The sequence below is a fragment of the Pipistrellus kuhlii genome, unplaced genomic scaffold, assembly GCF_014108245.1.
Source record: "Pipistrellus kuhlii isolate mPipKuh1 unplaced genomic scaffold, mPipKuh1.p scaffold_m20_p_8, whole genome shotgun sequence".
Lineage (NCBI taxonomy): Eukaryota > Metazoa > Chordata > Mammalia > Chiroptera > Vespertilionidae > Pipistrellus > Pipistrellus kuhlii.
This window is the reverse complement of record NW_023425584.1, coordinates 48,114,790-48,186,878: the sequence shown is the minus strand read 5'-3', so window position 1 is coordinate 48,186,878 and position 72,089 is coordinate 48,114,790. Positions and strand designations below refer to the sequence as shown.

At 38.7% G+C, this 72,089-nt stretch overlaps 2 protein-coding genes across 3 annotated transcripts; one reads left to right on the top strand and one right to left on the bottom strand.

Moving 5' to 3' along the window:
• Positions 1–27,846: 27,846 nt before the first annotated feature.
• On the top strand, positions 27,847–45,250 carry PRMT9 (protein arginine methyltransferase 9). Of its 2 annotated transcripts, XM_036423388.2 has the most exons (12): positions 27,847–28,216; positions 30,440–30,588; positions 31,379–31,615; positions 32,128–32,295; positions 34,314–34,416; positions 35,321–35,427; positions 37,191–37,383; positions 38,994–39,177; positions 41,064–41,781; positions 42,708–42,861; positions 44,259–44,381; positions 44,668–45,250. In XM_036423388.2, the coding sequence occupies exons 1-12, from the start codon at positions 28,028–28,030 to the stop codon at positions 44,881–44,883; spliced, it is 2,541 nt and encodes an 846-aa protein (XP_036279281.1). In that variant the 5' UTR covers positions 27,847–28,027; the 3' UTR covers positions 44,884–45,250. The 2 variants fall into 2 exon arrangements, with proteins under 2 accessions (XP_036279281.1, XP_036279283.1); XM_036423390.2 differs by lacking the exons at positions 27,847–28,216; positions 30,440–30,588; positions 31,379–31,615; positions 34,314–34,416 and having other exon boundaries at positions 32,164–32,295.
• Positions 45,251–46,617: 1,367 nt separating this feature from the next.
• TMEM184C (transmembrane protein 184C) lies at positions 46,618–65,329 on the bottom strand. Its single transcript, XM_036423391.2, has 10 exons — positions 64,627–65,329; positions 58,624–58,754; positions 58,486–58,522; positions 57,349–57,554; positions 53,756–53,830; positions 52,353–52,446; positions 50,063–50,175; positions 48,249–48,348; positions 47,581–47,752; positions 46,618–47,350 (listed from the first exon to the last, which is right to left on the bottom strand). The coding sequence occupies exons 1-10, from the start codon at positions 65,320–65,322 to the stop codon at positions 47,085–47,087; spliced, it is 1,890 nt and encodes a 629-aa protein (XP_036279284.1). The 5' UTR covers positions 65,323–65,329; the 3' UTR covers positions 46,618–47,084.
• Positions 65,330–72,089: the final 6,760 nt, after the last annotated feature.

Sequence of the window (72,089 nt, the reverse complement as noted above, 5' to 3'; positions counted from 1 at the left end):
AGGGTTTTCTAGCTTGGTGGTAGTGTGATCAAGTTTCCATTTTCTGTCTGCTGTGTGGAGAATGGGAAATCAGAAGGAAGTCTTTTGAGTTGTCTGGGCAAAAAGTGGTATAGCTTTACCTTCCAGTGACAGTGGAGAAAGAAAAATAAGCAGATCACAACATATTTTAGAAGGAGATCCTGGGACCTGACAGTGGCCTCAATATACAAATGAAAAAGGTACCGAAGATGGTCCAAGCCTGACCAGTGTGACTCATTGGTTGAGTGTCAACCTATGAACCAGGAGGTCATGGTTCAATTCCTCATCAGGGCACATGCCCAGGTTGCAGGTTCAATCCCCAGTAGGGAGTGTGGGGAGGCAGCCAATCAATGATTATCTCTCACCATTGATGTTTCTCTCTCTCTCTCTCTCTCTCTCTCTCTCTCTCTCTCTCTCTCTCTCTCTCTCTCTCTCTCTCTCCCCGCCCCCTACCCCTTCCTCTCTGAAATCAATAAAAATATATTTTAAAAATAAAACATTTAAAAAATATCATCTGGCATGATAAGTTAGATAGATGGATCTGAACTTAAGTGAATATTTACTGAAAGAAAAATATGGGATAAGAATTTGATGTGGTGGTAGAGGTGACAGAGATGGACAAGATGAGTTTCAGTTTCACCCATTAAGTCTGGAAGACATTTAACTATCTATGTCAGGTTGGCATTTTTATGCTTTGTTCAGTGTCTCAATATGTTAAAGATTCAAATCAATGAAAATTGGTCAACTTCCAGTTGAGATAAAATAGAAGTTAACTCAGATGAAACCTTCCCTTTCTATAGGTTCCGCCACATGTAATGCTGTCTTTCCCTGATGAGTCACATAGTTGTTATCTGTGAAGTAAAAAATGTGGGTTCTCCTGAATCTCTGGGTATACTTCAAAGCTGTGAATCAATTAGAATTAGATTCAGACACATAATAACAGAAAATCCAAAATAATAGTGCTTTACCCCATAAGGTTCCATCTTTCTTGTAAATCAGTTCCAGAAGTAAATCATCTAGTATGATTCCACAGGTCCCAGGAAAGCCCTAGCTTCCATCCTCCATGTCACCTCATGATACACGATGGCTGCAGAGCTCCTTCTGTGAAGGAGGAAGGAAAATGATAAAAGGGGCCCCCTCTCAGCTGAGTCAGCACTTTCCTCAGCCTTTCCTGCAGGTCTTAGACAATTTTGGTCTTTATCTCGTCAGAACTTAAGTCTTATGATCACACTTCACTGTGAGGACAAATGGAAAATGTGGTTCTTTGTCTAGGTATACCGCCACCCTAAAGGACACCTGAACTTTAATATTTATTACAAAGAGAAAAGGGACAACAGATTTTGAACAGGAACCTAACAGTCTCTGCTGCAGGCAGAGTGAGGGAGAAGCATAAATTATAGCTGTGGCAAAACATAAATGATATAAAGAAAAGAAAAATTAGAAAAATCTTTGGGCCCTGGTGAGTTTGGCTCAGTGGATAGAGTGTCAGCCTGCAAACTTAATGGTCCTGGGTTCAGTTCCAGTCAAGGGCACATGCCTGGGTTGTGGACTCGATCCTCAGTGGGGGACTTGTAGGAGGCAATCATTCCACCATGATTCTCTTACCATGGATGTTTTTTTCTCTCTCTCCCTCTTCCATACTCTCTAAAATCAATAAAAATATATATTTTTAAATGTGAAAGAAAGAAAGAAAGAAAGAAAGAAAGAAAGAAAGAAAGAAGGAAAGAAAGAAAGAGAAAGAAAGAAAGAAAGAAAGAGGGAGGGAGGGAGGGAGGGAGGGAGGGAGGGAGGGAGGGAGGGAGGGAGGGAGGGAGGGAGGAAGAAAGAAAGATCTTTGGGTGGGGTGTCTTCCAAAATACATTAGGCTACTTTCTGTAGCTAAGGGATGCCCAAAGCGCTAGCAGATATTACTGGGGGGAGGAGGATGCCAAAAACAGTTTTAAAAACAGTATTGAACCATATGACTGGAGAAGTAGGGCAGGCTTCTGAGAGATTTAACCACTTCAGCTTCAGTTCTAATCCACCAAAACATGAGGAAGCAGTATAAAAAACTGGTGAATAGCTGAAACCGGTTTGGTTTAGTGGTAGAGCGTCGGTCTGCGGACTGAAATGTCCCAGGTTCGATTCCGGTCAAGGTCATGTACATTGGTTGCAGGCACATTCCTGGTAGGGGGTGTGCAAGAGGCAGCTGGTTGATGTTTCTCTCTCATCGATGTTTCTAGCTCTCTATCTCTCTCCCTTCCTCTCTGTAAAAAAAATCAATAAAATATATATTTAAAAAAAGTTACAAAAAAAAAAAAAACACTGGTGAATAAGTAATCTGTAAAATATAATGGTGAAAGTTGCATAACAATATGAATATACTTAATCTCATTGAACTTAGTCTCACTTAAAAATAGCTGAAATGGTAAATTTTATGTCATGTATATTTTACCATAATAAAAAATATATATATATAATGAAGAATAGAAGACCCCCTACCCATACCACCATTAGCAATTTGTAGTGCAATTTTTCTTAAAGACAGATTATCACAGAATAATAACTGTCCAAATAAGTTTGACATTTTTGTTACATATATATTTTTTAATAATTTTTTTTTCTTCAAAGAACACCTAATGATACTTCCTGAACTAGCGATCTGGGTAATGCACTTTGGAAAATACTATGCACTACACTGGATAAGCTCTACTGTGAGTCAAGCCAGAATCTCTGTATAATGGCTAATTTTAAGCGTCAACTTAAAATTACACGTTAAGTTGAGCTAAGGGATGCCCAAAGTGCTGGCAAACATTCTTTCTGGCTGTGTTTGTTGAGGTATTTCTGGAGCACATTAGTATATGAATCAGTAGACTGAATAAACATCACCCTCACCATTGCAAGTAGCCATCATCGAATCACTGAGGACCTTGATAGCGCAAAAAAGGCAGAGGAAGGGCGAATTCTCTCTCTTTTTGAGCTAGGACATCAACCTTCTGGCTTCAGACACTAGTGCTTCTGCTTCTCCAGCCTTACGCCACCAGCTTTCCTGGTTCTCCAGCTTGCAAAGGGCAGATCATGTGACTTCTTGGCCTCCATACTTCCATGAAACAATTCCTATAGTAAAGATCAATACCAATCTCCCTCCCTCTCTCTCTCTCTCTCTCTCTCTCTCTCTCTCTCTCTCTCTCTCTCCCTCTCTCTCTCTCCACACACACACACACACACACACACACACACACACACACTGTCTCCAGTCAGACAGAAAAACACACACAAACACACATATCAAATAATTACAAATTCAAATACTAAAAGAAAACTCTGACTCTTTCCCTGCTGCAGTCAGTGCACTCAAGATCTGGCTCCCCATATAGCCCACAGACAGCCATGGCCTAGGAAGGCATTACAGCTGGATGTGAATGGATGCTAACACAGGAGGGCCTAGCACATAGAGTTCAAGAAACTACCCAAGTCTTTAAGTGCCAAACTGATGTTGGTGTGCTTCCATCCAACAGTGATGAGCCCATCAGGTTGGTGGAGGCCTTTTGTGCTGAACATCCAACAGTCTCCTTAAGGTTGATGACAGCAAGAAACTGGAGGAATGGGTAGGCCTCTGTAAAAAAGACAGAGAGGGAAAACCCATAAAGTGATTGGCTGAAGTTGTGTGGTAGTTAAGGACCATGGCAAAGAGTCTCAGGCCAAGGATGTCATTGAAGAGTACGTCAGTGTAAGAAATGAACAAATAAAAAACTTATGTTTGGTTCTGCAAAAGAAAAAGAACACTCGTCAATTCTAGGAAAGGGCTATATGTGCATGGTGCTACCACATCAGAATTGGGCCTATCCTGAGTTGTCCCTGAGGAACTGACAATTAAGCTGAGGTCTGTGTGGTGAGGAGTTAGTGGGTAAAGTGGATGTCATGTGGAAAGGGAAGAAACATACCCAGAGGAAGTTTTGTTGAAGAACTAATACGAGAAATTGAAAAGGGCCATGTGGCTGGGGTACCGTGGGCTGACACACAGCCCATGCAGAAGGAGTGCAGGCCTGCTCCATCTGCTCCTTCACCAGGCTTGCTTCTTTCCTCTGGAACACTGCGCCTGGGAGTCCAGACCTCCTCCAGGGCCCCCGGATTGTTTCGAGGGAAGGTGCACCTTTTCCATCACCCCTACACATCATGACTTGGAAGAATTTTAGACCCAAAGAAGTTCTAGAACTACTCCACTCACCTAACGAAATTCAGTCGGTAAATGTTGGTTGAGTAGCTGGAGAGGGCGAGGCCCTGTGCAAAATGCTGCAGAGAATACTAAAGCGAGGCAGTCCCTAATTTCAGGGTTTTGCAATCTGGTATATTCTGGCCATGAGGAACAAGCTGACATATGGATAATTATAAAACATAGCGCCCTGCTACTTAGTCCAGCCAACCTGGCAGTCTGCCTGAGAAGCAGACGTTCCCAGTGAGGCTAGGGAGGGGAAATGGAGAATGGGTGTGTGGGCAGGGGTTTGAGGGGCAGAATTTTATAATTTGCTCACATTAAAACGAAAATACTCTAAAGAAACCTGGGACTCCCATCTTTTCAAGTTTTGAGTTAGAAGAGCCTGGCTCAGGAAGATGTGGGCCAAGGCACACAGCCAGGACCCTCCCAGGTCCTAATGCAATCACTGCTTCCCCTGTGCTCAGCTTTTGGGGAGACCTGATGTGGAGAAGATGGAGTTAGTTGGGTATATCATACCACATGTACTGATGTGTATCAGCGGGCACTCCCACTGCCCACAGTTCCCTCAGGCAAATGCCTATTACCAACTAATTGAAGCAGTGACCTTGCAGTTTATTTCATCCAGATTGCAATGGGTATAAAATATGTTAGAAAGAAAGAGAAGAGCTTTCAAGGGTATGTTCTCGCCTCAGCCAGCTTGGCCCAGTGAATACAGCGTTGGCTCAAGGACTGGAGGGTCACGGGTTTGATTCTGGTGAAGATCATGTACCTCAGTTTCGGGGTTGATCCCTGACCTCGGTTGCGGCATGTGTGGGAGGCAAACAGTTCATGTGTCTTTCTCGTATCGATGTTTTTCTCTCTGTGTCTCTCCCCGTCCCTTCTACTCTTTCTCTAAAATGCAATGAAAAGCCGAAACCGGTTTGGCTCAGTGGCAAAAACTAATGGAAGAGATCCACCCTCACCAATAAGAGTGGGCATCTCCCAATCTAGTCCATTGAGGGCACAAATAAAACAAAAAGGCAAATAAAGGGTGAATTCCCTCTTTCCTCTTGAGCTGGGATGGCCATCTTTACCTGCCCTCTTGGTTTGTCCAGAAGCAATGTAACCAATACATACTTTCAAAATCAGCAAGAAGAGCAGTTGTTGGTGAAATAAAGCTCTCTGGGATATGATCAGGTAGTGACAGCTACTCCATTCAGTAGCCATAGGAAAAGTAGTTGATACTGCTTATACTTGCTGGCTATTTGGTATATGTTTGTAAATGCCCATGCAATAACCTGTAAGGTGAGTGAAGTTGTCACATTGCTCGTCACTAAGGTCAAAAGGAAGTGGCATCAGTCTGTGGAACGAAAGGTCCCAGGTTCGATTCCGGTCAAGGACATGTACATTAGTTGCGGGCACATCCCCGGTGGGGGTTGTGCAGGAGGCAGCTGGTCGATTTTTCTCTCTCATTGATGTTTCTAGCTCTCTATCCTCTCCTTTCCTCTCTGTAAAAAAAAAAAAAAAAAAAAAAAAAAAAAAAAAAAAAAATCAAATAAAATGCCATGAAAAAATATTCTTGGGTGAGGATTAAAAAAAAAGGGTATGTTCTTTCCAGTATCACAGATGCCCCTGGTATAACCCACAGAAAGGTGTCCACCGGGTGACCTGCACCAGGAAATTATCTAGCCACTGAAAAACCAATCTGTCATGATTAGAGGCATATTCTTAGAGACCATGAGCACTTGAGTAAAATAGAACATGAAGAAAGTGTAAATATCATGACTTACCTTTTGAAACAATAGTTCCAGACCTGGCAATATCAGTCCTAAGAAGATAATTTTTAGATATATATGCTTAGACCCATGGTCGGCAAACCTTGGCTCACGAGACACATGAAGCTCTTTGGCTCCTTGAGTGTGGCTCTTCCACAAAATACCACAGCCTGGGTGAGTCTCTTTGGAAGAAGTGGTGTCAGAAGAAGTTTAAGCTTAAAAAATTTGCCTCTCAAAAGAAATTTCAATCATTGTACTGTTGATATTTGGCTCTGTTGACTAATGAGTTTGCCGACCACTGCATTAGGGAATCCAGAAAGATAGCTGGAGGCTGCTTCCACCAACCCTGCCTCTCAGGGCTGCCACTGCCAAGGGCTGTGCACATGACTACACTCAGCCAACCAGACTCTCTTTCTCAGGACATTGACTCTTGAGCATAGTAAAGCACTGACAGAGAAACAAAGTTCATCTGTTTCAGCCAAGAGTGTGTGGAAAGAGACCCGCTGCCTGGCAGGCGACTCAGCTTCTTCTTCCAATTCTGGTTCTTCATGCTTCCTTTAGCACCCCACATTCTTTGAATGGAATAGCTTTTTGCTTACATTGCCAGAATCAGGATTTTTTTCCCTTGCAATTAAGGAAGAATAAATGCCTATGTTGATACTCAAAGGCAATGGACCTTCAGGTACACACTGAAGCAACAAGTCATTAAGTTAGCATTGTTGATCACTGAGCTCTAAGACACATGACCTTAAGTGCTCTGTGATGGTTCATTTTATGTGCCAACGTGAGTGGGTTTACCAGAGAACTGGTAAAGCATCATTGCCAACTGTGTCTGTGAGAGTGTTTCTGGAAGAGATTAGCATTTGATTCAGTAAACTAATGGAAGAGATCCACCCTCGCCAATAAGAGTGGGCATCTCCCAATCTAGTCCATTGAGGGCACAAATAGAACAAAAAGGCAAATAAAGGGTGAATTCCCTCTTTCCTCTTGAGCTGGGATGGCCATCTTTACCTGCCCTCTTGGCTTGTCCAGAAGCAATGTAACCAATACATACTTTCAAAATCAGCAAGAAGAGCAGTTGTTGGTGAAATAAAGCTCTCTGGGATATGATCTGGTAGTGACAGCTACTCCATTCAGTAGCCATAGGAAAAGTAGTTGATACTGCTTATACTTGCTGGCTATTTGGTATATGTTTGTAAATGCCCATGCAATAACCTGTAAGGTGAGTGAAGTTGTCACATTGCTCGTCACTAAGGTCAAAAGGAAGCATAGACATTGTAGGTTGGGTGTAAGATGTGCAAGAAAATGAAGGGTTAGTAGAGCTGCCATAGTGCATATATTGTAATCTTAACTCCATTGCTATAGTTGTTTCTCCCTTATTGTATTGTACAAATTTACATCTATTTAAATACTTTACTGCTTGGTAATATAGTTTTGTTTTTTATACAAAAAACAAACAAACAAACAAACAAAAACACCAAAAATACCACCACAACTCTTTGCAGGAATGAGCTAAAAGAGAGTGCATGTTTAATGAAAAAATAAAATTTGATTTCCCATTTCTAAAGAAACTTGCTAATGAACTTGTGAAGTGTTTGTCGGCATTTATTAGTCTCCATGGGCCATTGCCTGACTAAGCACATGAACATCAGAGGGCCCAATGCTGCTGGGAAGCAGGGTCCAAGATGGCAGTTAGCCACAGCAGGTTGTTTACATATCTCTGTGATTTGTGACTTTTTAATTCAGATCAAATAACTATTCTTCTGAATTAAATGTTTCACTTTTTATTCCAAGACTTCTTACGGCATTACATAAAGTGAAACATTAATGCGTGGGATCTGTTATTAGAAAATATACTTTGTAAATTTTGTATCAGTAAATAAATAAATAAACATATAGAGATTTCCAGGGCTTTTCCCTTTTTAGCAACATGGGGGGAATAAACTTGCCATACTCACTAAGTCTGCTGGCTATCATGGAAGTGACTGGAGTCATTTCCTGGTGAAGCATTTAATAGCTGGTACAAGGCTCTACAGCACTTTCTTGGCCCTCCTTAGTAACCATGAAGTCCTCATGATCCAAATAGTAAAGTGATGAAATTATTGGGCCCCCATAAGCCTGAACCTCTAAAAGACCATGAGAAGGAGATACCTTCACTGACTGGTAACAAATATGTAATCTGAAAGAAAAATAATCATTTGTGTAAGACAAAGTATTTTGAAGTGGTTTATTACCACAGTACAGCCTACCCTAATCTGACTAAAGAATTCCAAAGTTGCTGAAACTGGTTTGGCTCAGTGGATAGAACATCGGCCTGCAAACTGAAAGGTCCCAGTTTCGATTCCCGTCAAGGGCATGTACCTTAGTTGAGGGCATATCCCCAGTAGGGGGTGTGCAAGAGGCAGCTGGTTTATGATTCTCTCTCATTGATGTTTCTAACTCTCTATCCTTCTCTCCTCCTCTCTGTAAAAAATCAATAAAAAATATATTAAAAAAAGAATTCCAAAGTCTTAGGAGGGGAGAGCATTGCTGGTGAGATTAAATAAAACAGAGCAAAGTTTTTAAAAATTGATTTTTTAGTTTTGCTTTGTTTAATAAAAAAGTTTTAGAAATACATAGAGATGATGGTTGTACAACATTATGAATGTACTTGATGCTACTGAATTGTACACTTAAAATTGTTAAAATGGTAAATTTTATGTTATGTCTATTTTACCACAATTTAAAAAATCACCAAAGAAAAGTTTTCCTACCAAAATCTTCCAGGAATAATAAGGATTGGAAAAATGGGCACTCATTTATTATTGTTAAAAATATAAATAGGTAGTTCTTTCTGAAGGCAACTTTGGTGATACTAAAAGGCCTTTGAAATATGAAGCCTTTTATTCATTTATTCCTCTCCTGGGAATCTGACCTAAAATTTTAAAAAAGTAATAATTTACAAAGTTTTATGCAAAATAATCATAACTTGAATATGTTGTTTTTGTTTTTTTCTTTTTTGATGCCATGACCAGGAATCAAACCAGCGACCTCTTGATGCATGGGACAATTCTCAGCCAACTGAGCAACACTAGCCAGGGCTCCAGTATGGTTTTTAAAAGCCAAAAATGTGAAACAGAGTAAATGAGACCATGGTGGATTAAGAAATTTAATATATCCTATTTTAATAAAAGGGTAATATGCAGATTGACCATCACTCCAACACACAAGATGGCTGTCCCCATGTGGTCAAAGATCCTGCCCACATGTGTACACAAGATGGCCACCACAAGATGGCCAGCAGGGGAAGGCAGTTGGGAGGGACCAGGCCTGCAAGGGAGGACAGTTGTGGGAGGTCAGGCAACCAGGGGAGGGCAGTTGGGAGGTACCAGACCTGCAAGGGAGGGCAGTTGGGGGTGATCAATCCTGCAGAGGAGGGCAGTTAGGGGTGACTAGGCTGGCAGAGGAGGAAAGTTGGGGGCGAATAGGCTGGCAAGGGAGCAGTTAGACATCAATCAGGCTGGGATGGGAGTAGTTAGTGGGTGATCAGGCTGTCAGGCAGAAGTGGTTAGGGGCAATCAGGGAGGCAGGCAGGCGAACAGTTGGGAGCCAGCAGTCCTGGATTTTGAGAGGGATGTCCGACTGTCCATTTAAGATCAGGCCTAAATGGGCAGTCGGACATCCCTCGAGGACTCCCAGATTGGAAAAGGTGCAGGCTGGGCTGAGGGATATGCCCCCCCCCCCCCCACACACACACACACCATGCATTAATTTCGTGCACCAGGCCTCTAGTATCCATATAATTGAGTACTATCTAGCTATTTAACATTATTGTCCATAAGACTATTTAATGAGAAATATTAGAGAACTGCTCCGATATATAGTTGACTCTTGAACAACCTGTTGGTTGGTGTAAAGGGTACCAACACTCCCTGTAGTCAAAAATCCCTGAATAACTTTCAACTCCCCCAAAACTTAAGTACTACCATTATTCCTTTAGTATCTGAGAGTGATTGATTCCAGGACCCTCCAACCTCCATGGATGCCAAAATCTGGGGATGCTCATATACCCTATATAAAAGGGTACAGAGCCGAAACCAGTTTGGCTCAGTGGTAGAGCGTCGGTCTGCGGACTGGGGGGTCCCAGGTTCGATTTCGGTCAGGAGCATGTATGTTGGTTGCGGGCACATCCCTGGTGGGGGTGTGCAGGAGGCAGCTGGTCGATGTTTCTCTCTCATCGGACGTTTCTAGCTCTCTCTCTCCTTTCCTCTCTATAAAAAATCAATAAAATATATATATTTTTAAAAAGGGTACAGATCAATGCATACAGTTGGCCTCCACATCCATGAACTCCAAATACAGATTGAAAGCAGTACAGGTATTGAAGAAATCCATACAACTCAACCATATTCAAAGGGTCAGCTAAGATGTTAAAAAAAAGTTACAAAGCCTAAGGTCTTAAGTTCAGTAATAAGTCCTTAGATGTAAGGTTAATGTGATAACACTGATATTTAATTTATGCTGAATTTTTGTTTGTCAAATTATTTTCTAAGATTAACAATTATTATATGGTTAACAATATAAACTCTAAATGTCTCAGATTACAGTTTATCTGGGCATAAAAACAAGATCATTAAAGTAATTAAATTAACTAAATTATTTCTTACCTTCTTTGAATTTGGGTTCCCTCCTATCATTACACTTTTACCCTTTCCATTTGAAGGTAGTTAGTGAAAGAAGAATGGAGAAAAAGCAACTTTGGTTAGTTCTACTTTCTCTATTATCTTTTTAATATTACATCATCTTTTCTCAGAGTCTTCATGCTTTATGTTTTTGTTCTTGCTTTGAACAGAACCTTAAAAGGATCCTTTTTGGGTTTTGGTGGGGTTTCTTTTGTTTTTGTTTTTTTGTTTTTGTTTTTGTTTTTTTACTACTTTTCACATCTCAAGTTCATTCTGGGTTCTGCTTTTCTCGATAATGTTATTCAAGGGTCATGCTGCTCTCTGGTATGAAGGTAAACGTATGCATTTATCCACTGTCTCATATTTTGCAAAGGCTCCATAAAGAAATGCCTCTGCAACCACTCTTTGTTTTTAAGATCTCCCCCTCTTTTTCTTCCCTATTGAAATTATTTAATACAATAGCCTGCCACTTGAATTATCAGAACCCTCAAAAGTATGTAAAGATTTTTCAAGGAACACTGTGGGCAGGAAAAATTTTATTTTCAGATACTCAACTTCTATTGTCTTTTTTTCTTAAAAGTTATCTGTCTGTTCAAGTTAGAGCTGCTCAGTTGTTGAGCATCGACCCATGAACTAGGAGGTCACACTTCAGGTTCAATTCCTGGTCAGGGCACATGCCCAGGTTTTAGGCTTGATCCCCAGGGAGTGTGCTGGAGGCAGCCAAATGATGATTCTCTCTCTTTATGTTTTTATCTCTCTCTCCATGTCCCTTCCTCTCTCTGAAATAAAAACATATTTTTTAATTGATTTGTCTGAAAATAACATTTTGTGAGTTCTCCTACCATCTTCCCTTTAATAATAACCCCTTTGCCAAGGAAGAGGAGAAGATAGAAAAACATACAGCAAATTCATTCGCCCGGATCCTTGTCCCAAGATGTAAAAATATCCAGGGTACTGAGGATACAACTTAAGACATTTTTTCTTAGAAGCCTTTTGTAATGATTAACCCACACCATAGTGCTTTTTTATTTTTCCCTGTCTTAGGCACATTTTTGTTAAGGGCAAGGTCTAGTCTTAGAATAGATATCCCATTGATATATTTTGAATACATTTTAGGGTACTGTGGGAGGAATGATGACAATTTCCTTTTACTAGAATTAACTTATCTTTTTCACCCTTAAATTAGAGATGCACGGTTCTTTCCCTCAAAAAAATACATGCAGGAAACTTAAAAACAAACAAACAAAAAAAGATGTGTCCTACTTCCCACCCATATCACACTGAAAATACCCTGTCTCCCCTTAAACCTGAGAATAACAGTTTTAGCTGGGAAATGTTCTCCATGACTGGAACCCATCCCTTCATCACCTCCCAAGCTCCTGCCAAAGGTCACTAGCCAACATTTCATCCCAGGAATCTGTGCCCAATTCCACCCTTGCCCATCTCTTCTCATCCAGAATGCATGGCTCTTGAGGAAGAGACATGTGAAAGCAAATAAAGACCATCCCTTAAAAAAAAATAGTGAACATTGCCCTGGCCAGGAGCATCAGCCCTAGGACCAAAGGGTCTTGATTTCTGGTGAAGGGCATATACCTCTTGCCTGGTTGGGACGTGTGCAGGAAGCAACCAAAGAATCTCTCTCACGCTCTCCCCATCTTTCTCCCTCCTTTCCACTCTCTCTCTAAAAATCAATGGAAAAAATATCCTTGGGTGAGGATTGAAAAAAAAATGAGAACACTAAAAATGGCTCTCCCTTTTTCCTATTTGAACATAAGCTTTTCTTTTATATCTTTTTTTTTTTTTTTTTTTTTTTTTTTTTTGTTGTCTCTCCTCAATATGCTTTCCTAGAATGTGCTGTCAGCTGGAAACAAAAGCACCTTTGAACAGATGACTCATGCTGATTCTTTAAAGCATAACTGGAATGTATAACTAATAAGATTTTTAGACATAACGGATAAAACCTGTGAAGAAAAAGTTTACATGATATATTTTAAAATAAGTTTGCATTATTCAAAAAGGGAGTTAAAACTTATTTCATTGGTTCTTATCATAAAAATAGTTATTGATTTACTGACTTTATCTGTGTCTCACATTCCTCCTCTGTAAAATGGGGATAATAATAGTATTTCTTCATGGAGCTGGTTTGGAGATTAAATGAGTCAACCTATAATCTATGCAAAGCACATAGAACAGCACCAGATGCATAGTATGTGCTCACCATGTCAGAATGACCCCTCCCTCTCTTGTCTTTGTACTCATTCCTTTGGTGTCTTACCCAGTCTCCTGGCTTAAAATATTATCTATATGCAATGATTCTCCAATTTATATTCCCAATGCCTGCTCTCTCCAAAACTCCAGACTCACATTCAACAGCCTACTAGACATCTCCAGTGGAATAGCTAATAGACATCTCAAACTCACCTCGCCAAATTAAACTCCTGTTCTTCTGTATCGCCAAAACTGCTCCACCTACAGATTTTCCCCTGTCGTTTGATGTCAATGCTATCCTTCCAACTACTCAGGTCTCCAAAATTTGGAGTTAATCTGCTTTATTTCTCTCATACCGCACATTCAGACTATCTTTGTGCAAAAGTATATCCAGCATCTGACCATCACTCACTGCCTTCACTGCTGCCCCCTGCTGTAAGCCACTCCGATCTCTCTCCTAGATTATTGCAGTGGATTCCTAAATAGACTCCCTACTTCTACCCTTTCTCCTCAATAGTCTTACTTTCAACAGGGCAGCCAGAGTGATCTTTCCAAAATGATCACATTATTCCTCTGCCTAAAATCCTTCAATATAACCCTATACATAACACAATACATCCCTATACATAACACAATAACTTTAATCCTTCAATACATCCATACACAAAACACAATACATCCCTATACATAACACAATAACTTTAATATATAAATTAATCATGTATATACATATTAATTTTATAAGACTAAAAATATGCCTTAGACTGCTAGCCATGATTATTTTAGGGTGGCAATGTAATAATTTAAAAATATTTTCCTTTTGACCTAGTAATATTACTTATAGAAATTTACTTATAGGAAATAATTAGGATGTGCCCAAAGATTTAAGTTCAAGAAGGCTTGCCATAATAGTATTTACCATAGGTGAAAACTGGAAATAGCCTAAGTGTCTAACAATAGGAAACTAGTTTAATAAATTATGCTATGGTTACATGATGGATTATCTGACATGGTTGAACATGTTTTTTAAATTAATAGTGTATTGTTAATGAAAAAAAGATTAAGAAATAGCAAGTACACTGTGAGATCAACTTTACAAATTAAAAAAAAATGTATGTGAAAAGAGGAAAAGATAGGAAGGATATATACCAAAATATTAACAGCAGTCCTCACAGAGGAAATAGACACAGGAGGCCATTATTTAGAACTGAACAACAGTGGATGAACTGTTATTTCCCCATAAGTAAACCTGCTTGGAATTCACACACTCTGAGCATATGTGCAAATTCTAATCAACACTTCCTGCAACTCTGCAGTGTCAGCTTAAGCAACCATCTTTTTTGCAGGCTACAAATGACTCAGAGTATATTACATGAATAGAAATATATCTTAAATCTTCCTGTGTTCTATTGATAATAAAAATGGTTCATATGCAGCAAGTAGAAAAGAAAAAAACCCTAATGCTTGTAGGAATTTAAGCCTTTTAACTCATTGCCAGGTTAGGGTGGATTAAGCTATTTTTTGCAATGGCTGACAACAGTTTCCCAAGAGCTTCTTATCAGTTTTTAACCTGTCTAAAAAAGTAGTTACTAGAGCAAGAAATAAGTTACTTGGCATGCTCAGTGTCTAACATCCAGTTTGTAGCTCATGTTTTTTCTTAGTTTTTAAATATTGAGTTTAAATTTTATGTTTTATGCGTTTTTGTTTCTTACAGGATGAAGTGATCTAAAAAGAAAAGAAATTCTGCATTCACAAACATCTTTCTGTCCTAGTCAGGCCTCAGCAGTCTTTATCTATGATTAAGAAGTTTGAGCCTTCTCTCTTTATTCTTTTTTAAAAAAATATATTTTTATAGATTTTAGAAAGGAAGAGAGAGAGAGAGAGAGAGGCATCATTGATAAGAGAGAATCATTGATCGGCTGCCTCCTGCATGCCCCACTGGGAACTGAGCCCTCAACCCAGGCATGTGCCCTTGACAGGAATCGAACCTGAGACCCTTCAGTCTGCAGGCCGATGCTTTATCCACTGAGCCTAACTGCCTAGGTATAGTAACTAAAGCATAGATACCACTCAAGGTACTGACTCTTTTTCACTGAAAAGTAAAACAAAGAAACAAAGAAAAAGCAGAATGCAAATCTCCTGTGCAACAGAATGAACCAAGAAGCTATCAGAAATTACCTGAAAACTAAGCTCGCATAATTAAGCAACAAAATTCAACCACAAAAGATGTTAGATATATAAAGAAATAGACTGATTTTAGCACATTACTTAGCTCTTTGTTTCAACATAAGGCAATGAGGCTGCCATTAAAAACTCACATAATGGTATTGCCCTAGCTGGTTTGGCTCAGTGGATAGAGTGTCAGTCTGAGGACTGATGGGTCCTGGGTTTGATTCCCCTCAAGGGAACATGCCTGGGTTGCAGGCCTGATCTGCTATAGGGGGTGTGCAGGAATCAGCCAATCAATGATTCTCTCGCCATTGATCTTTCTATCTCCCCCTACCTTTCTGAAATCAATAAATATAGATATTTTTTAAAACCCACATATTTAATAGTGAGACCATGAAACTTTACAGGGTTTTTCTGCAAAACTAGAGGTGCATTAGAACACCGCCACTGTGCCCTTTCGAAAACATAATTTACTAAACAACAGTCTCCATGAAAGATGGGAAGATCTGATTACATGTTTATGAGAGTTTAACACTTTCTTGTTTGTTTTTCAGACTATCTTGGCATTTTGAGAACACACTAAAATTCTCTTGTTTTCCTGGAAAGGTAGAAATTACTAATGTACTACATGAGCTTCATACCAGTATCAAAACAAGGAAATCAACTAATTCGAAGCTTACTTGGGGTGAGGGTGTGCAATAGGATAGGGATGCCCATTTTGGTCATCTGAATAGGATAGGAATGCCCTATTTTGGTTATTTGGTAGGCAGGCAGAGTCTGTGTACCAGGTATGTCTATTGAATTTAAATTCTGAATAGTAAATGACACCAAAATTAAAAAGAAAAAAATCTCTACAGAACTGTGAACAAAGAGAACATTTTTTTCTTCCTAGAAACTTAGTAAAATCTAAGGTGAAATTTCTTTCTCTTAATTCACACTTTGTTTCTCAATTTAGGAATGGTGATGTTTGAAGAATATTTCACGTAAACTATTCTAAGATCCAAGCACTTGTTTTCTTATAAATACTTTACACAAAAAAAAGAGAGTAAATGTATCATTGATTAAAAAATGGACAGATTCCAGCTAAAGTATCGCATCCGTTGACAACAGATCTTCAGCCTCTGTTTAGTGAAGGTTACTTCAGTGGTATTTACCATCACAGAGAGGCAAAAGGAGTACTTGTTTGTCTATGCATAGCCATCAGAGCCTCACAAATAATTAACCCTGAACAAGCTGAATAGCTGACATTTGATACCTAGATTCCTCCCGCAAAGTTAAAGGGCCTCACTAAAGGAGCGATGAATATTCATTAATGTATTTAGGGTGAATTTTCTGGGCTCTTTATATCCTTACTAGAGGCTCAGGGCATGGTCTCTAGGCCTCACCTGTGATCAGGACCATCTTCCCTGGCTTTCGGCCCTGCTCCCCACTGCCACCCACCAAGGTTCCCAGTTTGTCATTGGGTGCTCATAGCCTGTGGGCCGGGGAGGGGGGAGGGCGCCGGGGGAGGGTGGGGGCGGAGTGAAAGAGGGACTGAGAGGTTGGCCTGTTCTGCCTGCTGGTCACCCTGTGTGTGTGGGGACACCGACAGAGTGGGGGCCTTGGTCTGGAGACACTAGTATCCCCGCCACCCACCCTGGTTTCCTGTTCACCATTGGGCAATTGGAGCCTGTGGGCTGCGGGGAGGAACCAAGAGGCGGTCAGTGCACTTCATAGTACTGGCCAAGCGGTCGTTCTGGTTGTTCTGCTGGTATGGTCGCTGGGCTTTTATTACACAGGATTACTGCACTTGGTTGCTAAGCCCTCTTTCCACTTAGTAGTCTAAATTTTGACCTTCTACATAAACTGCAATTTACAGATTTAAACTCAGTTCATCCAGAGTTTTTCCCTTTCTCCCTTTTCTTTCCCCTTTCTGGGGATTTACATGTTGTACTGCTCTCTGACGCAGAAAGCCCAGCATATGCTGAGATAGGCAATTCCTTCTAGTCTGGTTTCAGCTCCTTTCCCTCCCTGTCCCATGTCTGCATCCATCTCTGCTAGCTCCACCCTGACCACAAGGCCTCTCCGGTCTGTCATCCCCCCCACAACCACTTCTGTGCTGCTTTGGGAGTGGAGGGCGGGTTTCTGAGAAGCGCTGGATGCTCAGTATCCTGGAGGGTGGGGCGGAAGGACTCGGTCATTCTGCCGCAGCTGTGTGGTGAGAGGGGCTTTCTCATTGTGGCTGCTAGAAGCCAGGTGCAGCTCCTTTCTTCTCTGAAGTCCTTCCTGTTTCCTCCCAGGGAATTTACTGTCTGCTCGACAGACAGAGGAGACTGACAGAGAGTAGAGTACCTTCTTTGCCACTGACCAGCATTTGAATTCATAGTCACATAGGTTCACTTCCTTTTGTTTCCTTCTGGTAAATTATTTCATACCTACCCTTTGGTTCATGGTATGCAATGCTCTGCCCTGAGTCCTCTAAGCTCTCACTTATTTATAACTCAAACAAATATGTTTCTTCTTTCAAGAAACCTGCCCTTATGATAAAAAGTCTACTCTTTCAGCTTTAATTTTAAAATTCCACTCAGAAACTTAGGTGTCTTTTTCTGTGTTCTTGGCTGTGTTCTAGAGCAATGAATTCTACTGACTCAGTGGGGGAAGGGAGAGAACTGGTGGTGAGGAGGAGATCTAAAAAGCCCGTGAAGAAGATAAACAATAATTTTCTCCAAACTATATTTCACCACATTCATTAAGAAGTGTGTTTATTAGTAAATATGTGATCATTGGGCATTGAGGTGACACAAGTTCCCCAGTTGGCCTTTGGGAATGTGTAGGACATTTTTAGTGGTCTCAGTGACTTAGTGATTTACTGGCTTTTGGGGGGTAGAGGTGAGGGATGGTATATATCCTGCAATGTGCAGGACAGTTCCATACAAAAGGCCAATTGCTCCCTGCTGAACTATGCCAAAGACATTCCTTTCTGTTGGGGCTTCCCCAGTCTCTGACCCCATCCGTGTTTACTGTACAGTACAGCTCTAGGGCCTTCCCCTTGGAATCAGGCCCTCCCCACTTATTGTTATTATAAATAGCAAAACTTAATAAATATGATCCTCAAGGACAATGTCTGTTAACAGTATTTTACTATTTTCAAATGAATCCAAAGATAGGTAATTTGATTTCCTTTCTATCAGCCCTTTTATTAAAAACTAGAGGCCTGGTGTACAAATTTGTACATGGGTGGGGCCCCTCAGCCTGGCCGGTGATCAGGGCCAGTTGGGGCCATCTCGCCCAGTCCCTATCAAGGCCATGGGGGCCAGCTGGTCAGGGAGAGATCAAGGGAGGGCTCCAGGGCGTGTCTGGCCCGTCTTGCCCAGTCCAGATTAGCTGGATCCCAGCAGCAAGCTAACCTACTGGTGGGAGCATCTGCCCCCTGGTGGTCAGTGTGCATCATGGTGATTGATCAAGTGGTTGATCAAGTCAGACACTTACCATATATATATATATACACACACACACACACACACACACACACACACACACACCCCGTATTTTTCGGACCATAAGACACTCCGGACCATAAGACGCACCAGTTTTTAGAGAAGGGAAATGAAGAAAAAAAGATTCTGAAACAAATAGTGTCCTAAAATATTTTATGAGCATTAAAACCCAACATCACAGTCATAAACACATGTAATCAACCCTGTAAAGTAAACAGCAGCATTTAGAACCATTTCAGAGCCGGGCAAGCACACAGAGACCACACAGAGCCGGGCAAGTAAAAAAACTTTTTTTAAAAAGTATATGTGTAGGCTATATTTGGACCATAAGACGCAGGGACTTTTCCCCCCCACTTCTGGGGGAAAAAAAGTGCGTCTTATGGTCCGAAAAATACGGTGTGTGTGTGTGTGTGTGTGTGTGTGTGTGTGTGTATACAACGTATAAGACAACTTTTGAAACGAAAAAAAGTCAACCAAAAATCGGGGGCAAAAGACCAGAATTGCACAAAAATTACCTGCAGATCTTGACAGCAAAGTAAGTCTTTTCTTTGAAGTGGGGGGTAGTCTTATACAGCAAATATAGGCCTAAACCGATGTTTTAACTGTAAAATTAGGGAGTCGTCTTATACACCGGAAAATATGGTGTGTGTGTGTGTGTGTGTGTGTGTGTGTGTGTGTGTGTGTATATATAAATAAAAGATGTTATTGTGAAGTGTATCATTTTTATACTTTATGATATTATTTTCAAAAAGGAATGGGCATGATGTGTTATCAAACAAATCTTTACCTACCCTTTATCAGAGGGATAATTGTGTATAGCTCTACTTGTATAATTATACAAGTAATCAATTCATCAGGCATTTAATTAATTCTTTTATTTATTTTTATCTATTGATTTGAGAGAGAGAGAAATTTGTTGTTCCACTTATTTATACATTCATTGGTTGATTTTTATATGTGCCCTGACTAGGGATTGAACCTGCAACCTTGGCATATTGGAGCAATGCTCTAACCAACTGAGCTACAGGGCCAGGGCCATGACTTCTTTCATTCTACTCACTATCCTGAATGCCGTAGATGAAATATGAATAAGGTATATTTCCTGGGGCTCAGAAACTCACTTTCCAGTAAAGAAGACAAACTGATCATTTCATTTACATAATAGGCTAAATGCTAAGATGGAGTTATGGATAGGAGAAATCAGATTTCAAGAGCACTTTGCCTTAATTAGCAATGCAGAGAAGCTTCTCTGGAACTGGAGGATCTTGAATTAAGGATGTCAAAGACTGAGCAGAGAAAACAAAGATGGAAAATATAATATGGGGAAAGAAAGAACTGCTTTAACAAAAGTGTGCATGAAGGTAGTGAAGTAGGAAATGAGGATAGAGAGGTTAAGTAGAAGCCAAATAGGTAGCTGGGCCTTATTAAGAGCTAAGACTTAATCTTATTTTTTTCTTTTCCTGTTACTTTATTTTTTAAAATTTATCTTTATTGTTGAAAGTATTACAGATGTCCTCCTTTTCCCCCCAGTATGCCCCCTCCTCACCACTTCTGTCCCCTCTTCAGGCCTTCATCACACTATTGTCTGTGCCCATGGGTTTTGCATATCCTATATAATCCTCTATAATAAAAGCTTAATATGCTCGGTGGATAGAGCATCGGCCTGCTGACTGAGAGGCCCTGGGTTCTATTCTGGTCAAGGGCATGTACATTGGTTGCGGGCACATCCCCAGTAGGGGTGTGCAGGAGGCAGCTGGTCGATGTTCCTCTCTCATCAATGTTTCTAGCTCTCTATCCCTCTCCCTTCCTCTCTGTAAAAAAATATCAATAAAATATATATTTTTAAAATATGCTAAGGGTCTGGTCATCTGATTGGCCATTCAACCAATCAAAGTGAAATATGCTAATGATATGCTAAGGCCACTCAACCACTCACTATGACATGCACTGACCACCAGGGGGCAGATGCTCCCATGGGCAGGTTAGCTTGCTGCTGGGGTCCAGCCAATCAGGACTGAGCAAGACAGGGCAAACACTCCCCAGAGCCCTCCGGTGGCCCCTCCCTGGCTGGACAACCTCCCACATCCCTCAACACCGCAGATCATGCACTCGTGAAGTCCCTCAGCCTGGCCTGTACCCTCTCGCAAGCCAGGCTGAGGAACACCCCACCCCCTGAGTGTATGAATTTTGTGCACCGGGCCTCTAGTATACACATAAGTTCTTTGGTTGATCTCTTCCCCACCCCACTCCCCCCATGTCCCTGGATCTATTTCATTTGTCAGTTTATTTTGTTCACTAGATTTCACATGTAAGTGAGATTATGTGATACTTATCTTTCTCTGACTGACTTATTTCACTTAGCATAATATTCTCTAGGTCCCTCCATGCTGTCTAAAAGGGTAATGGATCCTTCTTTTTTATAGTTGCATGGTATTCCATTGTGTAAATGTACCAAAGATTTTTTTTTTTTTAATCTATTCAACTACTGATGGGCTCTAAGGCTGTTTCCAGATCTTAGCTATTGTAAATAACACTCTTATGAACATAGGGGTGCATATGTTCTTTCTGATTGGTATTTCAAGTTTCTTAAATATATTCCTAGAAGTGGGATCATTGGGTCAAATGGCAGTTCCATTTTAATTTTTTGAGGAAACTCCACACTGTTTTCCACAATGGCTGTACCAGTCTGCATTCCTACCAGCAGTATATTAGGGTTCTTTTTTCTCCACATCCTCACCAGCACTTGTTGTTTGTTGATTTATTGATGGTAGCCATTCTGGCAGGTGTGAAGTGGTGCCTCATTGTTGTTTTAATTTACATCTCTCTGATTAGTGACTTTAAGCATTTTTTCTTTTCTTTTTTTAAAAATATATTTTACTGATTTTTTACAGAGAGGAAGGGAGAGGAATAAAGTTAGAAACATCAATTAGCTGCCTCCTGCACGCCCCCTACTGGGGATGTGCCCACAAACAACGTACATGCCTTAGACAGGAATCGAACCTGGGACCCTTCAGTGGATAGGTTGACACTCTATTCACTGAGCCAAACCGGTTTTGGCAAGCATTTTTTCATACGTCTGCCATTTGTATGTCCTCTTTGGAGAAGTGTCTATTGAGGTCTTCTGCCCATTTTTGATTGGATTGTTTGCCTTCCTTTTGTCAAGTTGTAAAAGTACTTTATATATTTTGGAAATTAACCCCCTATCAGATATATCATTGGCAAATATGTTATCCCATACAGTGGGGTCCCCTTTTCATTTTGATGTTGGTTTCTTTTGCTGAAAAAGCTTTTATTTTTATGTAGTCCCAATTGTTTATTTTTTTCCTGTGTTTCTCTTGCCCTAGGCATTGTATCAGTGAAAATTTTGCTACATGAGATGCCTGATATTTTGCAGCCTATTCTTCTTGAAAGACTTTTAGGATTTCATGACTTACATTTAAATATTTTATCCATTTTGAGTTTATTCTTGTGTATGGTGTAAGTTGATGATCTATTTCATTTTTAAAAATATATTTTAATTGATTTTAGAGAATAGAGAGAAAGGGAGAGAGAGAGAGAGAGATAGAAACATCAATGATGAGAGAGAACCAATGATTGGCTGCCTCCTGCATGCCCCTACTGGGGATTGAGTGCGCAACCCAGGTATGTGCCCTTGGCTGGAATCAAACCTGGGACCCTTCAGTTTACAGGTCAATGCTCTAACCATTGAGCCAAACCAGCTAGGGCTATTTCATTTTTTTTTTTTTTTACATGTATCTGTTCAATTATCCCAACATCATTTATTGAAGAGACTGTCTTTATTCTGTTATATGCTCCTACCTTGTTTATCAAGTATTAGTTAACATAGCAATAGTGTGGGTTGATTTCTGAATTTTCTGTTCTCTTCCATTGATCTATATGCCTGTACTTGTGTCAGTACTAGGCTGTTTTTATTACAATGACTTTGTAGTATAGCTTGATATCTGATATTGTGATCAATTTTGTTGTTCTTTCTCAAGATTGTTGTGGCTATTTGGGGTCTTTTTTGGTTCCATATAAATTTTTGGTGTGTTTGTTCTAGATCTGTAAAATATGCTGTTAGCATTTTAATAGGGATTGCATTGAATCTATATATTGCTTTGGGTAGTAGGGACATTTTAATGATGTTGAGTCTACCAATTCATGAACAGTATATTCTTCCACTTGTTTATATCTTCCACTTGTTTATATCTTCTTCTGTCTCTTTTTTCAACGTTCTGTAGTTTTTCGAGTACAGGACTTTCACCTCCCTGGTTAAGATTATCCTAAGTATCTTAATTTTTTTTTTTTTGCAATCATAAATTAAAACTTTTTTTCATTTCTCTTAGAATTCATTATTGGTGTATAAAAATGCCGATTTCTGGGTGTTAATTTTGAATTTTCTACATTGCCAAAATCATTTATTAAATCTACTAGAGGCCAGGTGCACAAATTCATGCATGGGTGGGTATCTCTGGGTGACCTGTGGGGATTGGGCTGAAACCCACACTCCAACGCTGCAGCTCCAACTTGCCGCTCCCGCTCATCCTGGCCATGCCGCACCTGCCATAGGCTCATGCCCGGTCAGTCCCAATCAAGACAGCCTCACAGCAACAGCACTCGCCAGCTGTGAGTTGAATCTGGCACCTGTCCCGAGGGGGGCGGGACATGATTGTCCCTCTGGGCAGGCCATGGGACTTCCTTGCTGGCCCAGGATCCGGATCCATCCCACAGGCATTAGCGCCAGTTGTCAGGAGCCACCTGGCCACCGCTTTTACATTGTCTTTTCATTGTGGAGTGTCTGGAGAGGGGAAGCATTCACCTCTGTAAATAATCCTTTGGTTTAACTCTCTTGAGTATAGCCCTTTGAGTCTTTTTCCTGCAGGGATTCTGACTAGTCGTAATTAATAGGGAAAGTGTACAGAGAATTGGAGTGACTCCCAGGTTTAGATTCTTTGCTCCCTATTAGATTTCAGCATTTTTCTGAATGCTGTGTTAGGACATGCTCTGTTCAGATTACTTGGAATCCATCCTCAGCACCAACACTTAGCTTGGCATTTCCAGGAGGAGTTTGAGGCAGGTTCTCCAGAACCAACCATGGTGATTGTTGCAGAGTAGTAACAACTGGATTTTCTTTCACACTGACTCTGAACTCTATTGTCACAGAGGTATTGGCCCTCGTACACTCAGATTCTGAACTCAGCAATGACCTAGCCATTATTAGAATTTTATATTTAACTTTGAGTTCTAGATTTTGAAACATACATGGAACAATTAGAAAAGATCTATTATAAAACAACAACAAAAACCTAACTGTAGTAAAATAAAAAATATTGACGAAACAGAATATTTAGCAGTGCGAATGCAGTAATGAAAATTTCAATGCTGAAGCAGTTGGACCGTAGCTATAGTATTTTGTTGATCCAAATTATATATTTTTTCTAACAAGCAAGTCAATGTAACATACATTCTATTCTTTACCATATGATAACTTCAACTCAAAATAATTTGAGAGGATCTTCACAATTCTTTTTTTTTTTTTTTAATGTATTTTATTGATTTTTTACAGAGAGGAAGGGAGAGAGATGGAGAGTTGGAAACATTGATGAGAGAGATACATCGATCAGTTGCCTCCTGCACCCCTCCCATTAGGGATGTGCCTGCAACCAAGGTACATGCCCTTGACCAGAATCGAACCCGGGACCTTTCAGTCCGCAGGCCAACGCTCTATCCACTGAGCCAAACCGGTTTTGGCTGGATCTTCACAATTCTTGTTAAACCATAAACAAGTTACATTTTGAGTCTCTACATTGCTTTTGTGCCTTATACTATGTATGCTAAATGCTTCAAATATCATAACAAACCCTAATGAAGCCTGATCTATACGCCACATTCCTAGCATGCACATTAGATTCACCCAGAGCCGTGGTCAGCAAACTACAGCTTGCAAGCCACATACGACTCTTTGGCCCCTTGAATGTGGCTCTTCCACAAAGTACCATGGCCTGGGTGAATCTATTTTGAAGAAGTGGCATTAGAAAAAGTTTTAAAAAATTTGTCTCTCAAAAGAAATTTCAATCGTTGTACTGTTGATATTTGGCTCTGTTGACTAATGAGTTTGCCAACCACTGACCCAGAGAAATACTCATGCCCAGACTCCCCACCCCCAGGCCAATTAAATCAGCATCTTTGGATATGAGGCCCAGGCATTGATATTTTAAATCTCTCCAAATTATCCCAAAATGCAGAGGGTTGAGAATAAGGCTCCAAACCACATGGTACAACAAGTAGGATCACTCAAAAAGATATGCATCTCCAAAGAAGGTATAAACACAAGAAATCTTACCTCTAGCAAACTGTTTATCCCTTATTAATGAACTCCTGTGAGTTTTTTACCTCTTGTTAATCTTCAACTTTAGCACATTGGAAAGCGACTGAGAACCCTTCAGTTGGTTTTGCTTCCTTGTTTGGCATCTGTGGTTTGTGGACAAGCTGCCCAGAACATGGTGAAAGACAACCACAATTAAATCTGACTCAAATAAGCAGTGGTTTTCTACATCAGTGAGGTTTTCCTTAGAACCCTAAAAGAGGGTGAAAAAGAATATATAAATGAAAGAATCAAATACATTCTCAAAGGTGAAGATCACAGTTTGGGTTGTGAGGGAGGGAGGTAAAGCTTTTGTAAACAAAGGAGTGATGCCTTCAATATTTTTAAAATATATATTTTCATTGATTTCAGAGCAGAAGGGAGAGGGGAAGATAGAAACATCAATGAAGAGAGAAAATCATTGATTGGATGCCTCCTGCACACCCCTTGCCCCCATTGGGGATCGAGTCCCCAATCCAGGCATGTGCCCTTGACTGGAATCAAACCCGGGACCCTTAAAATCCACAAGTCAACATTCTATCCACTGAACCAAACCAGCTAGGGCTTCAATATCCTTTATAATAAAAGCCTAATATGCAAATCGACCAATCAAAAGAACAACTGGTAGCTATGACGTGCACTGACTACAGGGGGCAGATGCTCAATGCAGGAGCTGCCCCAGCCCTCAGGACCCAGGCCAGCCAAGGCTGGTGCCACTGGGGACCCCTGACACCCCACAGATTGGCCCTGATCGCTGGTCAAGCCTAGGGACCCTGCCCGTGCATGAATTTTGTGCACCAAGCCTCTAGTTTTTAAATAAACCTTTGACTAATGATTAAGAAGTAAAATTTATATTCTATACCTATTTTGCATTATATACCTCAGGTTTCTTTGTAATGGACTATAGAGCGCTTTCAAAAGAAAAGGTAGTACAATACTGGTAAATAGTTAACCTTCAGCCTAAACCGGTTTGGCTCAGTGGATAGAGCATTGGCCTGCGGACTGAAAGTTCCCAGGTTCAATTCCGGTCAAGGGCATGTATCTGGGTTGCAGGCATATCCCCAGTAGGGGGTGTGCAGGAGGCAGCTAAATCTATGCTTCTCTTTTATCGATGTTTCTAACTCTCTATCCCTCTCCCTTCCTCTCTGTAAAAAATCAATAAAATATATTAAAAAAATAGTTAACCTTCAATAAATATAACCTTGAGTAATTCAAAGTCTTAATTAGGAATCCTACATAATAAAAGAGTAATATTCAAATTGACTGTCACTCCAACACATAACATGGTCTCCCCCATGTGGTCAAAGATGGCTGCCCCTATGTGGATGCAAGATGGCCTCCACAAGAGAGCCAGCTGGGGAAGACAGTTGTGGGTGATCAGGCCAGCAGGGGAGAGCAGTTTGGCCTGCAAGGGAGAGCAGTTGGGGGTGACCACGCTGACAGGGGAGAGCATTTAGGGGTGACCAGGTTGGCAGTAGAGGACAGTTGGAGGGGACCAGGTCCATAGGGGGAGGGCAGTTGGGGGTGACCATGCCTGCAGGGGAGGGCAGTTAGGGGTAACAGGATTTGGTAGGGAGGGCAGTTGGGGGTGACCAGGCCTGCAGGAGAGGGCAGTTAGGGAGCAACCAAGACTTCAGGGGAGGGCAGTTGGGGGGAACCAGGCCTGCAGAGGAGAGTAGTTGTTGGGGGACCAGGCTTGTAGGGAGGTGGTTAGGGGCAATCAGGCCAGCAGGGAAGCAGTTAGGCATTGATCAGGCTTGTAGGAGAGTGGTCTGGGAGTGAGGGGTATACTTTCCATTAAAATTAAAAAAACATTTGACTCCCTACTTTGACCCGGACTCAGGTGCAAAGGAAAACATGTTTAAGACTAGACCCTGTCTTTGAGGGACCTTCCATCCAGGGGACAGGTCACAAATCTAGTGATCTGACCTCGAAGAACTGATTAGGATTTACATAATAGGTATTCAGAGGAAGGGTGAGTCAGGTAATAAGATCAAAAGAGGAGGCAACAAGGCAGGCAAATGATGGTCTTTTGAGAATTAAAGGAGCAGCCAAAATTTAGTTTGATATACAAAATACTTTTTTCTTTGGTTTTTGTTAAGTAAAATATTCACCATTAATGTGTTTGAAACCTGGAACAAAATTGACTTTTTTAAAATTGTTTTTCCTATGCCTGCCCGCCCCTTCCCCCCACCCCGTCCACTTTAAAGTTTAGATTCTTTCCCTTAGGGCCCACACTATAAGGTAGAAAACCTTTTCTGGTAAAAAGGAATATAACCGCTATACATCAGTGATACATTGAACAGTGAAATAAACACTAAGCTCGTTTGAAAACAACTGAACAGGCAATCAGGGGGGTCGGGGTTTGAGCCATGCCAACCAATGACACTGACTAGCTGGCTGTGTGATCTTGGGCAATTCTCAGGATGCCTCCCTTTCTGTCTTTAAGATTAAATACACCCAAAAGGCCCACCTCACAGGGTTTTGTGAGGATGACTAAAAATAATGCCAGTGAAAGAAAGCATCTCCTCTGCCACATCGAAGGTGCTTTCGTCATTTCCGGGGTTCTTTCCAGTCTTGCCCTTTTGAGATTTGGTGCATCCCAATCCAAAGGCCTGAAGCATCAGCACCACAAAAGCCAGACGGTCTTTCCTTGCACCATCCACATCCCTCACGGGTGGGCGCAGCTTCTGTAGAGTAAGGTCTAGCAGCCGAAGTCACAGTCCTGAAGGCAATAAGGGGGACCGAAAGCTCCGGTTTCAGCGAAAGGGGTGGGGGGACAAAAAAAAAAAAAAAAAAAGCGGGGGAAAGCAAGCCAGGAAGAGACTATGACAGCGCCCCACGCGCACGCGCAGTGGGCACCCCGCGGCTACGAGAGTGGGAGGGCGGACTGCGACGTGCACACGTCAGACGCGCCGACGTTCGCGCGTAGCGCGCGCTGCCCGCCGGGGCCGTAGTTGGTTGGCTGTGCGTCCAGCTCTGCGGGGGCCCTGCCGACAGGGGGGCGGGGCTTCCGCCTGGCGGGGAGGTGCGCGCTCACCCGCGGCGGAGGCTAGCTCTTTTCCAGGTGCTCGCCCTCTAGTTAGGCACATGGACGTGTAGCCATCAGGCACGTTCTTCCCGTTTACCAAAGCATCTTCCCTTTGGTCACACCAGCTCTGGCTTAGGGAGGTGACTCTGTCATGTCGAACTCGCGGCTCAGGCCCCGCCGCGGCGCCGGGAGTGGCGCCCGGGCAGCCGGGCGGGACGAGCTGGTGTCGCGGTCCTTGCAGAGCGCCGAGCACTGCATGCGCGCCCAGGACTTCGGCACCGCGTATGCCCACTACCTCCTGGTGCTCAGTCTGGCGCCGGAGCTGAAAGACGACGTGAAGGTGAGGAGAGAGCCCTTCTTTCACTTGCTGGCAGGTCCTCTGTTCTCCAAAGAGTAGCATAAACGCAGACATAACTAGGTACATGGGGAGAAGGGGGCTAAGTTGGTTGCTATTATTATTGACTGTTCAGCCTTGACCTCTTTTGTGCACAGCCACAGCTAGCCCATCAGAAAACCCTGTCTGCTCCACCTTAAAAATATATCCAGAATCGTACCGCTTGTCACCGCCTCCCCTTTGCTATCCTGGGTGAAGCCTCGGTCATCTGCAGATGGTTGGAATAGGCTTGCAACTAGGCTCTCTCCTGCAGTTCACCCCTGAGAAGCCAGCGACTGGCCTGAGCTTTTCAGAACAAGTCAGATTACATACTTTTCTAATTCAGAATTTCCTTCTCACTGAGGTTCCAAAGGCTATATTGCAAACGAGGCCCCTGGTGATCATCTCCCATTTCCTATATTAAATTCTAGCATGTTCCTGCCTCAGGGCCTTTGCACGGGTCCCTACTGATGACAGAAGGGATGTTATGGGTTTCTGTGGTTGAATGCATTTTGGAATCAGCCTAAAGTATTCATTTGATGGTGCATTCTTTTAGTTCCAGTTATCAGGTTATTTGTGGCAGTTATTCTATTGAAATGCGGTGCATTTTTCCAAGTTATTTTAGAATTTAAATTTGCAAAAGTGGTTTAATTTTGCTTTAATTTCTAGCCTTCAACTACTTTATTTCACTCAGGGTTTCTCACCTTCAGCATTAAGTGACGTTTTTGGTGGGACAATTCTTTGTTGTGTACTGCAGTATGTTTAACAACCATGACCTCCATCCAATAGATATCAGTTTGTATATAGTGTGAATTTTAGGACCAGCTGGCTTAAAGGAGGGGGAGATGATCTGTTTAGGTACAGTTTGCTTTTCTAAGTAGCAGTAGAATAATGGGTCATTTCGAGTGCATTTCTCCTATTCTTTGTTCCTTAGTTTTCCTCTTGTAAAACTGAGACAATATATTTTTAATAGATATTTAATGTGTATTAAAAGTTCATCTAAAATTCATATTTCAATGCCTGGCATTCAGTAACTAGCTCTGTTTTCTGCAGAACAAAATTGTATTTCTTTGGGCTTTTGCAAAATACCGGTTTCTCTAGTCTGCTCCCCAAATCCACACGTCAGCCACACCAACCTTAACCTATTGATTCCCTGATACATTTCATATAATCTGTGCTTTTTCCTCCCCTTCACATCCTAAAATTTTCTTCCTTGTATTTTTGGCTCTCTAGTAAACTTCGTCAGAATTCAGTTTCAGGTATTAACTCTTCTGTATAAAATATGTGAAGATGATGTAAAATGTGTTCATGTTAAAGCTGGCATGACCAAAGCTGCCTCTCTTTCCACTGTGTTGCAGGGTGGAGACTGGAGGGATGTGTAATTGGAGGGAGGGTGACAGTCCAGCAAGTGGTTAAAAGGGCCAGATTATGTTGTAACACTGGGATTGGAGAGAAGGTGACAGATGTAAAGAAGTTGAGAATAGACTGGGTTTGAAACTAATTGTATTGGAGTTCAGGTAGCATTATAAGGTGACTAAATGGATTTTGGTCAGGTGGTACCAAAAATATATTCTGTGTGAGAGTAATATGATGGGTTTGTTTAGAACATTTTCACAATTGTATGTAGGAATGCTCTCTATAGGGCCTCTGTGAGGATTGGAACAGGATTTATGTTGTTCATGCTGTTCTTTGCACACCGATTGTTCAGGAAACATTTGAGTTGAGCTGAAGTTGAGGTGACGAAGGGTGCAGTCTCTGGTTGAGATGACTGTTAGGAAGTCATGAGTCTGAGGTTCAGAAGAGCTCAGGATTGGAGATGCAGATGTAGCATCTATCAACACACAGGTGGTAGTGAATGCACTGGGGATGGATGAGAAAAGAGAAGGGCAAAGACAAACTCCCAGAACACAGAAGCCCACAAAAAAGAGTAGGTGGAGAATGTGAAATGACAGCTAAGCCTAGAGAGAATTTAGAGAGAGGTCAAACTGTCTAATTTGCTTCCACCAAGGTGGTAAAAATTTATTCATTTATGCATTTGTTTAGCAAACAGTGCCTTTTAAAGATAAATAAAATTTAAGGTGAGAGTTCAAATATAGTTAAGTTTTACTCTCTGGGGAATCTTCAGTATGTGTTGTATTGTTGTTCTTCATTTTTGTTATTGACTAATTTGCTGTTTTCTCTTCTGTAAAGGAAACTTTCCAGTATACACTCTTCAGGTGGGCTGAAGAGCTTGATGCTCTCAATAGAACACAAGACTTACTTGGTTGCTATGAGCAAGCCCTGGAACTGTTTCCTGATGATGAAGTGATCTGCAATAGTATGGGGGAGCATCTCTTCAGGTGTGTAGCGCCCCCCCCCCCCCTTTAAAAAAAAATATATTTTATTGATTTTTTACAGAGAGGAAGGGAGAGAGATAGAGAGCTAGAAACGTCAATGAGAGAGAAACATCGACCAGCTGCCTCCTGCACACCCCCCACCGGGGATGTGCCCGCAACCAATGTACATGCCCTTGACTGGAATCGAACCCGGGACCTTTCAGTCCGCAGACCGACGCTCTACCACTGAGCCAAACTGGTTTTGGCTGTAGGCTCTTTTTATTGCAGTCATATTTATTTCATTTCTGTAATGTTTAAGTAAAATATGTGATGATAGTAACAAGTACAACTGGTATAAACTGGTCTGGCAGCAAATTCAACTGACTCTTGATGACGATTCAACTCAGCTGCTGTGAGAAATGGTCTGTAGGCAGCCCAGAGAGGAGCCAACTAGCCATAGGTATTCGTACCTTTTACAGAGAGAATGGCTTTTAGAAAGCACTGGAGTGCTATTAGGTTGGTTAAATGAAGGATGATTTTTGAGAGCTTCTACCATACTAGGGTACAATAGTAATTTATACTATAGCACTTGTTAGGGTCCTAGAATGCATAAAGGTAATAGGGGTTCAGAAAAGAAAGAAGTGATGAAGGATTGCAATTCTCACTGAAGACTTCCCCAAGGAGATGACAGTAGGGTTGAGTAGGATTTGATGTGCTGGTGAGGGATTCTTAGGCCAGATGAGTGACATGAATGAAGGCACTGTAACTGATAGCCTATAGTTAATTTTTTTGTCTTTTTTTTTTTTTTCTCTAGAATGGGCTTTAGAGATGAAGCAGCTGGGTATTTTCATAAAGCAGTGAAGCTAAACCCTGATTTCAGTGATGCAAAGGAGAACTTTTATCGTGTTGCAAATTGGTTGGTGGAACGCTGGCACTTTATCATGCTTAATGACATCAAAAGGAATACGATTTATAATGCAGCAATCCAAAAGGCAGTTCGTTCGGGATCCAAAAGTGTTTTGGATATTGGAGCAGGAACTGGAATACTAAGGTTTGTTGTACTTGTGTTTTAATTACATATGTATGTATACTAATGTACATTAAAGATTTTGTCAAATATGGGATATTTACCTGTGGAATTTAAAAATAGTTTAATTTATTTCCATAATCTTGTTATGACTATTTGTACAACTATTATATTTTTCACTGTAACTTTTTCTTTATCAAGAACTGGACTTAATTACTAAGAAAAATGTGGGGTTATTGGAATTTTGAATAATGAATTTCAGTAGTATTTTAATATTAATATTCTGGTTGGATCTAGTTAAAGTCTATTAGCATTCTTCATGCCTGTTGTGTCTTCTTAATCTGCTGGGCATCATGATTTATTGTATGATTTATTTCTTGACAAGAATACTAGTTCATTTTTTAATGTAAAATGAATAATGGTTGTGTTAAAGAATAAAAAGAAAGCCCATGTTTAAATATCACAATTCCATTAGTACTTGAAAAAAGACAGTAGATTATTACTATTTTTTTTGATGGAGCACTTTCCCCTTGCAGTATGTTTGCTAAAAGAGCTGGAGCGCACTCGGTGTATGCCTGTGAGTTATCCCAGACCATGTATGAACTTGCCTGTGATGTAGTGGCAGCGAACAAGATGGAAGCAGGAATCAAACTCTTACATATGAAGTCACTTGACATAGAAGTTCCAAAACACATTCCCGAAAGGTATTATAATGTGAACTAGTTTTAGTATTTATAATCCATTATTTTATTTTTTAAAAACTAAGATACTTGCATTTCTGGTTTCTAGTCCAAACAAAAATAGTAAAACCCTTATACTGTAAAGGTATGGATATAGGATAGTTTAGCATAAGATGGGTTTTCATAGTAAGGTCATAGTCTTTTGTTGTTCTTGTTAATCCTCACCTGAGGATATTTTTCCATTGTTTTTCAGAGTGGAGCGGAAGGAAGGGGAGGGGAGGGGTGAGAAGCATCAATGTGAGAGAGACACATCAATTGGTTGCCTCCCTCACACCCTGATCTGGGGTGGGGAGTGAGCCTGCAACCCAGGTACATGCCCTTAACTGGGAATCGAACCTGCGACCCTTTATTATACCATCTAATGTTGTAACCACCGAGAAACACAGGGTGGGGCCATAAGGTCATATATACACTTAGTGGCTAGATTATTATTAATGTATAATAATCTGGCCACTCGGTGTATATCCTGTATAATAAAAAGCTAATATGCAAATTGTCCTCTTAACCAGGAGTTCGACCAGCAGGCAGGCTGGCCAACCGCCCATGTCGCCTCCTCCTGGCTAGGCTGGCTGGACCCCACCCATGCACGAATTCATGCACTGCTCCTCTAGCATTTTATATTGTTAGAAGGGAATATGCTCATTGACTGTCACTCCCTCAAAGATGGTGGCATCCACCACCAAAAGATGGTGGCGCCCAGTCCCCTCAGCTGTGTGTCTGCCTCCGGAGTCCCCCAGACCCCTCAGCCTCCTAGAGCCTGCCCAAGGTATGTAGGCAGCCCAGAGAGGAGCCTGTATAGGTTTAGGATTTCATCCTGTTGGGGCATGTGTTGGAGGCAACCAGTCAATGTTCCCCTCTCTCTCTCTCTCTCTCTCTCTCTCTCTCTCTCTGTCTCTCTGTCTCTCTGTCTCTCTGTCTCTCTGTCTCTGTCTCTCTGTCTCTGTCTCTGTCTCTCTCTCTATAATAATAATAACAACAATAATAATAAATAAATAATTTTTTCTCACAGATAGTTTTGTAGGATCCCAATACAGATTCCATTATTAATTTATTTTGATCTTAAACAAATCTAGAGATTTAAGATGTTGGATTAAATGTTTGCAATACCTTCTACTTTGTAAATGCATGTAATTATAAGTACTGAAAATTTGTGTATATATAAAATATTGGGTCTAGGCACTGTGGGGGGATACTAACGTTTTTTTTTTCTTTAAGGCACCTATAATCTAGATAGGAAGATAAGGAATAGTCATGAAATGTGTTTCTTTAATCTTCTAATTATACTGAATGACACAATAAATGCTAAAGGAGTTTAGAGGAGGGACAAAAAAATCATTTTGGTGTGTTTTTTGAATGAAATTTTCTAGAAGGAAAAAAATAAATGAAGATCAGAGCTCTGTGGATTAGACTTTCGTGAAAACTCACAGGTAGCGGGTAAAAAGCAAGAGAAGTAACAGGAGAGGCATAATGAACATATACGCGGTGAACATGGATAATGAAGGTAGAGAAAGATTTTGAGAGGCAGGGCTTTTCACCTGCATTGAATATTATTTGTAGATGAAGGAAAATGAAAACTAAGAAAGATTATTTACTTGATAAGTAAGGGAGTCATTGATGATGCAGAGTATTTTTATATAGTGTTGTGCATAGAAGTCCAATTAGTCAGCATTAAGGAGAGGGACTGGTATGAGCTGCTCTTAAGAATTTAGGCAATGAAACTAGTCTGAGGGGGCAGCAGAGTCAAGGGAAGGTTGTGCCACCCGCCTTCGCCCCCAAGAAGTTGATGGGATACAGAGGAGCCTGAGAACGTTAGAGTCAAGTTCTTCAAATTTCAAGAGTAAATATTAAAAATGAAATGTGTTAGGAAATTTTATTTGTGGACTGTTTCTATAATATACTCTTCCTTTTTCTCTCAGCTTTGACATCTTTATATAAAAGCATGATATTTTACTTACATATATTTTTAAAAAATCATTCTGTAGAGTGTCCCTAGTTGTAACAGAAACTGTCGATGCAGGTTTATTTGGAGAAGGAATTGTGGAGAGTTTGATTCATGCATGGGAGCATTTGCTTTTGCAGCCAAAGGTAAGCAGCATGAAAATAGGTAAATTTGATATAGGATTTATTATTTTAACAATATTTATTGAGCCCCATCACAAATAAATCTATAAAAAATACACCCCACAAACATTTAATAACATAATACAGGGTGTACTTGTGTGTCAAATGGGGTATACAGATAAAAAGGAATTCATAGGAATTGAGATTGTATTGTTAAGGGACTGACTGACTAATGGATTCTTGAGTGAGATTGCGAAAGGAAGAACTTTCAGTCTCACAGCCCTCACTGATTGAAATTTTGGCAAATTATTGAGAGAGTTTAGAAATACTGTGTTGGTATGGTTTTAAAGTACTAGTTTGACCCAGGCTACTAAATTTTTATAATTACCAAATTATATTTTGCATTAAAATTCTTTACAATGGCCTACAAATTGTAGATTTATGTAATACATAAGATGAACGAAATGATTTTAACATGTAATAAGAATTCACTACTTACAGAAAGTGGTTTGGATTTAAAATAGCTAATTACAGGTTGAAAAGAAGAGCATTTTGTTTTTAAGTAGATAATGGTGATTTTGGCTTCTCAAGTCAATATCCAGTAGTTTTTTGCCGTATGCATACTTGTACCCTTAGAACCACTCCTCCCTCCTTCCCTTCCTGTTCATACTGTTAAAAAAATGTATATAATATATATATATATGTGTGTGTATATATATATATATATATATATATATATATATATATATATATATTTATGTATACACACATATATGTAGAACAATTCAAAATAAACTTCTGAAGAAAAAAAACCCAAACTGCTTATTCTTACCTATTGTTCTTTAGTTCCTTATTAATTTTTAGAGTTTGTCATTACATATGTTTGCATACATGTAACAGAATCTAATTTTTATTGTTATATTTTTAGACCAAAGGTGAAAATGGTAACTGTGAAAAGTATGGGAAAGTTATACCAGCAAGTGCTGTTATATATGGCATGGCAGTAGAATGTGCAGAGATAAGAAGACATCATAGGTAAGTGATTATTGAAAAAGCAATTACTTAAAAAAGTCATAATTTAAAGGATAGACTATACTTTAAAGGTTATTTAATGAATGTTTATTTGGAAGAGAATTTGTAGTTTTCTTACATTTTAATTCATGATGATTATTTAGGTCTTATTATTATTTTTTAAATTTTTTAAAACTTTAGGATTCTAGGATTAAAACCAGCTTCAATTTCCTAGTGGAAAATCAATTTTGATACAACTTAGTGTCCTTTTGATGTGCAATAGATTCATGTAGGAAAATATTAAGTTCACTGATTTTAGATGAAAGTGAATTAAAAATTTCCAACATGAAAATAATTTACTTTTTAATTTATTTATCTCATTCGTTCTTAATAACTTTATTAATAATAAATGTTTTGTGATTGGGGGGAATGAAATTTAAGGATCTTTCTACCCATAAGATGTTGTAAGATTTACTTATTAACTATGACATAAAGGTTTTTTTAGTTACAGAAGTTTCTTGGTTACATGTTTTTGAGCATCGTGAATGTTTTATTTTGCTAAAATATTGACCCATATTTTGTGAGGATTTTTAAGGAGGACCCCCTTCCATTTACTTATTAGTAGTAAATGTAACATGCAAATGTTTTAGGAAATACTGATGAGTAAAAGAATAATCATCCTGCCATTGGCCCATGTGGCTCAGTTGATTGAGTGTCATTCTGTGCACCTGAAGATTGCCAGTTCAATTTCTGGTCAGGGCACAGGCCTGAGTTGGGATTCAATCCCTGGAAGGGTGTGCAGGAGGCAGCCAATTGATGTTTCTCACAGCGATGTTTCTCGCTCTCCCTTCCTCTTGCTCTAAAAATCAGTTGGAAAAAAGTCCTAAAGAAAGAAATCCAGATAACTACTGTCCATCTTTGTTATATATCGTCCTTATACTTTTCTATGCACATTACAGGGTGATATGTAAAAGTATTTAGTGATTGGTCGGGTACAGTGCATTGACCAGATAGTGGCCTTAATCAGAACACTGGCTAAATTAGAGTATACTGGTTGAATGTTAGCTCTGAGGAAGTAAATGGGTGTGTGTGTAAATTATATTTTGTTTCAAAAGCATCAGTAAATATACTTGCTTTTTCTTTGCTTATTGGCTATTTTGTTATGCTCTTTTGTGAAGTGTCTAAGTCTTTTGTCAATTTCAGTTTTTTAATTTATTTGTAGGAATTAAAAAATATATTTTGGATATGAGCCCTTTGTTGAATAGATGTATTAGTTTTTTTCTACTTAATGGCTTGACTATTTCCTATCTTACTGGGTACTTTTTTTTTAGTTTTTTTTTTTTTTTAAGAGAGAATGGAAGGGGATTGTATCTTTTGAGAGAGGGAAAGAGAGAGAGAAACATTGATGTGAGAGAGACATCTATTGGTTGCCTCCTGTATGGGTCTCCTGACGTTGGTCAGGGATTGAATCCGCAACAAGGTATTTACCCTTGACCTGGAATCGAACCCATGACCCTTCAGTCCAGAGGCTGGCGCTCTAACCACTGAGAAGCTAGGGTTGGGTATCTTTGATGAGCAAAAGTTCTTAATTGTAATGTAGACCTATTATCTGTTTTCTTTTATAGTTAAGGATTATGTATATAATTACATTTAGGAAAACTTTGTCTCTAAAGTTTTATTTCATTTTTATGTTTATTTTTGATGGATTCAATACTATATGATGCTACTTGATTCTAAAAAAGAACCCCATCTTTCTCCCTTCCCTCTCTTATTTCCTCTTTCACCAGGGTGGGCATTAAGGATATTGCTGGGATCTGTTTGCCAACAAATGTGAAATTTCAGAGTCCAACTTATTCTTCTGTAGATGCCGAAGAAACAGTTGAACCTTACACAACTGAAAAGATGAGTAGGATTCCTGGAGGATATTTGGCTTTGACAGAGTGCTTTGAAATTATGACAGTAGATTTCAACAACATTCAGGTAAAAAAAAAAAAGTTCAATTACTGTTTTGAGCATTAAACTGTATCTGTTATTTAAAATAATTAATATATAGGACAGTCTTATTTAATGAGTTTGCATGGGATTCCATTTAAAGAAAATGATTAAACTGTAACCTGAATTCCCTCCAGAAATTATTCACTTTTAAAAAAGAGAAAATCCTTAACATTTATTGGGAATGTATAATGTGCCAGGTGTTTTCACATGTGTTCTTAGGTCGCTCGGGCAAGAATCTTGTAATATGGTTGTACTTATCTATGTGGAACTGTTGCTTACATTAATTTCCCCCAAATTACGCAGCATGTGAATGGAGGGGCAGGAGTTCTATCCTAGATGTTTCTGACTTTTCTTAGTGTTTTACTGCCACTTCAAATTAACAGTTAACTCCTTGAAATGAATAGTAATCCACATCTCCGGATTGTATCATTTTTAGGGTGACTAGCCATCTCGGTTTGCCCAGAGGAGGTCCCTGAGATATGGGACTTTTACTTTTGAAACTGGGACAGTCTTGTATAAACCAGGATAAGTTGATCACCCCAGTGTCTGTGTGTTGGAAGGAAATGAATATACAAAGAAAGTGTTCAAAGAAATTGAGAAAAGTTATATAAAATCCTTCTTTGAAGCCCTTTAATTAAGGTTAAATGTTCAAGTATATACATTTATTTAGATGAAACCTGTCTGGGGACAGAAGACTTTGGGAGGGTCATTTTAGCCTAAGATTTTTATAATTTAATAAAAACTTTCTCCTGTTAATGGTTACCATTTTTTTCTTGAGGTCTAGAGATGAATGAACATTTTGGCATTGCTTACTAAGGCTGAGTTTCAAGAACATTTTTCCCCCCTGATCTCACATAGAGAACAATGTGATTACAGCTGCTAAGTACCCCAAATCTGTCCTTTTCTTAGTTCAAGCTTTTATTTTAATTTTTCTTTGACACAATAAAAATACATCTTATTAAGTTTTTAATTTTGAAAGTAATATCTGCCTGTTTAAAACTTTCAAATAACACAGAAGAATAGAAAGAAAAAAGAAAAGGTATCTATCTATCTATCTATCTATCTATCTATCTATCTATCTATCTATCTATCTATAGGTCCTTCTTTCCCCAGATTACTGGTTTCAAGCGCATCTTTTCAGACTTGCTTTTCTATTCTATACACATCCCCTCTCTCTCTCACCCACTCACACACTTTTTAAAAAACAAAACAATCTCTATTGCTTTGCTACTCACACTGCCTTCATTCAGCAATAAGGGAGGGGCAAAAGTAGGTTTGTAGTTCTTCATATGGAAAATAATAATAATATCAGAATGAACCCAGTGTTTCATGTACTCACACCTGTAAACCTACTTTGCCCCACCCTGTTTATCACGGACTTCTTTCTATGTTAGTAATATGTATCTGCTTCCCTGTTTTTAATAGCTGCATGTATTCTACTGTGATACGTCAGAGAGCCCTAAGTGGTTCCAGGAGTGCCAAGATATCAATTCCCCAGGGCCTATGGCCGGATTGAGAACTTGGAGAAATGGAAAGTGATATGATATTGGGACATGCACATATTAAATGTATAAAATCCTTTTATATTTTTGTAGGAATTAAAAAATCTTGCAACTAGAAAACCTGATAAAATTGGTGTTCCTGTTATTAAAGAAGGGATATTGGATGCCATTGTGGTTTGGTTTGTTCTCCAGCTTGATGATGAACATAGTTTGTGCACAAGTCCTAGTGAGGAATCATGTTGGGAACAGGCTGTCTACCCCGTACATGACCTTGCAGGTATTACCTTGTCTAATTTTTTTTCTGTTCGTTTTTTCTATTCTTACACTTATTGTTTTAATCCTCTAAGCATTTGAGGCATTGTAAAAAAAAAAAAAAAAGTCACTTTGAATATGAAGTTTCTAGTCAAGGGAGACTGATGACAGCTTTAAGAATTTTCTTTTTCTATTTTAAAAGCGGCTTTAAATAACATATGTAGGTTGATAAGAGAAACTAAAACACAACTCTCTTGCATACCACTCAAAAATATCTGTCATTGCTTTACCTGGTTTAGCTCAATGGATAGAGCATCAGTCTGCGGACTGAAGGATCCCGGGTTTGATTCCGGTCAAGGGCACATGCCCAGGTTGCATGATCCCCAGTAGGGGGTGTGCGAAAGGTAGCCTGTCAGTGATTCTTTCTCATGATTGATGTTTCTCTCTCTCTCCTTCACCTTCCTCTCTGAAGTCAACAAAATATGTATTTTTAAAAAAATCATTAAATCATTTTTCCAGCAGATGAGAGCAATGTAGCCCATTTTTAATAAAACAGAAAAGTATTACTTTTAATGTAAAAATTCTTAACCGTTTACAGAACCTGATGTCATCTGTGGAGCCCCAGGTCCTAGGAATGCACACACTCAAATAAGTACACAAGTTTGCAGTTTTAGGGAGTTCATGAATCCATGAACTTCTCTAAGAAAATTCTATATTAAAGGTATTTTTTGTATAGAAAATTTTTTGGACCAGCAATTTGATGAGTTTCATTATATTTCGCAGTAGTTGTAGTGCATAGAAAAATTCTACTTTTTAAAGTGGCTACTTGTTTCTCCTAATTAAGGATCTGATTTGGCACAGTCATTAAGTCATGAAGTCGGCACAGTGTTATGGCTAGTATGGTGTTTTTAGAGTCAGTCGTGTAGATTTGGATTCAGGTCTCAGCTCCTGCTTTCTGACTCCCTGGCTGTCCTTGCTGGTTATTTTTCAGATCTGCTGTTATGAGTTGTGTAAAAATGGTATGCTGCTGCCTCCCTTGCAGGATTGTAGTACAGATTAATAGAGATGATGGATGTAAATGCTTACCATAGTGATTGGCACTTAATAAGTGAGATCTTCTATTTGTGTTTGTTTATTTTAAGGCTCTTAAAGTAATTAGACAGATGGTCTTTTGTTTTTAAATGTTTTCTTGGGAAAGGACGTTTTAAATGTTTAAACACAAGAATAATAATTTGTATTTTCACCTGGCTTTAGTGCTGATAAGAGGTTGCAATTGTACATTCACATTTTCAAGTTTTATTAAGTGTGAAAGCTAATGGAAAAGAGCATGACAGTTTATTGTAGGACTTAGTCTTTCCTTAGGTTTTCAAATATGCAAGATAGTCAGTTAAGAGGTATTACTAATATGGTTCTAGTGAATAATGCTTTTGTGCTTTTAGAAATTACTTTTAGAGAAAAGAATGATGGCCTTTTAAACTAAAGTAAGGTTTCCTGTTAATCCCTTAATTTCATCTCTCTATTATTGTCAGCTTCATTGCCAAAGAAAATTGAGAGTTCCCTGTAGCCCTTCCCACCTCCAGTTTGGACACAAAAGGATATCTAATAATTGTAGGGAAAGCACTAAATAAGTTAAGTTCCAATAATGTAATTCTTGAATCTCTGTAATAGACTGAGTTAATTTTGAATCTAACTTCAGTGTTTCCCTTTGTAAAGCATAAGAGATTTTCCTAGGTTTTATTTATATTTTTGGTAGGAAATGAATAGATTGATTCACTTAATTCTAATAAGTGAATCAATAGTGTTTTAAAAAATGGGGAGGGTTGGTGGGAGGACAGATGTGTTTCTGTGATCATAAAGCTAATAAATATTTGTATTCATCAATTATAATTATTTTCTTTCTTTCTTATGAAGACTACTGGATTAAGCCTGGGGACCATGTGATGATGGAAGTGTCTTGTCAGGATTGCTACTTAAGAATCCAGAGTATCAGTGTCTTCAGTTTGGAACATGAAATGGATGTTGGAAAAAGTTCTACCAAGAATAAAGACTTGCTTTCTTTAGGAAATGAGGCTGAACTCTGTAGTGCCTTGGCTAACCTTCAGACCAGTAAACCAGATGCTGTGGAGCAGACATGTGTACTGGAATCCACAGAAATTGCTTTGCTTAATAACATTCCATATCACGAAGCCTTTAAAATGGCAATGAGGAAAGTGCTGTCTTCACTGACCCCAGAGGAGCTGTGCCAGGCCGTGGATGCCCACTGCCAGGACAGTGAGATGAGCTGTGGAAGTGGACAGAGTGATTCTGAACAGAGGGCCTCGGAGCCTTTCTATGTGCTAGATGTGTCTGAAGGCTTCTCTGTTCTGCCTATAATCGCTGGCACCCTGGGGCAGGTTAAACCTTACAGTTCCGTGGAGAAAGACCAGCATCGCATGACTCTGGACCTCATATCTGAAGCCAATCACTTTCCTAAAGAAACACTTGAGTTTTGGTTGAGACATGTGGAAGACGAATCTGCTGTGTTGCAAAGGCCCAAATCTGACAAGTTGTGGAGTATAATTATATTGGATGTCATTGAGCCATCTGGGCTCATACAGCAGGAAATAATGGAAAAAGCTGCAATATCCAGGTAAAACACAAAATATAACTGTTGGCTTTTTAAACTTAAAATTCATGTGAATTCTTTTAGTTCTTTGAAGGTTTAACTGTACAAATGATTCATGATTTTGTATCTTCCTCAAGCATTGACCTGTGACTTCATACCTTTCTCTTTGTGTGCATGTAATTACTGACTTTTCCCCTCAAAGTACCCCTCCATCGTAGATGTGAAGAAGGGTGGACCTGCTTTGGGATTGGGCTGCCTATACACTAGCATAATATGGGAAATAAGTAAGAGATCTATAAAAGCAGGTATTCAGGGTAACTAAGAAAAAAATCAAATTTCAGCTTGCTAATTTCATAGAATGGTACCCTCTTGTGGCTATTTGGTATTAAATTTTTATCAGGTTTAGTAAAGGCATAGATAAGAATTTTGTTAAAAGTTGTATAATTTTTTTTTAACCTCTATAATTTTGTAACGAGGTCTATAATTTTACCAATTTCTACCCGACTACTTAAAATGCTAAAAAGTTAATAGGAAAGGAATAACAAATATGAGTAAAGCACTGGGGTCAGAATAGAGTATTTTTAGGGTAATGTATATATAGCACTTACTACAATTTACATGGTCATGTGCTCCTATTTCCTGAGATTATCCTGGTTTAGGAGTATGGCTTGTTTCCATTATTCTGGTGCCATTGCATTAAGGAATCTCCTCTAACTTTCCTTCCTGATACTGTGTTCATCAGAATACCTGTATATGATTTGGCCTTTAGGAAGAGCTATTACAGTGCAGCCCGCTTGCCTATTGGAAACTTTTCCATCAGCTTTTTATTTGGAAAAGTCCATTGGATTATTTGTAATTTGTAGTTCACTAGTTCATCACGAGTTAGTTGTTGCTGTTGATAAAATGTGGGGCATCAAGATGCTTTTTAAAAAACACTTCTCGTTTTCTAGATGTTTGCTACAATCTGGAGGCAAGATCTTTCCTCAGTATGTGCTGATGTTTGGGTTGCTCGTGGAATCACAGACACTGGTAGAAGAGAATGCAGTTCAAGGAACAGCACGAACTCTTGGATTAAATATAGCACCTTTCATTAACCAGTTTCAGGTAAATGCCTAGAAGAGAAATCTAACCATGTGGCTGTTATCCACAGTCTACCTTCTCTCTCTCATATTTTATATAGTCATTATGTTTCGCTGGATTAGGATAGTTAACAGTTTCCTAGAGCAAAGGAAACTTATTAGGGATAAAAATCAGCCTAAGGAAGGATGGATGTCTTCAAGGATGTCCAGGGAGAGGTTGATGAATCTGCTTCTAATATTTTATTCAGACAGGAAGGTACTTAAAAATAAATAAATAAATAAATTAATTAATTAAAAAATATATATATATGATTTTAGAGAGGAGGTGAATGGGGGAGAGATAGAAACATGAAAGATGAGAGTGAATCATTGACTGGCTGCCTCCTGTATGCCCCCTACCTGGGATTGAGCCTACAACCCTGGTATGTGCCCTGACCTGATCAGGAATTGAACCAGGGCCTCTTGGTTCATAGGTTGACAATCACAGAACCACTCTAGCCAGGCAGGAAGGCACTTTTTAAAAATTGTTTCCTTTTTATTTCAAATGACATGACACTTTATAGCAGTTAATTGTCAACATTGACTCTACAGTCATGTACCCCATAATGATGTTTCAGTCACCTAAGGATCACATATCCAACACTGATCCCATAGGATTGTCATGGAGCTCAAAAATTCCTGTTGCCTAGTGCATCATAGCCATGGTAATGTCATGGAGCAACGCATTACTCATGTATTTGTGGTCATGCTGGTGTAAACAGACCTGCGCTACCAGTCGCATGAAAGCATGGCATAATTACAGTAGTGGGCTGTACCATCTGGGTTTGTGTAAGTGCACTCTGTGATGCTCGCCTAATGATGAATTTCTCAGAACGTATCCCCTGGTTAAGCAGTGCCTGACTACTTTCAGAGTTACTGGTAATTAGAACCAACTCCACATCAGTCTGATGTGTGGCCTCAATGGTCAGATTTTAAAGCCTCCCTTCATGATTTTAATTTGCAGCCAAGTTGAGAATCAGTGCCTTATAGAAATATATTTTATTTTTAAACAAAATCCATTGTTAAGTTTATTGAATTTGACATATTTTCCCAAACTCAGTAGTTCATATTTATAGTGTTAGCTTATTCGTTCATCTTTCAAACAAAAGACATTCTTGGTTTAAAAATGTAAGTTGTTGGGCTTTAGTAAAAATTTAATCTGCTTCCATCGAAGCAAAGAATCCAGAGATAATTGAAACCCTGGTTTAAACAAATGATTTAATCTGCCTACACTGTAAAACTGGAATCATGAAATTCCTTATATCTTAAGGTTGTTGTAAGAATTGAGCTAAATGAAAAAAGCATTGTAATGTACTGAGCCAAGTACAAAGTAATCAGTTGCCACAAAAAGATTTAAAAGTGAAAAACTTGTACTTTCTTTAGGTACCGATTCGTGCATTTTTGGACCTGTCCTCACTGCCTTGTATACCTTTAAGCAAGCCAGTGGAACTCCTACGACTGGATTTAATGACTCCATATTTGAACACCTCTAACAGAGAAGTAAAGGTAACTTAAAATAAGTACTCTTGTCATACACAGAATAATTATCTTAAACTTGGTAACACTTTATGTACATAAAATTGTTTTAGCCACTTCTTTTGAAGATTTAAGTATTTATTTCTTTTCTGAATAATATCCAAAAATGGGCTTGGAAAAATGTTAGTGAGTAAAATAGGTTACTAATTAAATATATTTATGACATTTGGAACTAAAATTTACTAACAAGGCAAAGACTTACTTATTCAAGTCTATTTGTTTTGATGAAATTCTCAAGATTTCTTAATTTTCCTAGGTACACATTTGTAAATCTGGACAAGTGACCGCCATTCCATTTTGGTATCATATGCACCTTGATGATGAGATTAGGTTAGATACGTCCAGTGAAGTCTCCCACTGGAAACAAGCTGCAGTTGTTTTAGATAATCCCATCCAGGTGGAAATGGGGGAGGAACTCGTGCTCGATGTCCAGCACCACAAAAGCAACGTCAGCATCACAGTGAAGCACTGAAGAGCAGTTTTCTGGTGAAAACCTGTTTACGTAGAGCAAATACACAACTTTGCTGGTCTGAATAGTGGGACTGTAATCATAAAGTGGGGAATGTAAAGACTTAATTCCTTGTATTGATCAAATATTTTTTAAAATTGACCTTTAATAAAATGTATTTAAAAGATACATTATGTAATTTTACTACAAAAATATTTGCTGCAGACTCCTTTCTGAAAAAGGCTGTCATTAGTTTTTACATTAGGAAACTTGGTCTTCATTGCTTAGTTTTACTCACTATAGATTAAATTTTACTAAACACTTTTACTTACGTGCTAAAGCTATAAAGGATTTTGAATTACCTTCATTGTCATGTTTTATCTATTTTATTGATTTCATAGAAGGGAGAGGTAGAGAGATAGAAACATTGATGAGAGAGAATCGATTGGCTGCCTCCTGCACGCCCCCCACTGGGGATTCTGCGCCCTTGGCCAGAATTGAACATGGAACTCTTCAGTCTGCAGGCTGACACTATCCACTGAGCCAAACCAGGCAGGGCTTTTATTTTCATGTTTTAGAAAGTAAAGCAAAACTTTTAATAAATATTTAGGTATCTTGGTTTTTTTCCTTAAGTCCAAACTTATAATTGGAAACATCAAAAAGTTGGCTTCCACTGAAGACTGAAGGCTATGATTACTTATAAATTACAAGCTTGCTTCTTTTAAATACTGGGTGCACTTCTGAAATAACTTCTTAGGTTTTGTGTTTTGGGAATGCAAAAAGAATTTAAACTCTATGCTAAATGTAATTAAGAGTAAAAGAGTTAGGAAAAAAAGAAAATCTTAAGGAGACAGCATTTTTCCTGGTATGCTTTGGCAAAGAAAAAATGAAAACGATAAATTCAAGAAAATTAAACCTAAACCAGTATTTTTCAAAGTTTTGATTTGGATGCATAGTAAGAAATATATAATAATTGACCCAATTTTTAAAGTCTTGAAGTAGGTTAATAAGGTGATTATGCTGTGTATATACTATGTGCTATTTGTAACTAAGCCTCAAAGAAAATAAGATGTACCTTCTTTCCACACTGCCTATTCTCATTATCTCTAATATTATACTACCTAGCTTTACTTTCAATAGAAATGTTTAGTTTATAATAGTGGACACAATAAAGACTTTGTATGTAATTACTGTGAACACTTTTATGTGTGTGTGTATAAGTATGTGAAGGGTTTTGATAAATAATACTTACCGTTGCTATTTTCAACATACTACTATGGTACTTTCTATATTTCATTTGTGGTGTAAAATGTTAAATATAACCCAGAAACTCCATCCTAAGTAATGATTCACAAATAGCACCCCCATGTCTTCTGACTGTGGTTTATGGGTTTACATTAGCTGACACCTTTAATAACACTGAGGAAAAGTAGACTCCTTTTTTACTACAAGTTTCTTATTTATTCTTTCAGTCTTCAATCCAGTTTATTTTCTTATCTCAAAGTCACAGATAACATTTATCTATTAGAGTTAATGCAAATGATTTTTAGATAGTTATTTTAAGAATAATATTAGGTCTGAGCTATTTATCCTAATAGGAATATAAGAACTAGGTATCTTTCATTGTAGGCATATAATTTTTAACCCTTAATTTTTCTGGACTTTACTTTTTTATGCTATGCCTCTCTAATCAAGACCTTTTTGTTAAAACTTGAATGATTTCTGTTTAAAGAATGAGAGACATAAAGTTGCAGAAAATAAATGATAAATTATTATTTATTGAAAGACATCCAGTTGAGAAATATATGGCACATGATTATGATTATGTTCCACTAATTCATATTTCTGAATTATACTTTCTGCTAATTCCAAAGCATTATTTTCATGCAGCAGTGGTAGGAAGCATTGATTATTATTTTTTTATGACCATCCTCTTGATAAAGCATGTAACATCAAGAACTTTTAGTATAGTCATTTTCTACCATTTGAGTATGCAATACTCTAATGTGAAGAAATCTTAGAGTCTAAGTCCAAGATATTTAGACTGGTTATTTGTGACATACAAAATTTAGTTATATAAAACCAGTAGTACCTGGCCTCCGCCTATCTTTGTGTTGCAATGTTCCATCATTTATGGCTTGTCCCAAGCACAAAATCCTGAGCAATGTGATACCAGGTATTGAAGTAACATGGTAACAGTAGTGCAGTCTGTGTTCACACACTGTTCAGGAGACCACGGGTTTATCTGAAGGTTCGCTTTTCTCTTCTGTAGTATCATTATATATTTCATCAGATACATCAGCTACAGTAAGGGTAGTCTGGGGAGTCAAAGTACGTCCAAACCCTTGATAGTGACCCATGGGGGAAGGCGGCACAGAAGAGGTGACAGAAATTGCATCTTGTGATGATGATGATAACAAGCTTGTATGTTCATTTTGATCTTGATCCTCGGGAAAAAATTTTTTCCTAGGATGTCCCATGACTGTCCTTCCTTTAAGGTAATATAAAGGTTTCCAAATTAGCCAAAGAGTAAGTATTTGTATTTTACCTTTATAAATTTGTATGCTAAAAATAAGATCCCCTACCCTCCTCCCTATTTGAAGAGCCTTATTGTGGCACTGCTTTAAACAAAGTCTTTTAATCTCTTATGGTAAATAAATAGCTACTAAATTGCCCTTACAAAAGTTACCTATTTGGATAAATTCAATGACTGGTACTTACCAACATGCCTTACTTGTTCAGAAATATCATCCCTAATGTCTGAAACATCCCACATAGCAAGAAAGGAATCAAAGCATGAGCCTTCTTCTGCTTCTTGGACATATGGTTTATATGAGAAAGTGTAGTGATGAGCAATAGCAGCCAGGAACATCTCAATACAAATAATAAAGTCCTACAACAAAAAAATCAGTCATCTTTGGTTTAAATCTAGTTTTGTAGGTAAAGGGAAAACACTACCTTTTCAAAAAACACTTCTTCAAAAGTACTTAAGTATCAATAGCTGCGGTTTTTCTCATAAGTATAATCATTTTCCAAAATTATTTTTTTACCTCAAAAAAAAAAAAAGCAAAAAATTTACATGTATTTTGCATTACTTAGTCAAGTATTTCTTAGCAAAGTACATCGAAAGCTCAATCCACTGTTCAAGAACTAAGAGAAGTGCAGAAAGATAAATTGACTAGGAATAACAAAATCTAGGTTGTATTCTTGGCTCTACAAATTAGTAATTAATGACCAATTTCTCTAGGCTTCCTCCATTTCACCTGTAAAGTGAAGATAACAGTAGTCCCATAGCCTGCACATTGTCAGGTTTAAAAGATAAAATGTTTTACATAAGCACACTTAACAAATAGTCAAGTTCTATTGAATTCAGAGAAAGCACTACTTACCTGGAGGCCTGTAGCCACAGCTTCTACAGTTCGCCATTCCCATGTGTGTGTTTCAGAAATAACGCCAACTTTTACCAACAAAGCAATAACTGCAGCTTGCCTATATGTTAGGAAAAGGTAAATGCCAAATCTACATCAAGCATAAAATGAGCAATTGTTTTAAAAATACGCCATTTTAAAGTTAAACCCCAGCACTACCTTTGGACCACACCACCACCACCACACCCTGCCTTCACAGCATATTCTTGAAGACACTGTGTCTATATTAAATATACTTACTTGTTTTACAAATTTACTCTTCTAGTAGAGTTTCATCACATGCATTTGAATTACTATGTATTCTTGGAACTTCACTGCTTACTTATATCTTTTTGTTTTGAAAGTGTGTGAACTTAAATTAGACTTAAGTTCTTCCTATACATAGATAATATCTAACACACTGTACAATAGGCACTTAAAATGAAATAAAAGGTAGCCCTGGCTGGTGTGCTCAGTGGTTAGAGTATCAGCCTGTGCACCAAAAAGGGCCCCCCTTAAAAATAAAATTGCCCCCCTGTGGGGCATGTGCCCCATGGTGGGAACCACTGCTCTAACCACTGAATCCAATGACTAGGGCCTGCCTTAAAAAAATTTTTTTTAATTACTTTATTTTTTTCTTTATTGATTAAGGTATTACATATGTATCTTTATCCCCTTATTGCCCCCCAACTCCCACTCATGCCCTCTCCTACTAATATTTTCTCATATTAATAAATATCCTATTTTACGGCAAACTACAAAGTATTTTCTTATGTGAAAACACCATGATTTATTTTAATGATTCCTCTAGTGTTGAGACATTTAGGTTGTTTCAAAGTATTTTTTTTTTAATTTTTAAAATGTTTTTTTTTTTAATTAATTTTTGGAGAGGGAGATTAACAAAGGGAAAATCAAAATAGATACATTGATAACTTCAATGAGAGAGACACATGGGTCGGCTGCTTCCTGCACAACCCTTCCACCCCTACTGGGGAGGGAGCCCGCAACCCGGACATGTGCCCTGACCAGTAATAGAACTAGTGACTTGAACCAACACTGGCCTGGCTCAAATTATTTTCTTCTTATAAATGTTACAGTGGCCATCTGATTATTTCCTTATGAAAAACCAAGAAAGGCTAAAAGGATAATTAGAGACATTTTAATTACCTAAAAAGGTAATTACCTAAAAAGGCATCATTAATTAGAGTAACTAGAGACATTTTAATTCAACCTCTATATTAAAACTATTTTAAAAATCCTCCCTAGTCAACAGTTTTATTGTCCTTATGAAATAAAAACATCTTATATAATAAAAGGGTAATATGCAAATTGACCCTAATGGCGGAACAACTAGGAACTAGGAACGACTGATCACTATGACACACACTGACCCCCAGAGGGCAAATGCTCAATGCAGGAGCTGCCCCCCACTGGTGGTCAGTGCTCTCCCACAGGGGGATCTCTGCTTAGCCATAAGCCGGCTGACTGTGAGCGCAGCGGAAGGAGCCTCTCCCGTCTCCTCGGCAGCACTATGGATGTCTGACTGAGGCTTAGGTCTGCTCCCCAAGAAGCGGGCCTAAGCCGCAGTCGGACATCCCCTGGGGGCTCCTGGGCTCTCAGAGGGATGTCTGTCAGCTTAGGCCCGATCCCCTGGAGAAGGGGCCTAAGCCAGTAGGTGGACATTCCCCGAGGGATCCCGGACTGCGAGAGGACAGGCTGGGCTGAGGGACCCTCCCCGCTCCAGTGCACAAATTCTTGTGCACTGGGCCTCTAGTTTAAGATCAAGTAATACTTACCAAAAAGAAACAAAAACCACCAGCTTTACACAAAGAAACTTGCCAACAGGCTGTATTGGACTCAGTTCTTCCTTCAGTACTTTATAAAACAGCAGTAGACAGTACATGGCAAACTAGAAACAAGATTAAAAATTAAACTTCTTCATTAAAAATAACTAAATATGGTATTAGAAATATTAAGTTATAAAGCAGAGACCTGGTACAGAGTAAGGTTTCATGCAAATTTTTCTAGACTTCATTATGGTATTTTTAGATTAACAACAAGCTTTTGTAGTTTACTGTGGATGAATATATATGATATGAAATTTCTCAGAAGAGATGTATAACATTTCCCCTGAAAATGGTTTTAAGCATTTCACTTATTTGGGCCCAGAAACAAGGAACAAATCATGGCCATGCATAGAAGAAATAAAAACATTATCTGCTTATCAGTTATCACTAATTTTACAAGAGTTGAGCTATTCATTATAAGTCATATTAAAAAAATACTTTTCAATAAAACGGTAACAATGATATCTGAAAGCAAGGAATCAGGGAGATAATTTTTCTTGAGGGCAATATATTAATCCAGCTGAATTTACTTTTATATATTGTAATAAATGCTCAAGACTTAAATATTGAAAAAAAAAATTAGTTGTAATGACCTAATGTAGTGTTGCATAGCAGTAAACATTTTTCTAAAAGTTTACTTTTTCCATTAAAATAAAATGTTCACTTAAGATATTTAGAATATCAAAGCAGTAATGTATTAAGTTGCTCATAGGCCTATTATCAAACTAAAATGGTTTTTAACAGGCATCAACTAAAAACAAAATTTTGTTGCCTGATTATCCCTCCCTTAACCTTACTTTCCATAAGTTTCATGAAAATTATTTTTATTATTATTTTTTAAAATATATTATATTGAGTTAGAAACATCGACGAGAGAGAGTCATTGATCAGCTGCCTCTTGCACACCCCCTACTGGAGATGTACCCGCAACCAAGGTACATGCCCTTGACTGGAATCGAACCCGGGACCCTTCAGTCCCCAAGCCGACGCTCTATCCATTGAGCCAAACCGGTTTTGGCCATGAAAATTATTTTTAATAACTGCCAAATATTTTGGCCAGTGGAAGGACCATAGTATATTTCACCAGTCCCCAACACTGGGTTTAGGATTGTTTTCACTCTTTCGCTCTTACAAACAAGGGTAGAGTCCCAGATTGCAAGAGGGCACAGGCTAAGCTGAGGGACACTCAACCGCCTTATGCACAAATTTCATGCACCAGGCCTCTATATACCATGACAATCAAAGCTTAAGTACTTCTGACCATTACTTGAGGATGCATTCCCAGAAATGGAATTACTGGTCCCAAAGAATATAAACACATGAGAAAGCTTTGAATACAAAGGCATTTGGTTAAATTTTTTTTTTAATTTTTATGTATTTTTAGAGGGAGAGAGAAACATTGACTTGTTTCAAATCTACCCATGCACCCATTAGTTGATGCTTGTATGTGGCCTGACGTAGGATTGAATCTGCAACCTAGATATATTGGGATGACTTTCTAATCAACTGAGCTACACAGCCAAGGCTAAAACCAACATGAATGCCACATAATCTAAATTACTATTTTGCTGAAAGTATTAAAATATTTTAAATAAAGTGTACATTAAGTTGAAAGAATCAGATAATTATATATTTGAGCAATTCAGTATCTAGAATAGGGGTGTCGAACTCAATCAGAGAAGGGGCCAAAATCTAAAATCCAGCCTAAATTGCGGGCCGAATGGTTTACTGAACAGTCATAAACTGTCATTGTGATGGAAACGCAGCGGAGTGCAGTGATGACAGCGCGGTGCGGGCCACATTGCAAGGCCTGGCGGGACGGATTTGGCCCGCAGGCCTTGTGTTTGACAAATGTGATCTAGAACATAATTTTTTTAAATTTAGCATTCTCAATTTGTTTTTAATTCCAAATATGTAAAAGAATCTTACTGAATATGCCTAGAATATTTTTTTTTTAAGGGAGGGAATTGTGCTTTTATTTATGACATATCCACAAATTGTGCAATAAGTACCCAGAACCAAATGAACAAACATGATGGCAGGTTAAGATATAAGTCACCAAATAATTAACAAAGATATTATACCTTTATATATGTATAAAGATATGTTACAGTTTCTTGAAATTCTTCCTATAAATCTAATTTCAAGATAAAAAAGTAACAAAACTTATTCCCAAAAACTTTCCCTAAGAATCTAGAGTTATAAATACTAAGTTAGTACAGTTAGAATGTGTACTTACTAATTGTGACATATTGTTTATAATAACCAAGTAAGTCCAAGCATTTGAAAAACTGAAATTGCCTTCATCATATACACCAAGCAGCTCACAGATTCTAAATATGATAAAAATGAGACAAATTTATGATTAACTAATAAATATAGCATAGACAGCAATACTTACATTTAGAAGTCAGTTTACTTAAAAGATTCTATAGATAATTACTTGATTTTATCATACAGATGGTTAAAAAAAAACATTTTTTCTATAAATGTTACATGATTGTACCTCCAACTTGAAGTAAATCCAAAGTAAGATACAAATATTGAACTGGAAAGGTTAGTTATATATAGATTAAAAAAAAATTATGCTGCCTTGTTTTCAAAAGCTCGATTGTTATAAAATGCAGGTCTGTAAGTACAACTCTAACGTTTTCACTCAAATTGTAATTTTTTTTTTTTTAAGAATAGTTTATTGATTTTTAGAGAAGGGAAAAGAGAGAAACATTAGTATGAGAGTGTAACGTGGATGAGCTGTCTCCTGCATGCCCTACCAGTGATTGAGCCCACAACCTGGGCATCTGCCCTGTTCGGGAATCAAACCGGCAACCTTTTTGGCGCACAGGATGATGCAACCAACTGAGCCACACAGGCCAGGGCTTGGAGGTAAATTTTATGAAGACCCACATCTAAGTTTTAACTTATATGATTACCTAGTTTCTAAACTGCAGACAATAAAGCATACCTTCATAAATAAGTGAATTAGTCTGAACTCCAAGTTAAATATCACTAAAAATTGCTAGCTCAAAGGTAGAATAAAGAATTGAATATTTTTCTCCTTTGTCTTCCCTTTCTTCCTCTGTAACCATGCAGAATGTTAATGACTAGCAGATAAAACATGTAATATACTTGCTTTACATTATTTGATGTTTTTAAATTTTTAGGGATTAATTACCACCAAGTGGCTTAATTTTACCTCAAGTGCTAAGCCTTGACAGAATTATTAAAAAATAAAAATATGATTTCTTCCTTAGAATATAGTGTTCATATTCTAACTTAACTATTTAGAAAATAAAACCATGCAATGAATCTAAAGTAGCATACTTTAACTTCATGTAATAAATGTTTCTGTAAAGCTGTGTGAACTATAATAGTATTTAAAAAAGCAAGTATTTTTAAATGATTTCCGGAAAGTTCTAGAGAGAATGTTATTTAGAACTCTGTAGCAAATCTTTGCCTATAAATGGTCACCTGATTTCATATAGTTGGGTTTTTACATATTGTGTTTTTTTCAGTAAGATTACACCTGTGTTATAAACAAGTAAATTAACATTCTTTATATGTTTTTCTACTCAGTTGTACCACATAAGAGCATGAGGATTTGGAAAAAAAAAAACCACGATAATATAAGCTCTATGTACTTACAAAGCAATGATGGTGGTGAATGGTCTGACAACTGTATACTGCAATACACCCAGTTTGCACCTAAACAGCAATACTCTGCCAAAGAAAAAGAACTTAGTATTTTCAGCTACTCATTTAAATAGTACCAGATTTTCTCCAAAGCTCCCAAATTATAATCACTTTAACAAATGATGCCATATTTGTATTTCATTCTTTTAACTTAGTCATTCTAAATGGCGACTGGGGAGGAATGTGTGTGGTAGCAAACAAATTATTTAAATACTATTTTTTAAATTATTTGACAACTACATCTTCTGCAGGACCCTTGTGTATAGTGTCAAATTAGTGCTGCACAGATCAAAAGAAAAAACATGGGTCTGTGTGTTTCTGGAAGGAAAACTGACTAACAAACGAATTGTGTGTGTGCATGCGTATGTGAAAGCATGCACACATGCAAGTTAGGAAATATTTACATTTTAGGATTCAGTTTCCTTTCAAGTTTGGTAGTTAAGTAGCACTCCAGAGACTATCAATGACTAGGTACTCTGAAAGGACAAAATAAAAATCCTATATAAACAGTTTTTATTCTATTGCTGGCATCACTCAAATACAGAGGAAATTTCATAAGCAATAACAAACAAAAACAAAAAAGTCCCAAATCAACTACCAAAAAAAGACTTTCCACCTGAGAGCCTTGTGTAAGTCTTAAAAGACCACGTGGGTTTGAGAACAAATGCTTATTTAACACTCCTATCAGGAAAACTAGTTATCACTGTCATGTATTATGAATTCCCTAACTTAAGAATTACATCTAGAATGAGAATATTGTGAACCTGGCATGTAAACCTTCAGATGCTATGTTACTAGGTCTGAATAACTTGGCGTTCTGTGTGCTGAGAGCCTTCCCTGTGCTGAGGTGGTTCACTCCCACTTACAAGCAAGCATGCTCCCTGTGGTGTCTAGGAAATGTACTTGGACTTGTTGTAAGATCTCTTGATGAGCATCCTTTGGCTGTATGTGGTGTGCTTCCTGTCCCATAAGCTTTACAAAGCTTGAGCCTATAGTATTCTATGAGTTGAGTGCCACACCAAACCTGAGACCATTAAGGGTGACTACAGAGATTGATTAAATAGCCAATTAGATACCACTGAAAGCTGTGGAGAATTAATGAACTGTAAGATTTATCTGAAATAATTGGTGAGACAAAGAGATAATGTGAATGAGTTGCAAAGAATGAAATAGAATCAATTCTAACATATAATCAGAGTTACAAAAGACTGAGTAAAGGCAACATCAGAAAAAAAATTATGGCTGAGAACTTTTCAAAACTGATGAAAAACATGGATTTACAAATTTGAGGCACACTGTAAATTAAGCAGGACTAAAAATAAAACAAAAAACCTAGATACGTCATAAACTGCAAAACATCACAGACAGATAAGGTCTAAAACGCAGTTGGGAGACAGGTCACCTATAATGGAAAGACAAGTAGATTGACAGTCGAGGGTTAACAGTAAAAACTGAAGCCAGAATTAGGTGGAATAAACTCTTCAAAATACTCAGAGAAAATTCCTATCAACATAAGAACTACATCTAGCAAAACAATCTTTCAAGAATGAGGACAAAATAAAGATACTTTGGATAAGTCTAAAAAAATTTTTAAAATACTTTTGAGGAAGTGATTCTAGACAGATGAAGAACTGAGATGCAAGGTGTGAATGTAGAATTTAAAATGAAGTGAATAGTTTCAAATGTATGTTAAAAAAAGGAAGTAAGGCTATAAATTAAAAAGCTAAGGTTCTAATATGTTAGGAAAAGAATGAAGTAAACCAAAAGAAATTAAAAAGAAAAAAAACAGAGCAAAAATAATGAAATAGAAAACAAATATACTCTCGAGAGACTCAACAAAACAAAAAAATCAGTCCTTGAGAAAACTAGGGGAACTTCAGCAAGACTTTTTCAAGAAAAAGATAAAGATACTAACAACATAGATCTTATGTTATAACATAAGATCTATGTTATGACAATAACATAAGTCATAACATAGGAGTCAGCACAATAGATCCAAAAGAGTTATAAACTAATGTATGCCCATATATTTTAAACTTTATCTAAAAACTATAATTAAAAGCGCGCGCGCGCGTGCACACACACACACACACACACACACACACACAGAAACAACAGGAAGCATGCCTAGTTCTATAATGTCAACTCATAATGAAAAGTCCAGGCCTAATCTTTCAAGGTATAGGTCACAATCTCTTTTTGTAATCCTATATATAAATAAAAGGCTAATATGCAAATCGACCAAATGGAGGAACTATCTGTTCCTCTGACTGTCCCTATGATGTGCAATGACCAACCACCAGGGGATAGAGGCTCAATGCAGGAGCTGCCCCCTGGTGGTCAGTACGTTCCCACAGGGGGAACACTGCTCAGCCAGAAGCCCTGAGCTGGAGTCATGGCTGGTGAGCCCAGCGGCTGTAGTGGAGCCTCTCCTGCCTCTGCTACAGCACTAAGGATTTCCAACTGACAGCTTTGGCCCACTCCCCATCAGTCAGACATCTCCCAAGGGCTCCTGGATTGCGAGAGGACACAGGCTGGACTGAGGACTGACCCCGCCTCCCCACCACACCCAGTGCACAAATTTCGTGCACCAGGCCTCTAGTACACAAATAAAAGGCAATAATTCCTATTCAAGCATTATAGCCTGGATATCAAAACTAAACAGGGAAGGTATAAGAAAGGAAACTAGCAGTCCAATTTTACTCATGTAAAAATTCTAAACAAAATATTAGCAAACCAAATCTTACAGGAAAACAGATGATACATCATAATCACTTTACATTTATCCTTGAAAGCAAGTTTTTTAATTTTAGAAAATTCACAAACCCAATTCACTACATCAGTGTTTTTCAACCTTTTTTGGGCAAAGGCACACTTGTTTCATGAAAAAAATCACGAGGCACACCACCATTAGAAAATGTTAAAAAATTTAACTCTGTGCCTATATTGACTATATATAAAGTAATTCTCTTGAATAGGAATCAAATAAACACAAAGAAAGTATTTTATAATTACTTTATTATGAAATATTAAGTAAACAAAATAGTGAAAAATTATAAAATTCTTGTCTTGTCTGCACCTACGGCACACCAGGCAACATCTCGCGGCACACTAGTGTGCCGCGGAACAGCGGTTGAAAAACGCTGCACTACATTATTAGGTTAAAGGCAAAAAACCATGATCCTTTCACTAGATATAAAAAAAAAACACAAACATTTGATTTTGTCATTAACTAGCTTTATCATCTTGAGTAAATTAATTTCTGCAGACCCTGGTTTCCAATTGTAAAGGGGGTTAATGAAATGATTTCTAAGGTTTACACCCACAATATTTTAAGTTTTCTATTTAGAATGAATTATGTAAAAGAAACTAACCATGTGTAGATTATAAAAATGTGTTGTTTTAGTCTTCAAACTTGACTATGAACTACCAAGGTAAGGGTCTCAGATTACTTTCCCTGCTCATAGTACTTAACACAGCTTTGCAGAGAAATGACAGCTTAAATAAAACCAAAACATAAAAGAACTAAAACAAAGCATACTTACTCTCCCATAGTCCATGGTGGACAGCAACATAAAGGAGGGATATGTTTCTGTTGATCTTTGGCTTCCAGGATTAATACCAGATTCGGATACCGGTTAGTTAGATAATTGGTAAGGAATCCCATAAAGTTGTAAATGACATAAGCTTCATAACATTCTCTGCAGGTATCCACATATATTGCAATGCTGGGATATTTCAAAGCTACCCACTATAAAAAAAAAAAGCACAGATGTTAAAAATAGTTTCAGCTAAGATACAATGAATTACCACTCCAATTCATATCCATAATAAACTAATTTTTGTACTTGCCACAGATTGACGTCAAATTTTTGAAAATTTATTATTATAAGGGTTACCAGACAATCTGTGAGATGAATTTCTAAGAGCAGTAAACATTTTGGATATTGGTAAATGAAAATGTCCATGTTTGGAGGTAAATAATGAATATGAAGAAAGAAGCTAAATTACATTCACTTGGGTTTTTAAATAAAACCTGAAAATTTTCTTGACATAATCATAGAAAATGCTGTGAAAAACACTTCCTTTATACTGAATCAAATTAAAGCAGTCACCTGTAAAAACTGTGCTGGGATCCATTGGGAAGGTTTTTTATTGTTGTTGAAATAAAAGATTTAGTAAAAAGGATGATGATATCAATTTAAACATTGCATTCTTTTAGGGCTAAGAGCTACTAGTCTGAAATCTTAAAAGATCAAGCAAAGAAAACAACTATAGTTTTTTTTGTTTTGTTTTTTTTTTAGAGAGAGATTGTTGTTTGTTTTTTTTTTAAATAAGAGAATGTTTATTTAGAAAATCATCACAGAGTAGGAGTGAGGGGTGGAAGAAATGGGCTCAGGAGAGAATGGATCTGGGGGCAGGAGGAAGAAGGAGGAAGGGGAAAGGTGAGGGCATGCTCAGGGGAGATGGTGAACAGCTATAGATTTTTAAAAATGTTAAATATCTGCCTTTTCTATTGTCGTACTTTACCTTCTTTATCAACATTGAAAACAAGTGAACCTTTTCACTTTTCTTCATTTGATTCTTACTGTCAAATACTTTAATTATTTTAAGCATTCTGCAAGTATAGTTAATATCTTCAAAAAAGTCCTTAGTTAAAAGATAAAATGAAACATACTTACACTATCTAAACTGTATATGGGTACCATCCAAAGAATCCTATTTGAAGAGCAAAACATATATTAAAAACATTTTACATTATATTTATGAAGTAAGCCAACAACACTAACACAGTAGATTCAAAATATGTTAAGATTTACCTTATTATTGGTTTCTGTAGTTCAGGTTGTGTATAATGCACTAAATGTTGCAATATCCCCCATAGTGATATAGGTATAGTCAACAACAAAAATATTCCAGCAATAAACCAAGCCTTGGTGTGTATTCCAACCTTAAGAAGCAGAAGAACACGCTGGTATAAATGCTCTGATATTAAAAACTAAATATTTTTATTTTTTAAATTCCCATTTATTTAATTATTAATGGGGCTTAATATTTTCCAAATGACTAGTAGCCATTTCTTATATATTCTTTAATAAGCAGCCTATTCTTACTTTTGTAGAGGGAGGGGGCAGAATTTTCCTCATGGGATTGAACATTTTTCCTCAAGGGGCCTTTTGTAGTAGTGTTGTGTACATTAACACTGTTAACATCATTTCATTTTCCCTCAGCTGATTTGGCCTTTAAAGTTGATTATTGTGTTTGGAGATATACAGAGTTTTCAAATTTTCTACTCAACTCAAATCTGAAAAGCTTTATATGGTTTATTCCTTTGCTTTTATATCTAGAAAGTTAAAAACCTACCTACATTTTCTGCAAATTCTGTTACACAACATTTACTGGATGCTGACTATATCAGACACTCTAACATGCATTAAGTCTTTTAACCCTCCTGTTTGATAAATAATGCAACAACTACTGTTCAAGTAAACTGTATTAATATATGCTATCCCTTTTATATATAACAATATCAACTCGGGATATTATACTCAAAAAACCTCTAATTTCTCTTTTAGGTCAATATCTGATCAATATTTTATCCTGTAAAAGCTTAACTTCTAAAAATATACTTTAATTATCTCATCCTAGGGAGAGTTGCAGTAAGGCACATACTTTTTGATAAAAACAAATTTATGTGAACCTCTGTTCTATCTGAGGTGCACTTGAGAATGAATTTTATACTAACTTGGACTCTTGCCTTAAAGCAAATGCTAACTTTTTAAAGGAAAAAAGGTGGGCATTTATTTTTGGTACTTGAGGAATTTAAACAATTAATTAAAATAGAATTCAAGTCCATAACTTCTAGTTTTACAGTTTTGAACAGAAAAAGGAGGTCAAAGATTAATGAAGCAGAAAACAAAAGAGTACAGACAAATATATTTTATAACAATAAATTCCTACATTAAACTGTATAGAGAACTTGAAAAGCAAATATGAAAGCCTTGCTGAATGCTGGAGATTACTCAAAGGCAAACACGTGGAGTTGAAGATTCTGAAAGGAATGTCTGAGAAATCATATTCCAGGGATTTCTGCTTGATTAAATGCCATTTAAAAGAGAGTATTCATTTTAGTGATGACATAAAGTCATAATAAAAATAAAAGCACATTTTAGATCTTTTCTATTATGTGATCACTAGGAACACTATTGCCACATAATTTTAATGCCCACAGTTGTCTTTATGATTGCCAAAAAGTAGAATTGGTAGTAGATATGAGAAAAATGATGTGTCGTCTATGACTAATAAAGGCAAACTGACCTCAGTGTGCTGTAAGGGAAAGAGTTCTTTTTCAAACGATCAGAAAAGAAGTGACTAGATAATTGAGTCATTTCAGTATAGTGATGACAGATTTAAAATATCTTGCATCATGGAATTAGTACCATTTTTACATTTCCAGTGGTAGTTGAGTTTCATCTGTACACATTGATACCATTAATATGAATCACTGGTTTTACAGTTGTTGTAATTTTTGAACTATAATATATGAAAAGCCATATGTATAAGAAATTTAAATTTCTTTGATGCATATTTAAGCAACATAATAAAGTAAGTCAACTCTAGGTATCTGTAGAAACTAATATAATTATTACATTGACTTTAATTTAGTTTACATTTATCTCTGAATTATGCACACTTGAGACATGCTGATATAGGGTACCATTAACATTATTACATTTCTCAGCCACGAGTAGGGTTTCCTGGCTCACAAAACAAGGGAGAGATAAGCAGCGGAAATCTCCCCCTTCCCCCGCCCCTCCACACACACACACACACACACACACACACACACACACACACACACTGAGGTTTGAAGAAACGAGAGAGGAAAGACCATTAAAGATGAGCATCTAGGAGTGAGATAATTGTCCCTCAGTGGAATGCTTTCAAAGCGGAGTACAGAGGAATAGGAGAGCATTTTCCCCAATCCTCCTGAGGGGAGGAGAGAAGCACTAATCTATTATAGAAGGTAGCTACGGGGCATTTAAACCAGGGCTCAGGGTAAAATGACTGCAGAGCATCCTGACTTTTGTGCATTTACAATAATTTACTTGACTTCAAATACACACACTTGGCCAAGTAAGAGTGTGAAAGAAATAGCTTAAATAGATCAGATGGTCATCTTGCCATTCCAAAAAATGTGTGTGCCCCACCATGGCCATGTGACCAGCTTTAGGAACCTCCAGTTTTCTACAATCTCAGTTCCCATCAATTTCAGTGTGAGCACTGTGATTCTAGTGTTTAAAAGACATGTATTTTTATACAAAACTGTTTCTAAATATCAACTACTTTATCTGGGGCTCAGGCAGATGCTACAACTTTGCCTTAGATGTCCAATTGAGAACCTAATCCCCATTGAGATGTTACTCCAGAAGAAAAAGAATTGCTGCTCCAATGCAAGAACAGTGATGCTATTTTAAAAAAACAACCGTGGTAATTAGGACTTATTGAGCATCTACTATGTGCTGAGCAGAATGTTAAGCGTTTTGGATACACAAACTCATTTAGTGAATAATGATGAAGAGAATGATAAAGGTAATTAATATTTGTAGAGAGCACTTGACCACAATGTCACGTTAGCCACTTATCCCGGCTTTCATTCTATAGGATGAAGATAATACCTATGCTTCCAAGTTATTAAGAATGTTAAATAAAAAATTATACCCAAATATTGGGAACATGCTATAGCCAAGTGTTTAGAATCTTAAAAACCAAAACACAACAAGGAAAAAATACCCCTGCTCGCCTAATCCCACACCCCTATCTACTATGCCATTCATTTCTTGGTCCCCTTGGGAGTCAAAATACTCAAAACAAAAATGAACAAAACTTGTCTTCATATCTTGATTCCTCTTCTTTACCCCACCACATCCATTTTTCAAACAATTCTCTCTAGTTTCAGCCATTACATTTCCATTGAACCACTATCAGGGTCACTATAAAATTATATTTCTATCTTGTGAAAGTCAATGATGGCTCAACAACACTGAAACACACCTTTCCTAGCACTGCACTTCCCCTCTGGTTGCTACTTGTTTTTTTAAGTTCCTGTTCTTCTACGTGACCTCTAACTCTTGGTGCTAGGTCCTTGGCCTGTTCTTCTTCCTTACAATGACATTCATCTTTATGGCTTTAAACACCATCTCAGTTCAGACAACTCCCATTAGTGCAATGGCCTTAAGGAGGGTGCATGCTCATCCTCGTGACTGAGCAAGACTTTGGTGAGAACTCATGAATTGAGAAAAGTCACAGGGGGATGGAATGAAGTTGGTGTCAGGTCACATTGGGCCTTAATGGCCATAGTTAGGGATACTAACTTTTTTTTTTTTTTTTTTAATATTTCACTGATTTTCTCACAGAGAGGAAGAGAGAGGAACAGAGAGTCAGAAACATTGATGAGAGAAAAACATTGATCAGCTGCCTCCTGCACACCCACCACAACTAAGGCACATGCGCCTGACCTGAATTGAACCTGGGACTCCTCAGTCCACAAGCCAGCGCTCCATCATCCACTGAGCCAAACTGGCCAGAGTGGGATAATGACTTTTAATTGGGACTAGGAGTGACTGGAAAATTTTGAAAAGAGGACACACATAGTGTAATTTTAATGTGTTTTTTTAAAAAAATATATTTTATTGATTTTTTACAGAAAGGAAGGGATAGTCAGAAACATCGATAAGCTGTTGACTAGAATAGAACCTGAGACCCGTAGGCTGACCCTCTATCCACTGAGCCAAACTGTTAGGGCTAATTTTAATCCAAGACTTTTGCTGGTGTGTTGAGAATACTCTAGGCAAAACATGATAAGAAGCAATGGAGACTGCAAATTAAAATTTTCCTTAAAAGCTGGCACTTAAAAAACTAGTTGAAACCAACAACTGAGAAGTCTTAAAACAGATAGCTACTATGCATATCATTAACCATAAAAGTATTTCCTATACCATACTCCAAATACTTCAAAGTAGAAAAATCCCCATTGGTATTAAGATGTCTTCAGTAAACAAATGATGGAAAAACCTAAATGTCCAACAAATAGGACATATTTAATGTGGTTGAATGGGGTATTAATATTAAAAATAACTATATGGCCCTGGCTGGTTTGGCTCAGTGGACAGAGCGTCAGCCTGCAGATTGAAGGGTCCTGGGTTCGATTCCAGTCAAGGGCATGTACCTGAGTTGTGGGCTCGATCCCCAGTGGGGGGCATGCAGGAGGCAGCTGATCAATGATTTTCTCTCATCATTGACATTTCCATTTCTCTTTCCTCTCTGAAATCAATAAAAATATTATTAAAAAAAAAAAATAGCCGAAACCGGTTTGGCTCAGTGGATAGAGTGCTGGCCTGCAGACTGAAAGGTCCCAGGTTCCATTCCGGTCAAGGGCATGTACCTTGGTTGTGGGCACATCCCTAGTAGGGGGCGTGCAGGAGGCAGCTGGTCGATGTCTCTCATCGATGTTTCTAACTCTCTCTCTCTCTCTCTCCCTTCCTCTCTGTAAAAAAATCAATAAAAATTAAAAATAAAAATAACTATATGGACTATGCAAGTATGGGAAAAGGAACAAAAAATAATTTGTGAACATGCAGAAAACAAATGTATATTAAATAATTTTGTGTACTTATGTGAAAATCATTCCCACAACTAAAGGCCTCCAATGGAAGGTATGAAGAAATACAAGTTGGGTTGCAGGCTTGATCCCTGGCCCTGGTCCAGTATGCAGGAGGCAGCCAATGGGTATGTCTCTCTTACATCGATGTGTCTCTTTCTCTGTCTCTCCCCTTCCCTTCCACTCTCGCAAAATCAATGGGAAAATATCCTCTGGTAAGGATTAAAACAACAACAACAACAACAAAAATATAAGTTGGCAATTACAAAATAATCATGGGGATATAAGATACAGAATATGGAATATAGTCAATAATAGTGTAATAATTATGTATGGTGTCAGATGGGTGCAAGCTTATTGAGATGATAAACATCTATCCACTATGCTGTACACCTGAAACTAATACAATACTGAATGTCAACTGTAGTCGGAAAAAAACAACAACCAACCAACCCAAAACATATAAATAAAAGCCCTCAAACAGCCATGGTCTTGTCATAGGTCTTATAAAATAGGTTTTTCTAACTAAAAGTACTTTCTGGTTATTTTAAACTTAGAATTTAAAGTTCATTATACAATTTCTATAAAGTACATATCTTAGTTAAGTATTTACCTTGGGTTCTTCCAGCTTGTAGTACTTTACTGATGTCATAATAAGAATATGACATCAAAAAATATACAAGGGACTTTTTGAAAAACCTTTGTTGGTTAAGAGTTAATTTCTAAAGTAAAAACAAACAACAAAGTTAAGCCAACTAGAATCTTTTAAGTCAGGAAGTTAATTAAATGCTAATAAAAGTCAATACATGGTTTTCAAGGTAGTTAATACGATCAAGTCCAACATCTTAACAGATCAGATTTAAGGAATAAAATCCCCTTACTTTCAAGGAATTGATGAATACTTGCAGGACAGAGCCGTGCTCTTTTTACACAGCAGCTACCTTCATACATCCTAACTATGTTCTTGACCAGGTCCTACCTCCAGCTGGGTCATGCTTTGAGAAACTAAACAGACAGGCTTATATATCCTAACACTGGGCTCATTTACATGATAGGGTTTTCGGGATATCAAGTCTGGGGCATTCAGGGTAAAAAAAACGGGCAACCTAAGATGGGCAGGAAGGTAAAGAAAGGGTTAGAGCCGAGGGTGCCGTCCCCTTACCTTCAGATTCTGCAATTCCCACACGGAAAGGGGAACCGCGACCATGATGACCACCAGGTAGATGACGGCCACCAAAGGTCGAATCCATAGCCTCCAGTTCGTCCAGGTACAAGTGCAAGGCATGTCTCCGCATAAATTAGCTCCGAGCAGCAAGGAAGAGGGGCTCGAAGGAGGTTTCGATGGGGAGCCCTGCTCTTTGGCTGTTTTAACCACTCGCAAACTACGGAGAAGCTGCTGTCGGGCGACTTTACCAGCAGCGGGAGCCGCCGCCTCGGCCTGCGCTGTGTTGTCTGCTGCAGGTGCGGCGTCGGCGGCCGCTCTGGGTGCTCCCGGGGAGCGGGCCGGGCCGCATCCTTCCTTCCCCGCTCCGCATCTACCCCGTCCTCCCGCGGCGGGAACCCCGGGCGGAGGAGCCGCCGCCCTCACCTGGGGATCGCCCAGAGCTCTGCCTGCACCATGGCCTGGAGGGCTGCGCCGAACGGGACCGGCTCCTAAGGTCCCTGCACACAGCTTGCTTCTGCCTTGCAGCTGCCGTCCTCGGGGGGGGCCGAGCTTCCTACCTCCCGGGCTCGCAGGGGTCTCTGCGCCCTTTTCTTCAGACAAACGGAAGGGGAGACTCAAACTCTCCACACCCACGATTGCCTGGCCTGCTCCCAGGGGGCCACCCTCCCAAGGCGGAACCCAGGGACAAACCATGGCTTCCGGTCCAAAGTGATCGGTGATTGGTCCAAAGTGCCAGGCGGGGCCCGCCCTATCCGGTTCTCTTTGCACTCTCCGATTGGCCATGGGCCGGAGGGGGCGGGGCTGTAGGGAGGCGTGTCAAGGTCAGACGCTCGGAAGAAGGGCAGGGGGGGATAGAAGTTGCTAGAATTGTCTGAGATCACGTGAGGAACAGCGTACTCCTTTCTCCCGCTGGCTTGTCTTCCGGCTTTCAGAAAGCCTGGGTAAGAGGCAGTTCAACCTTAGACCTGAACCTCCTTCTGCACAAAAGAGATCGGATTCTCTCGGTGGGAGAGGACGTGGGAGCCCTCTGCAGAAGTCAGAGGAAAAGAATGGGAGACTTCTGCCTTGTGTTCTGTCAGCGGCCCTAACATAGAGGGTTGGGCCACTCTGGTGTTCCGGGACCCCGCAGAAAGGTCATTCCAAAGATAGCTTGCTTTTAAGCACAGCAAATGCCGAATATCCTTCCTGCATTTGGAGCATGGGGTAAAAGCTCACGACCCACTTAAGTTTCAAAAGGTTGACGTTCCAAACGGACAAGTTTTATGTTTTTCAAGCTTTCTCGATTCATTTAGAAAGGCCTTTAGGAGCCCATTTAACCATTTGCTTGCTCACAAACATGTGCCATGTAATAATATTATAGTAATTTTCCGAAGGGCAAGCACTGTGCTGAGTTCTTTATTTTCTATCAGTTCATCTGCACACAAATCCCAGAAGGTAGGCAGTTGTCCGCGTTACAGATGGGGATGCAGATTCGAGTGGTTGAGGACTTTGCCTGAGCTCTGTGAGCCAGTGAGTGGTGGTAGAGCTGGGAGTTTGACATTTGACTGGTCAGAGAGCACCTGCCACCTGAGGATCTCTGACTATAACGACCTTATGAACAAGAAGCTCTCCTGTACGGAGTACACCCAGCCTAGGCTTCTCACAGGCAGCGAGGGAATGCCAACTCCCCTGGTGTCGTCTGTCCTAGCCAACATTTGTTGCTTGGTTTCTGTATCCCTCTTCCAGATCTAACATCTGCATATTACAGTCTGGTGTATTGCAATACAAACTGGTTAAGACATAGGCCTTTTGTTGGTTCTTCCTAAGCTAACCTCTACGAAATTGGAATTGTTTTTAAAAAAATTTCCTTATCATCACATGAATGTATACTCTGCTGTTAAATGGCAGAAAATATAAGAATAAAGAATAGAAGAGGAACCCTTACTCTATAACTAAGTATAACTACTATTTATTTTTTTTTGATACACAATATAGTCTTTCTGGGATATATGGCACATGTGGACTGTCTCTGTGCTTTCAGCCACAGTCATTGCCACCTATATTCTTTCTCCTAATTAAACTTTTTTTCTTTTTTGCCAGATTTGTGAAACCTTTTTTGATTCCCCCTTCCTGTATCCAATAGCACTCCTTAAAAAATAAAATAAAATTATATATATAATTGATTTTAGAGAGGAGAGGGAGGAGAGAGAAAAATAAAAACATTAATGATGAGAGAGAATCATTGATTGGCTGCCTTCTCCATCCCCACATGCCCTCCACTGGGGGTCAAGCCTGAAACCTGGGCATATGTCCTGCCCAGGAATCAACCGGGACCTCCTGGTTGCTAGGTGGATGCTCAACCACTGAGCCATCATGGCTGGGCTATAGCACCCTTATCTGACCAGTCAATTGTTATAATTTTTTTACTTATTTATCTGTCCTTTTAGACTGAGTTCCTATGAGCAAGCTACAGTTCTAGAACTGTTAGAATAAAGTAAGAGAGGAAAGAGGCAGAATGTCCGATGCACAAGTTGTTCCCATACCAATTTGTGAATTGGTATGGGAACTCATCTATGGTTAAATTTCTGCAGATCAACAGATAAATGAAAAAAATATATACAGTGAGTTTTTTAGTCAGTCAAACTTATTCACTTTTAAGGAGTGTGCTTAATTTGAAATTGTCCATTTCTTTTCTATGATGAAAATTATATATAGGGTAGTCATTTTCTAAATGTCCTTTCTTTGGAGAATAAAAGTTGGTAACTTTATTTGTTCATATTTGTTTTATTATTCCTGAAACTTTCCTTGGCCTATGAAACCCTGAAGTCTAGTAATCACTGAGGTAGGGAATAGCCACTGAATTCAGCAACCACAATGCTTGTGTGATCCTGATCTATTGCTTTACTTTTATAGGTGGTCTCTATATGGATATGACAGCCTAAGCCTGAGGGTGGATCTAAGCTTGATAGTGTTTTAAAAATAAGAAACAGTTGTAACTGGCAGATGGTACTGGGGTCAAAAGCAAGCTATTAGACATTCCTGATGCAATTTATGTAGATAAAATTATGTTTATATTGATTTGTCATTGTATCATATAAAAATAGGTAGATGGAATTTTGCCACCCATAGAAGATACGCTTCAATTAATCTGACTTAAAATGAGAAGTAATGAAATTCACTTTGAGTGTGCCTGGAAGGTGGGCATTGTTAACCCTTTGGCATGTATCTCCATATCCTCCTATATAATAAAGAGGCAATATGCAAATTGACCCTTACGCCCTCACTAGATGGCTGCCTACATCCAGGCTGACAGGAGTGTTAGTGAGGGATGATCAAAAAAGATTGAACAGCAGGTTATATGGGGCAACCAGGCTGGCAGTGTGAGGGCTTAGTGAGGGGTGACCAGGCCAGCAGGGGGGAGAGTGAGGGGTGACCAGGCCAGCAGAGGGGGACAGTTGGGGGGCGACCAGGCCAGAAGGGTGGGGGATAGGGAGTAGCAGTTGGGGGCAACCAGACTGGTGGGAGGGGTGTAGTTAGGAGCGACTAGGTCAGCATGGAGGAGGCAGTTGGGGGTGATCAGGCCGGCGGGGGCGGGGGGGGGGGGGAGGGCAGTTAGGGGCGACCAGGCAGACAGGCAGATGAGCGATTAGGAGCCAGCAGTCTAGGATTGTGAGAGTGATATCCAACTGCCCGATCCTGGGGATCGGGTCTAAACAGGCAGTTGGACATCCCCCAAGGGGTCCTGGATTGGAGAGGGTTCAGGCTGGGCTGAAGGGATTCTCCCCCTTCTCCCTCCTCATGCACGAATTTTATACACTTGGTCTAGTCTTTATATAATTATGTTTGTGGTGGTTTTAAAATACCCACAAAAAGATAGACGCTTTCCTTAAATCTGTGTGGGCTTCTGACTGTTTTGACCAGGAGAATACAATGAAAGTTATCTGATCCATTACATGTGACTTAAGAGGGTAGGTCATAAAAGGCCATGAAATTTCACCCCTTGTCTATTGGAACTTGCTTTTTGAACTCTCAGCCATGGTAAGAAATCTGACTACCTGAGGCTGGTGTGCTGTGGAAAGCCCACAACATACAGAGGGGCCCCTTGAAGGTACTCTGACAATCACAGCTGACCTCCAGTTTGCTCAGCCCAGGTGCCAGTTATGTGAGTGGAGAAGCAGATTCCAGCTCTCAGCTATTTGAATTATCCTTTAGCTTTTTGAGTCTTCCCAGCTGAAGCCATAGACTTGTGAGGTGAGCCATTCCTGCTCTGGCTTGTCTTGATTTCATGAACTGAAGAATCCATGAACTCAACAAAGTTAGAAGACAAGACACAAACTGGGAGAAGATATTTGCAAAAGACAAATCTCATCAAGACTGTTATTCAAAATATGCAAATAACTCTTGCCCTGGCAGGTTGCACAGTGGGATGGAACATCACCCTGTACACCAAAAAGCTTTTGGATCTAATCCCTGATCGAGTAGTGTACAGGAGGCAACCTGTTTGTTTCACTTTTACATGGAATTTTTTTCTCTCTCTCTCCCTAAAATCAATTGAAAAAACATTGTCTTGGGGTGAGGATTAAAAAAAAGAAAGAAAATATATATACAAAGGATTCTTAAAACTCAACAATAGAAGACAGAAACTAAAAAAAAAAAAAAAAAAAAATAGGCCAAATGCCTTACCAGTCCTCACCAAGAAGATCTACAAACGTCAATAAACATCTAAAAAGATGCTCCACATCAGGAATAGGCAAATCGAAACAACTAAACGTCTATTAGGATGGCTGAAATCCAAAACACTGACACCAAATGCTGGTGGGGATGTGGAGCAAAAGGAAATCTCCTTTGGAAGACAGTTTGGAGGCTTCTTACAAAATAAAACACATTATTATGCTATCCAGCAGTTGCAGTCCTTACTATTAACCCAAAAGAACTGAAATCTTTTGTTTACACGAAAAGCTATAAACAGATATTTATAGCAACTTCATTGGTAATTGACAAAGCTTGAAAGCAATGAAGATATCCTTCTGTAGATAAATGGATTAATAAACAGTGGTACATTTCAGACAATAGAATATGATTCAGTGCTAAAAAAAAGAAATGGGCTATCAAGCTATGAAGAGACCAGAAAGGACTTTAAATGCATATTATGAAGTGAAAGAAGCCAATCTGAAAAGGCTGTATACTGTATAATTTCAACTATATTCTGGAAAAGGCTAATTATGTATGGGGGTACTAGGTATATGGGAATTCTCTATACCTTTCATTTTTTTGTTGTAAAACTATAACTGCTCTAAAAAATAAAGTCTTAAAAAAAAGAATCCATGAGCATATGAAATGATTTTTTTTTTTTTTTACTTCACTGAGTTTAGGGTTATTTGTTATGCATCTTTTCCAGTGAATAGATAACTGAAACAATGTCTTTTGTCTATTTATAAACTCTCTACCTAATCCAAAAGAGGCTCTTGTTTAGAGTGATTTTATTTTCCTAAAACTGAATTTAAGGTTAGATACGGTGCCTCAGGTTTTTTTTTTTTTTTTTTTTTTTTTTTTCTTTTTCTTAGAATTTTAATAAGAATTTTTGGAACTAAATTGATAACATGCTGCAGAGCAAGATCTCAAATGCTTCAGGTTTTTCTTTTTAAGGAATACGCTGCCTTTGGAGTCTGAGTTTGTGCTAACCAATCAAAAGAAATGTTAAGTGAATTTTAGGTTTAATGGTGACAAGTGCAGGGATGAGATATGAGGTCTTTATGCTTGGTTTTATAATGTGTTATTTTCTCTCCTCCCCCGAATGGGAAGGAAAGTGGTCTACTATACACTAAATGGGTGGAGGAGAAAATAAAACTGGTACACGCTGTAATATCAAACTTTAAAATCTGAACTTTGAAACTGAGTATTTTTGCCCAATAAGTTTCAGCTTTACCTACGACTTTCAAACTACATTTAAGCTTCATTGAAGACACCACGGTTTATTCATCTCTACCAGCCTTACACCTCCCTACATTTATAGCAGATAAAGGGGTAGATATTTATAGATACTATCATATCTTTATGTCTTTATATACATTCAACCTTGTCTTCATAAAAAATATATTTTTATTGATTTCAGAGAGGAAGCCTCTTTGCTTAAACTTCTAAAATAAATATTTAAATGAATAGGACATTTGCCCTCATCTTTAAAAGTGTGTTACTAGAATTACTAGGTTAATGACTACAGGCTCTCTAGTTTCCTCACAAGAAAGGTGATAAAGTATCTTAAGCCACCTGATAATCCTTAGTAGTATATGTTATCCTTCCTCACTCAAGTGAAGAAGACACTGTGAATAGCATAAACAACTTGCATAGTAAATAATAAATTACCTTTTCTATAAATTATTTCTCACTAGATGAACTTTCCAGTAGCTCTATCCAGTGGGGAACTTCCCCCCCCCCCCCCCCTTATCTCTATTGATGTTTTATTTTCAGTCTGATTTAAGTGACACTGCTGGAATATCAAGTTACAGGCTAAATGGAATGTAAAAAACCTTAATAACTTTAAATAACAGATTAAAATCTAGATAAACCAGAAGATTTAGGAGAGAAAGTGTTTCTGGTTAGGAAGAACAATCTGCATTAGAAAAAAATTTGAGAAAGGAAAAGTATATATAGTTTTTGTTGAGACAAATTCTCTTAGGATTTAGTAGAGTCCATATGTCATTGGAACATTAGATGCTAGACTATAATGATTCCTCTGGTAAGAAGGCTTGATTTACATTAGATTAGAATTCATGGGAGGATTTTATTTTAGTGTGGAAGAATAGTTTTCTTCAAATGTGAGGAGAGCTCTCTGTGGTACTTGAGTTTTACCTCTTTCTTTTTTCAGGCTGTCAGTTATTCTGTGTAAATCAAGGAGCATATGTTTTACATGGCTGTATTAGGTAGGGTATGAGGTGGGGTGACAAGCCATTGCTCTCTGGCACTGTGGCATGAGTACACTGTGCATACATAGTTCTGAATGGAACCCACCAGGCTTGGGCAAATGTAACCAGTGTTTCTATTTATGTACTAGAGGCCTGGTACATGAAATTCATGCACTGGGGGAGAGGGGTGGGAAGGATCCCTCAGCCCGGCCTGCACCCTCTCACAGTCCAGGAGCCCTTGAGGGATGTCTTGACTGCCGGCCTAGCACTACTGTGGAGGTGGGAGAGGCTCCCACCACTGCTACTGTGCTCACCAGCCATGAGCTTGGCTTCTGGCTGAGCAGTGCTCCCCCTGTGGGAGTGCTCTGACCACCAGGAGGCAGCTCTTGTGTTGAATGCCTGCCCCCTACTGGTCAGTGCATGTCATAGCAAGTGGTTGAATGGCCTTAGCATATCATTAGCATATTATGCTTTGATTGGTTGAACGGATGACTGGATGACCGAACACTTAGCATATTAGTCTTTTATTATATAGGATCTTCTTTATTATATAGGCGTAGAACTAGTCATTTTTTCCTC

What these genes read in the sequence shown, in the direction of transcription:
- PRMT9 (XM_036423388.2), top strand. Translation starts at nt 28,028, where the DNA reads ATGTCGAACTCGCGGCTCAGGCCCCGCCGCGGCGCCGGGAGTGGCGCC. An exon ending in CCAAAACACATTCCCGAAAG is followed by an intron (nt 32,296 to 34,313) that starts GTATTATAATGT and finishes ATCATTCTGTAG; the next exon opens with AGTGTCCCTAGTTGTAACAG. An exon ending in ATTTGCTTTTGCAGCCAAAG is followed by an intron (nt 34,417 to 35,320) that starts GTAAGCAGCATG and finishes TTATATTTTTAG; the next exon opens with ACCAAAGGTGAAAATGGTAA.
- TMEM184C (XM_036423391.2), bottom strand. Translation starts at nt 65,322, where the DNA reads ATGGTTTGTCCCTGGGTTCCGCCTTGGGAGGGTGGCCCCCTGGGAGCA. An exon ending in GTGGTTTTTGTTTCTTTTTG is followed by an intron (nt 48,349 to 50,062) that starts GTAAGTATTACT and finishes CCTAACATATAG; the next exon opens with GCAAGCTGCAGTTATTGCTT. An exon ending in TGAACAAGTAAGGCATGTTG is followed by an intron (nt 47,351 to 47,580) that starts GTAAGTACCAGT and finishes ATTACCTTAAAG; the next exon opens with GAAGGACAGTCATGGGACAT.